Genomic DNA, 72,089 nt, shown 5'->3' on the forward strand with positions numbered 1-72,089 from the left:
TTTTTCTTGCCTAAGTGTATGAGCACATACTTGTAATACAATGTTAAATAATAATAGTGCCAATGGTCATCCATGTTTTGTTTCATATCTTAGAGGGAAAGCCATTAGCCTTCTACAATTGAATATGATGTTAACTGTGGGTTTTTCATATATACTCTATCATGTTGAGGAAGTTTCCTTTTATTCCTGATATTGAATTGTTTTATCAAGCAAGCATGCTATATTTTGTCAAATGTTTCTTCTGCATCAATAGAGATGCTCATGTGAATTTTTATTTCTATATGTTAATGTGGTATATAACATTGATTTTCTTATGTTGAACCATGCTGCTGCATATTTGGGAAGAAAATCATTTGGTTATTGTGTAATAATACATAATACATTTGATGTGTTGTTGAATAGACTTAGCAAGTATTTTACTGAGAATTTTAGCTTTTAGTTTCATTAAAGAAATTGGTCTGTAGTTTTCCTTTTAATGGTATCTTTATGTGGCTTTGATAGTAGGATGATATTGGCATCATAGAATGAGCTAGGCAACGTTTTTATTTTTGGGAGATTTTAAGCACAAGTGTTGTTAGTTCTTCCTGGAATGATTGGTAGAATTAACATGTGAAGCTATCTTGTCCTGGGATCTTATTTCAGAGTTTTTTTCTTTTTAAATCACTAATTCAATTTTGTTACTTGTGATTGTTCTGTTGAGTTCATCAATTTCTTCTGTCAATGTAGGCTGCTTAAGTGTTCCTATAAATTTTCCATTTCATCTCAGTTCCAATTTCCTGAAGGGCAAACTTATTGAAAAACTCAATTTTGGTTTATCTGTGAATATTTTTAACTCTTTCTGTCATTTTTGAATGCCAGTTTTGCTAGATACAGAAATCTTGGCTGACAGTTTTATTTTCTTTTTGCACCTTATATATATATTATACTGTTAGGCCTCAAAGCTGGGCCATTGGGGATAACTAGAAGAAAAAAAAACTTTAACAGAGTTAGGCAGAATTACATTTATTATGTCTGGATACAGGAGCCAAGGTCAGCTTAAAGCAATTAACACCCATGCTATAGTTTGGCTCTTTACTTAAGTACCTAAGTTGCTACTTAGTATTTGCTTTGATTATGCATTAGATTTTATGCATATGGATGAACACACATAGCTACATATATGATTGCATGATTAGTTTGTTCAGGAAATCACACTTGCAGATATATTGCATGATCAAAAAGGGGTTAATAATTTCTCCTGTGGGTGGGAATTTTTCTATGTTAATTAAACAAGTTGATATGAGGACAGCAAGAGGCTTCTTCTGTGCAGGTTTGTTCAAATGGTTGAATCTGATTTTCATACTTCATTGCTTCAACAGGATATTCTTGACCACTAAACGTTGAATTTGGCACCAAGAGAGGGTTTCATTTCATTTTCTTTTAATTTACATTAATTCATTCCTTTGTATCCTAGAAACAAGGAGAAAAACAAGTTACTTCCAGGTATTCAATCATCCTGCATCTATCAATGCCCTCCTTCTAGTTTTCAGTGAAAGGGATAAAGCTCAGATCTTCTGTAACTACTTACTGCTGAAACTGTGGTCACTGATCTTTTAGGAAACTATTTTAAGAGGGTAGTCTGAGGAGGAAAAGTCAGTTTGTTAGAGTTTGCAATTGCTTTTTAATAAAGCACTGCTTGCATGATATGAGTATCGATGTAACTGCCAAAATAATTAAGATAAGTAATGATGAGGAGCTGCCACTTGCTGAAGCTGGAAAGGTTCCAGAAGGAGAATTTATTTCCCTGGGTGATGAGATTATTGGCTTTGTTTTTTTTTTGTTTTTTTTTTTTAATTTCTTAAAAAGTAAAAAGTAGCTCTTGCTACTTTGGAGAGATTGGTGGCTAAGTACAAATGATGCAGCTGCAGGCCCAAGGAACGCTGTGATTCCTAAAAATGTAACCAAAGGGATTAAATGGTTTTATTTGATTATTTATGTGTTACATGTTTATTTGATTATTTACATGTGTTACATGTTTTGGAGTCTTCTTTTACAAAAGTCTGCTGAATTTGCTGTAAGTAGGTTATCCAGATGACTGTGTTCAAAGTGTAGATTAAATGAAGCATTTCACAATTCAACTGGTTCAGGTGTTACTTGATTTTGATTGTGCAAATTTATATATAGTATTAAAACATGGTTCTATTGTAGAGAGTTTGATGATTTGCAAAACAGGTATGAGAGATGACTGGTATTTTCCCTCAAGGCTAGTTAATGGTAGGTTCTGTAAGGAAAAGAAAATAATTAGTATCTGGTGGAATTGTTTGTTTGTTTTTTATGTTTTGAATGGAAAATGTAGGTTCCCAACCTGCAAAACTTCATATTTTGCTTCATGCTCAGATGTGGTCTCTGGTTTAGGATCTCCTTTACTTTTTAGTTCTGATAAGTAGTAAAGTTTTGTTCTTTAATTGTTTCTGTATAACTTAAAAGAAGAATGAAAGGTCAATAGTACTGAGTAAGGTCCCTCCAATTTAAGTTCAAGCTGATTTTCAGGGTGTCTGTTTTTTTAAATTTATAAAAGAACTTGATCCCTGACTGAGAAGGTGTAGAGAGACTGGTCAGTCCTATATTTTAGGTGCATATTTGCATACACATGCAGGGTGGTGAGGAGCTCTCCTGAATGCAAGGTCCACTTATGGAGGGCTCCCTCTAAGTTACTGGGGAATTCATTGCTTAGAAAGGGCCTTCCATAGTTAAGCATGAAAAAACTTAATTCATGACCTCTTCTAGGGGCCACCCTGACCCCAAGGAAATGTAGGTTAAGGATTTCTGTCCATTTTAATTGTGTTTCTTGAAAAATTTTATTTAAGATTTTTTAAAAATATAGTTCACCCTTTCCACCTTTCCTGATGTCTCACATCTCCAGGCTGCATGCAGTTTCCATTTAATTCTGAGACACTGGTTGACACCTTGCATCACAGCTGCAGGTTCATTTTCTGACAGTTGTTTGGGGCAGTTCAAACCTCAGGATGATTTCCTGGAAAAGAAATTTAAATACCGTGGAATGCTGTTTTGTACAATAAGGAAAAGCTTCCACTCATACTGAAAAGGTGTTTACAAATACTAAAAGATACTTAAATTTTCTTGTGGTTTTATAATAATGTTTTTGGTAGCTCCTACTTCTCATGGGTTTGAGATTCCCAACTAATGATGCTGCATAGGCCAACATCACACTCATATGATGTCATTTTCCCGATTTGTATGGTTTGAGATATAGGCAAAAAACATACCATTACTCTCCCTTTTGTGCTGAGGGCTACAGACCTTTTAATTCATATGTTTAGGGCTGGCATTAGTTTTGCTATTAGCATTTCAATTGGAGCTGGAATTGTAACCTGAAGTGCTGAATTTAAACAGGATAAGATTTGAGACAACTTATTAAGTCATTTTTAAGATTTTGTTTTGCTTTCTATCTGCTCCTTTCAAAGACTATTCATCTTCCCTTTAAGATTTGTACTAGTGCAGTTTCAAGGCAGATGGAAATTTTAAACAGTAATTTGACTCATAGCTTAAGACTGCATGAGGTGGTCAATCAATGATATTTCTTGATTACTGTTCATTTGGACCAGCACCCCAGATAGGACACTTAAACATTTTTTGGTAGTGTATAGCAGCTTGTTGGTTACAAGAGTTCCATTGAAATATTTGTGGCAGTGAAAGCATACCTTGGGGAGAGGCCAATACAATTCACTTGCCATTGTGCTACTCGAGTGTGTTTTTGTCTAATATGTCCTTTCCAGTGAGATGATTCCTGCAGCCATCATAGTGAGCATGATGGACACCCCTGGATTATGTCCCCAAGCTGCTGGTGAGTAACAGGTAGCTGGAATTGCTGTCACAGGGTCAGGTAGCCATGGTGTTTTCATGGTTGTTGCTATATATATATATATATATATATATAGATAGATAGATAGATAGATAGATATATATATATATATATATTTTTTTTTTTTTTTTTTTTTACTGTGGAGTTACTCTCTTGTTTCTTGGGTTTCAGTGGCACAGTTTTAGATCTTTGTGAGGGTAACAGTTTTAGATCTTTGTGAGGGTAACAGCCTCAACATTTACAAGAAAGGCTTTAGAGGGTTGGGCAGGGATATAATAGTTACATGCTATTTCTGGCAGGTGTCTCAGATGTCTTTCTGTAGATCTTTCCTCCACAAAGGGCAACCCATGGCAGTTCAATGTTTTTGTTTTGTTCTAGGTTTTGCAATTCAATTCTGAATAGGGATGATAGTTTTCAGATTTACCAGACACTACTGGGTTAAGCAATACTATTTGCAATAAGGCATGGTATGTTGTATACAATTGCTTTTTCAAGGGGTTGCATCATAATTTGGCCTCCTTCCACAATTGGGATTAAAACCCAAGAGATAATTGCTTAGAAAGTTGCCTTTTCCACAAACTCCACCCAAAGGTAATATTGATGTTGGCTTATCCAATTCATAAGGTAATTTAATGTCACCACCCTTTAATGCTGAAGTCTGTGGTCTTACTTTTTTTCTTAAAAAAAAGAAGCTTCCTGTGGATTCTCCATTCCCAAGTACATTTTCTCATTGTACATTTATATTTGAGCTACATGAATGGTAAAGGGTTTCCAGTACCCAACCCCCCCCCCCGAAAACCTCCAAAAGGCTATTAATTGTTTTGGGAATTCAGGACACAATACAATTAAAGCACAAAAAGCTATTTTGATAAAACAGACTATCTGCTTTGTATATCAACATAAGAACATATTTAATTTTTTTGGCTATTTGAATAGAACTCTTTTAAGAATTTTTGTTAATTTAATATTACAGAAATGGGAGAGTGGGTTACACCTCAACAAGGGCAGTTTCCTCAATCATAGTAATGATTAATAATCATTATTCATTATTAGTTATTTCCTGAGATACAGGACCATTTTCAATATTTAATGGTTATAGGGTTAAATGAAAAGCTTTTGAACTTTGTGACTAAGATAGTCATATATTTATAAGGAGCAACTATTAGGGACCTTAAAAATTCTACTAAAGCATACGAAAGCCAAACAAAGACATCACAAGAAAGGAAAATTACAGACCAATTTCTCTAATGAACCTAGACGCAAAAATACTTAACAAAATACTTGCTAATCGTATTCAACAACACATTAAATGAATTATACACCACGACCAAGTGGGATTCATCCCAGGTATGCAAGGATGGTTCAACATAAGAAAATCAATTAACGTAATACACCATATAAACAGATTGAAGGAAAAAAATCACATGATTATATCTATTGATGCAGAAAAAGCATTTGACAAAATACAGCATCCTTTCTTGATAAAAACACTCCAAAAGATTGGAATACAAGGAAATTTTTTGAACATGATAAAGAGTATATATGAAAAACCTAAAGCCAATATTGTGTACAATGGAGAAATTCTAGACTCCTTCCCTCTAAACTCAGGAACAAGACAAGGATGCCCACTGTCTCCGCTCCTATTTAACATTGTCTTAGAAGTACTTGCTCGAGCACTGAGGCAAGAACCAGAAATAAAAGGCATTCAAATTGGAAAGGAAGAAGTCAAAATGTCATTATTTGCAGATGACATGATCCTATACATAGAAAACCCTGAGAGATCTACAACAAAGATTCTAGAAGTCATAAATGAGTTTAGTAAAGTTGCAGGTTATAAGATCAATGCGCAAAAATCAGTAGCATTTCTGTACACCAATAATGAGCAAGATCAGGAGGAAATCAAGAAACAAATACCATTCACAATAGTAAATAAAAAAATCAAATACTTAGGAATAAATTTAACTGAAGAAGTAAAGAACTTATACACCGAGAACTATACAAGATTGTTCAAGGAAATCAAAGAAGACCTAAATAAATGGAAGACTATTCCTTGTTCATGGATAGGAAGACTGAACATTATTAAGATGTCTATCCTACCAAAACTGATATACACATTCAATGCAATCCCAATAAAAATCAACACAGCTTTCTTTAAGGAACTAGAAAAACTAACTATGAAATTTATTTGGAAAGGAAAGAGACCCCAAATAGCCAAAGACATACTGAAAAAGAAAAACGAAATTGGAGGAATCACACTACCTGACTTCAAAACATACTACAAAGCTACGGTGGTGAAAACAGCATGGTATTGGCATAAGGAGAGACACATAGACCAATGGAATCGAATTGAAAGCTCTGATATAAAACCGCACATATATAGCCACATAATATTTGATAAAGCCACCAAACCCTCTCAACTGGGAGAGAGTGGCCTATTCAACAAATGGTGTCTGGAGAACTGGATAGCCATATGTAGAAGAATGAAAGAGGATTACCATCTCACACCTTATACAAAGATCAACTCAAGATGGATCAAAGACCTAAATATAAGAGCCAAAACCATAAAAACCTTAGAAAGCAGTGTAGGGAAACATCTACAGGACCTTGTAATAGGAAATGGATTTATGAATATCTCACCAAAAGCACGAGCAGCAAAAGAACTAATAGATAAATGGGACTTCCTCAAAATTAAAGCCTTTTGCACCTCAAAGGAGTTTGTCAAGAAAGTAAAAAGGGAGCCCACACAGTGGGAGAACATATTTGGCAACCATATATCTGATAAGAAACTTATAACTTGCATATATAAAGAACTCCTATATCTTGAAAATAAAAAGATAAACAACCCATTTAAAAAATGGGAAAAAGACTTAAACAGACACTTCTCCAAAGAAGAAATACAAATGGCAAAAAAGCACATGAAAAAATGTTCCAAATCTCTAGCTATCAGGGAAATGCAAATCAAAACCACAATGAGATACCATCTTACTCCCATAAGATTGGCAGCTATGAAAAAAACAGAAGAATACAAGTGCTGGAGAGGATGTGAAGAAAGGGGAACACTCATCCACTGCTGGTGGGAATGCAGAAGGATCCAACCATTCTGGAGGACAGTATGGCGGTTTCTCAAAAAACTAGCCACAGATTTGCCATATGACCCAGCAATACCACTGCTGGGTATATACCAAGCAGAACTGAAAACAAGGACGCAAACCGATATATGTACACCAATGTTCATAGCAGCATTGTTCACTATCGCCAAAAGTTGGAATCAACCCAAATGCCCATCAACAGATGAGTGGATCAATAAAATGTGGTATATACACACAATGGAATACTACTCGGCTGTAAGAACAAACACACTACAAACACATGTGATAACATGGATGAATCTTGAGAACCTTATGTTGAGTGAAGCAACCCAGACATTAAAGGACAAATACTACATGACCTCAATGATTTGAAATAACCAAGCTGCCCTAGATAGCAAGAGACTGAATGATAGGCTTACAGGAAATCGGAGGGTGGAGGAAGGATATGAGCCGATGTCTGCAGGGGTGGAATTTAAGACGAGATGGTCGTAAGTATGAACACAAAGAAGAGATAAAAGGGGGGCAAGGGGTTGCCTTTGGTTGGGGCTTTGCGGGTTTGAGGGAGGCTGGGGATGGGCGGATGGGTAATATTGCCCAAAAGTGGGGGGAGGGAGGAGTAGCATACGAACACAGGAGAGGGTCAGGTGTTGGTGGAGAGTAAAATGCCGAGAAAATCATATCAAAATATAATAAAGAGGGTTACCTGTTTAGAATGCTCGGAGGGGAGGGTCTGATGCAGGACGGGCTCCTGGGGAATGTCTAAATGCTCATTTGCCAGAGTGGGTGACACCATGGGGTAGAAACCCAAGTAGTGAGAGTGGGGGTGAACCCACATCCTGGGGACTAATGCCATCAAATAGAGGGAACTGTATCCCTCGAAAGAAAGGGTGGCTCCCAGGGCATTGGGGCAGTTGAGCAAGTTAGACCCTGAACACTATTCCATCTATCTCTGGAAGTGGCTCCTCGGGAAACGGAGGTTGGCTGTCACTGTGGGCACCAAGGTGGAAGGGAAAATGGACGTTAAATGTGTGGAACCAAGGTAAATGGGGGGTAAGAGAGGAGTTTCATGAGAGTACACAAGGATGGATATAAAACATGTAATATTGCACCATAACATATAGGAGATGACAGACTGATAATGTAAACCATAATGTAAAACATAGGATAACTAAGAATGTAAAAAACTGTGTATCCTAAAGTATGCACCACAATGTAAGCACAGATGTCACCTTGTTTGAAAGCTATTGTCTCAGACTCTGTACATTACGTTAAGTAAATATGATGTGAATAGGGTGTAAGAATATCGCTGTGGAAGGGAAAAGGTTTTGTGGTGTATGTATGGGAGTGCTGTATACTATATATATGCATTGCTGTGGTCTAGGGCTCCTGTGAAGAGCTCAATAATTAGGGTTGGGGGGGGAAAGATAGGATGTAGAATTTTTTCCAAGTCAACACGTATTCTTTATCTAACCTTTAAACCCATCGCTATATGCCATTTCCTAGTAAAGGACCCTGACATTATATTGGGCTTCAAATTTCAGGGAGTTCTGGATCACAGAGTGGTTCAACAAAGGCAATGGAGGAATACTGGTATGGGATACCATTGACAGGGGATATATGGCTGACAGGGAGCTGTACAGAACATATGTCCAGGGTGCATGGCAATGTTTGGATATACTCATAGTGGCAACAATTAAAAACCACAGCAGGGCGGGTACTGGGTTCCTGGCCAGTGGTGCTCTGTCGTGGTCCCTAGGGGAGCAGCGACAGTCTCCCAGGTGCAGCGGCGGGGACCGGGAGGGAGTGAGGGTTCAACAGTGAGCCCCTGATGCTAATGACTATGCTTCTGAGCTAATAAGCCTAAAATAAGAACAAGGCCTAGAGCAGCATTGTGCCTGGGAATTTCCTCCTGTCATCCTTCATGTTACTCAAATGTGGCCAGTCTCGAAGCCAAACTCAGCATGTAAATGCAATGCCTTCCCCCCAGCGTGGGACATGACACCCGGGGATGAGCCTCCCTGGCACCGAGGGACCACTATCAACTACCAACTGATGATGCAACTGGAAAATGACCTTATACGGAAGGTTCAACGTGGATCAGTGGAATATCCCTGTCTACATAAAATAACATGACTTTAAAATGCTGTTTGACCTAATGTAAAGGGGAAATGGAAAGGAGAAATGAGTTTATATGGCTACGAGTCTCTAAAAAAGAGTCTGGAGGCTGTCAGAAGGATTGCCCTTATGCATAATTGAGCAGAGTCTGAGAGACAGATAAAGCAGATACAACCCCCAGATATCGGTTCCTTCGAGGGCTAAAGAGACCCATGGGAGTTATGGTCATGGCCGATGGGGTTAACTACCAGGTCAGATGGCCCCTCTTTGGAACTGGTGTTTATGTGTGATGAATCTGGACTCAGATGGGATCTCTCTTCATAAGACTTTCATGCTAATGTGCTGGAGGTGCAGTTAGTGTCGGGGTTTAAGATATATTTAGGGGATTTGAATCTCTGGACTGACAATGTGATAGCCAGGTCCTGAGCCTCAACAGACTCCAGCACCTACAGTTTGACTTATTGGGCTCACCACACTCAGCTAAGATGGAGTTGAAGAAGGACAACCACCACACCATGGAGCCTAGAGTGATTACAACTGAAAGTGGGAGGATTGCATCCAGCATCTATGTGGAATCTGAGCCTCCTCTTGACATAGAGGTGCAATGGACACAACCAATCCAATGTCCACATAGAAAAGGTGGCATTGGATTCAGAAAAGTGGACATGATGGCTGATGGGTATGGGGAAAGGCAGGAAGAGATGAGAGGTGGAGGCGTCTTTGGGACATGGAGCTGCCCTAGATGGTGCTTCAGGGGCAATCACCGGACATTGTAAATCCTCTCAGGGCCCACTGGATGGAATGGGGGAGAGTATGGGCCATGATGTGGACCATTGACCATGAGGTGCAGAGGTGCCCAAAGATGTACTTGCCAAATGCAATGGATGTGTCATGATGATGGGAAGGAGTGTTGCTGGGGGGGGGGAGAGGTAGGGTGGGGGTGGTGGGGTTGAATGGGACCTCATATATATATATTTTTAATGTAATATTATTACAAAGTCAATAAAACAAAACAAAACAAAACAAAAATTTTACTAAAGCAGAGCTAGTTTTATTTTATTGTTTATATTTCATCATAATTTTTCTCAAAATAGGTCCACTAATATGATTTGAAAGAAGAGATTGAACAGTGATACCATTAATTATTGTCCATCAGACTCACAAAATACTTTACGAAAAGTAATTTCATTACCAAAGTGTCCTAATATACCTATACAATGTCCAAAATATTATAGAAAATAGGGGAAAATGCACTTTTATATACATTTCCTGACATAGCTATTCCTCTACTGGATCTTACAGAAGAAAGTTCCTTATAAAGGATTTGTCATGTATTAGGATAACTGGAAAAACAAAATTTAAATTGTTCTCTTCAAATTAGAATCCTAACCATTAGCTATTCATAAGGATCCATCTTGACAATTTTTGCATTTTTTTCACTTGGATTTAGATGTTTTAGAATAAGATGCCTGGAAACAAGGGAATATGTAACAAACATTTTATGTAAGAACTTTATATATGCCATTTTCAACGGCATAAAACCCTTGAAGGTGAATTCCCTGGTTAAAAGGAAATAGAGCACAAACAAATAAAAAACTGAATTTTAAAAATATTTTTCACATAAATACAACTGACTCTTTCTAAATGCTAGTATTTATTCTCAGATTTTCAGAATATATGAAAGCATATAAACTGATAATACCTATATTCACCATTGGATTTTAGGTTCAGTGTAGTGTAGAGGGCCATATCATAATAATATATACTTGAATTTCTGTCACCACATAAATTATTTCAATGAATAATATTAAATGTTTTTTATTGCTTGTTATGAAATATATGTATATTCTACTTGTTCCATGTATTTTATGCAACAATAAATTTCTATTTTAGGAAATAAATAGGATAAATTTGAAAATGAAGAGTAATAAAATCCTCCCAATTTATATAATTCATCCTTCTATAATCATTCCCAATGACTGAGATTTGACATGTTTTTTTTTACAAATATATACACAGACATAAAAGAAAAAAGAGTATAGTTATAAAACTGCCTGCTTTATAAGAATATTAATTTCATTACAAAAAATTGCATTCTTACATATAAACTAGTGAACTACAGCACACAATATTTTATAACTTTGATTACCCTTTTAAATGTTAATTTATCCTCTGAAGATCACAAGATAATCACTGGTGTTCAAGCAGAGCATAATTATTAATTGCGCTGTTTCATTGGAGAATAAGTTGAAATAATCTATAAGGGATAATTTACTGTAGAAATTGTATAAAGTTTTGAGGTCTCAGATCAAAATATTAAAAGAGGACTTTCAGTGTAGGAAAGTATATGTGACTAGGCAATTTTCAGAATATATTTAAAAATCTGGGGGCACATGAAGGCTGACTTCTTGATGTGTGGTCTTGAACCATGCGGGGCAAGTTTTTTTTTTTTTAAGATTTTTTAAATTTATTTCTCTCCCCTTCCCCACCCCATTGTCTGCTCTCTGTGTCCATTCACTGTGTGTTCTTCTGTGATGGCTTCTATCCTTATCAGTGGCACTGGGAAACTGTTTCTTTTTGGTGCATCATCTTGTTGTGTCAGCTGTCCATGTGTGTGGCACCATTCTTCACACTGGGTGGCTCTCCTTATGGGGTGCACTCCTTGCGCATGGGGCTCCCCTATGTGGGGGACAGCACTGCATGGCTTGGCACTCCTTGCATGCAACAGCACTGTACATGGGCCAGTTCCACATGGGTCAAGGAGGCCCAGGGTTTGAACACATGTCTCATCCATTGGGCCAAGTCCACTTCCCTGTGGAGCAAGTTTTGATGAGACAAATGTTCTCTCCATTGGCTGACTACTTGCTCAGATGATTATAATATTTGCTCATATACATATGTATATTCTGAAGCAAGCAGTGATGTTATTTATTGGTTTACAATCTTAATTTCTTAGGTAAAATTTACTGGAGTACACAATTAATTTGATACAGGCATTCTCAGTTCTTGGTGAAATCTAATTGTTGGTCTTCAGCCTCAGCTAAAATATAGAGTATTCTTCCCTATACATATGATAAATTCAGATCACCACCATCGTTTGCGATATCATATTACATTTCAGTTATCCCATCATGGTAACTGTAACATCTGCAATTGTCAGAGATTATTTTCTGGATGATTATTTTTCTGGAAGAGTGGTTGTGAAACAGAATTTAAGAAACAGGATATCACACATTGCATCCACAGTTACATGAACACATAATCACATATCAAATTGGTAGTCCATGTCTATCATATGCAGAAGCCAAGAATTTTCAATTCCTAAGTGATGAACCATCAGAACTAGGTATGTATTAACAAAATTACCTGACTTCTTGTTTTAAAATTATATTCCCTATGTTATTCACTAATATTGTAGAACCCCAAAAATTCTTTATGGCTATGAGTAGAATATTTCACACCTAGATTGCACAGCTTTTCTCTTTCAAACCAGACCCTTTCTGATTTCATGAGCGTATCAGGAGTTTGTTTTTGTTTTTAATGGGTTAATGTCATTAATTATACCTTCAAATTCTAAACCATAACTTTTAGAATTTTTCACAGCTATCAAACCTATTTTAAAGTGTGAAAAGAAGAGGATTTGTGGTATAGAATATTGATCCAGAATTCTGTTTCTTTTCCTAGCTTATCAATTCTAAAATTGAGCCTCAGTATTACACATTTTTAATTAGCTCAGACTGAAGACTAACCATTGGGTGCCATAAAACCTGAGAATGCCTGTATCAAGATATATTTTTTCTAGTACATTCTAGAAAAGGAAATATTTTCTTTAATTATGTAAAGATCTCTTTTGATAATTGGAATAATTGATAGGCAAATAGGAAACTCACATTCTAAAGGATTGTCCAGAAGGCAGGCGTTAAATGACAGAAAAATAAATCCCTGGCCAGCTTGCAATAAATCCATTTTATGCTGAAAATCTGTTAACAGTTCCTAAGGGAAACTCAATTAATTTTTGGCAGAAATACCTATATAATATGGTTCTTCAGTACAGTTTTGACACCTTTTGACAAGAGTGGTTTGTGTTCCCATGGCAAGGTTTGTAACTCAAGGTTTATCATGCTGGTCCAAAGTAAAATATAAAATATTTGGCTTGTAAAGTTTGTTGAGGTGAACAAAATTCCAAATGTTTAGCATAGTTTCCATCTCTAAATTCTACTTCTTTAAAAAATATCTATAAAAGGTCTTGCACCTGTAAGAAGACCATAGATATTATCTTGTTTCAGACAGGAACTTCCTGTCCCAGATGTCAAATGTTAGGGTTTTACATATCTGACAATAATTGTTTTTGTATTGGTTGCCTTCTAAAAAGTCTCTTAATGGTTAAATTGAATTACTCAGTAGTAGAATGATTCATTTTAAGTCTCTAATACTGAAGGGAAGATATGGAACTCAAATGAAATGAAATTCAAATATAGAATTTCATGTGATTGCATTAATCATATGTTGAATGAAATTGTTGACAGATATTTGATTCATTTCAAAGATAAAATAAGAACACAAATAATAAGAAAAATGGGTTCTTATACGTGTTATCTAAGGTTTAACTAATATCTATAATTTATTCAGAATCTTAGCTCAGCAGAGAGGAATCAAAACAGTTAGGACATAAAGACAAGAGTATTTCAACTAAAGTGTAATTATATTTATCTTCAGTCATCTTACTTTGTTCTGTAGTTTCTGGATGAGTGTTTTCTACTTTACATTCATCAACTTTACCTGAAAGTTTTATGTATAAGGTGAGTTCTACATATTGAAGAATGTGGTTTTGAATCAGTCTAAATGATGTTTAGTTTTATTCTCTAACAAGGACAGGTTCCCATTTTTATAGGGGTAGCATATATGTCTATTTCAAAGGATGGATATAAAGAAAAATATTTTGTTGTTTTATGATGCTGTATTAAAAAATATCTGCTAATATCCTTTCCTATATGGTTTGTAGTCTGATTTTCTGAATTTCTTCTGTAGCTGTATTGGAAATGACCTAGATTTTATCTTTACACAACACATAATTCTTATTTATAGCCTCATTTGACAGTGAAATAGGCTAAGTACATTTCTAAATCATCAAATTTTGATGCATCTATGTAATATTCCTTACCTCAGTTTTCCTCTCCACTTACTTTCCAATAAGTAACAAAGAAAAATGAGGTTACATCTTCAAAAATAAGTGTAGAGGGACAACCATCAAGATGGGAGCAGAGTAAGGAGCTCCTAGAGTCAGCCCCTACTACAGGGCAGTTAGTAACACCAAGAGCTATCTGAAGCTACCTGAAACACCTATTTGGGGGCTCCAGGAGACCAGAAGAGCATCCTGCAATATACTTGATGGAATGGAAGGAGGAGACTGCCCATTTTCAAAGAAGATACATTAGTAGAGCACTGCACACCACAGAGGCTTGTGCCTGTCCTCCACAGGAGGCAAAAGTCACCTAGGGAACTGTTCTGCAGCTGGAATTGAAAGCTCCACTTCCCAAAAATAGAGGAGGGAGAGATGGTTGTGCACTGACTTCAGCTACTGATGAGTAAATTCATTGGGCTAAAGTATAATCCTAAGAACAATTAAAGAGTGAGGCTGTTCAAGTCTGAAGGAGGTCAGTAGCAACATCTTAACTCTGTGCCTGGCACGAGGGGAAGCAGGGTGGACTGAAAATCACAGTGCTGATAGAGACCAACTTCTTTCCATCCAGATCGGACTGCAAATCTAGCGTAAGCCCCAGCTCCACCTCCGGGGTGGGGGGGGCTGAGCCAACCTCTTCATGAAATTACTGGCCAAACTGCAGAAGCCAAGGATTATCCTAATCTAATAGCACAAGCCACCCTAGGAGATATTCTATGGCTGGAATTGGAAGCCCCATTTCCTAACCAACAGGGTAGGAGGAGATGGTTGGCCACCGATTTCAGTTATTGATTAGTAGACTCAGCAAGATAAGGTATATCCCTTAACACCCTTTGTGCTTCTAGTGGAGGATGGGATAGTGTATGAATCTGTACAAGCTGGAAGGAGGCCAGGGACCACTATTTTGACCACACCTTCAGCATGAGGAGAAGATAGGCTGACCAAAATTCGCTGGTTCTTTCACCTAGATTGGCCTACAACCCTATGCTAGGGAGGCAGACTGGTGGGTCCTGCACCAGCCTCACCAGGTAATTGTAGGTAACTTTTGCTGTCACAGACTGAATAAGAAGTCTACCAGGGCAACTGCGGCCATCTTGGACCCATAGTTGATAGATTGCTGTCCACTTCTGCTGCTCCATCCCTACCCTAGGAAGGGGAGAAAGGGGCATGAAACCTCATCAGTCTCTCTGGGCAACTACAGTCTAGGCCTACATGACTTGAATTGTTTTACACAGCTGTGACTCTGTCCCTACCCCTGGCTAAGGAGAAAGTAGGTGGAAACTTCATTGGTTACTGGGTGAATAAAAGCAGCTTGAGCCTCACAACTTATAGCACCAACTACATCCTTGGCTCCTACTGCACAATCAGCAAGTGAGAAAGGGCAAGAAGCCCTAAACTAAAGAGAAAAACTGCACCCAGAATAAATACTCTAGTAAGCCAGATGCCAAGGCACCAACATAAAAGTACAATCCACATCAAGAAACAGGAAGATACAGCCAAGTTAAATGAGCAAGACAAGTTTCCAGATGACATGAAGGAGTTGAGGGTGCACCCTTATCATCTCTCCTGCAAAAACCATCTGAGTGGAGACAGAGTCCTGCCAAAGGTATCAGTTTTAAAAACCTACAAAGCAGAAAGTATCTGGACATCAATATGGACAGACTGTAATAAAGGAGTGCTTGCTCAAGGTAAAACTGTGGGCTTCTGACCCTGTAGCCTGAGGCTGTGGGAAAGCAAAACCCTTCCCATAAGGCTGACAGCCACAGCATTCCCTGAAATCCACAGGTCATAGAGTTGTGTTCCTGAGCTCTGTGTTCCCAAAAACATGATCAATGAACCTGTGTTCCCTGAACCTTATGTTCCCAAACCCCGTATTTCCCATAACCCACATTTCCAAAACCCAAACACCCCAAGCCCACATTCTTCCAAGCTCACCTTCCCTGAACCCAGCATTCCCCAATTTATGGCATTCCCCTAGCCCTCCAGTCTTGGACAAACTCCAAGATTGGGAGGCTTTTGGAGGGAGGTGCAGAGGGGCCCAAGGAGCGCAGGTTCAATTTTCTGGTCCCCCCTTTTTTTGAACTTGGAGGAGCATACCAGCTGACTTGGGAATAGGCTAGGAAGAGAAGAGAAGTGAATCTGCTGAGAAAGCCCAATTTACCTAAAGGACTGGGATAGGGAAACTTGGTCTAGGAAAAGGTGGAATCAGAAAATTAACTAGTCTCCCATAGCACACCTAAGGGAGGGGACAGTAGGACATGCTTTGTTCATTTCCAATAGCATATTTAGGAATCCTGGCAAGGAGTGAGGGCTCAGTCTCAAAGTAAATAAGAGTTATTATTTCCTGTGGTGAGTTGGTTCACCAGGGTCACATTTGAATCTCTAAGAGGAGCCCTCACACAGCCTCCTGCTGCCCTGTGAGAGAGGGAGAAAGGCAAAAGGTCAAACTCCTAAGCAATTTATTCAATTGCAAAGAGAATTTTCCTTGCTTGAGGTCTTGTCTGGTCTTTTCCGTTTGTTTGTTTTCTTGTCTTTTCTTCCTCTTTATCTCTTCATGCTCCCATGGCTCTTTTTTTTTTCTTGCCTGCTTTTTTTTCCTATTTTTTATCCCGCCCCCCCCCTTTTTCCCCTTTTTTTCTTTTTCTATTAGTTGCTGCAGGGAGTGTTTCTTATTTCCTGTGCTCTCTCATCCTTGAGTTCCTCTTTACTGTGTGAATGAAATTTGTCTACCAATGCTATCCCCTTTCCTTTACATCTTTTTATCTTCCATCATCTATTGTTTCTCTTACATTGCACCTCTCTTTGTTTAGTCCCCAATTTTTCTGACTATTTATTTCTAACACCTCTATTCTGTTTTCTCTTTTAATCACTCTTTATGTTATTATTCTTTCTTTTCTCTTTCCCTCTCTCTTGACTACACTGGCCTTTTAATTCATACTATATTATTCTCTATATTCAGTTTACATCTTATTGAAGGTACTCCACTTTTTTTTACTGTTTTAACTCTACACTGCTTACATGAGTTTAATATCCATTCTCCTAGATCTCACATGGTTTTTCTGCTAACGTTTACTATCATACTGCTACTATACATTTTATTTTCTTACCTCTTTTTGCTTTTGCTAACCCTAATATTATCCTTAGAAGAACTTATGTAATAACAAGGAAATAGGATAAGAAGAACAGAGTATCAAAGAGAAGATTAATATGCAAACAAAAACAACACCTAAATAAACCCCAAGACTAGATGGAGAAGCTAATCAACTGAAGAAACCCATCAAGATAAAATGATGAACAGACTGCAACAAAGAAACTACAAACCATACCAATAAGCAGGAAGACATGGCCAAATCCAATGAACAAACTAAAAACCAGTAAGAGGAGCAGAACCTTGAACAACTAATCAATGCTCTCAAAACATATATCATGGTTGAATTAAATGAAGTGAAGGAAGAGATTAAGGATATTAAGAAAACCCTTGGAGAGTTATTGTAAGCATACTCAGAAGAAATTGTAAGCATACTCAGAAAGATAACAGATATGATCGTGATGAACAGCACAATCAAACAAATCAAAAATACACTGTCAGCAAATAACAGCAGATTTGAAGAGGCAAAGGAAAGAATTAGAGATGTGGAATACAGTACATCTGAACTCAAACTGGTAGTATAATTGATTGATAAAAAGATAGAAAAAATGCAGTAGGGACTTAGGCACCTGAATGACACAAATCAACAACACAAACATACACATTATAGGGATCCCAGAAGGAAAAGGGAAGGGAAAAGGGACAGAAGAGATGTGGTGGAAATAATGGCTGAAAGATTCCCAAACCTACTGAGGGAATTGGATGTACATGACCAGGAAGCACAGTGCACCCCAAACAGCATAAATTCCAACAGTTCTACCAAAAGACAGATACTTTTCAAATTATCCAATGGTCAAGACAAAGAGAAAATTCTGAAAGCAGCAAGAGAAAAGAAAACCATCACATACAGGGGAGGCTCCATAAGAATAAATGCTAATTTCTCATCTGAAACCATGGAGGCGAGAAGGCAGTGGTATGACATAGTCAAGGTACTAAAAAAAAAAAAAAAACTAACCAAGAATACTCAATCCAGCAAAGTTAGCATTCAAAAATGTTGGAGAGTTCAGAATATTCACAGATGAACATAAACTAAGAGAGTATGCCAACAAGAAATCTGCCTTTCAAGAAATACTAAAGGGACTTCTGCAGGAGGAAAGAAAAGAACATAAGAGACAGAGTTGTAGGAGAGTGTAAGAACAACTAAAAGACAAAAGGAGAAAAAAACAGCAACATATGAAAAACACAAATCCAAAGAAAAAATGGCGAATATAAGTAATGCTTTGAAAGTAATAACACGGAATGTTAATGGATTAAACTCACCTGAGAAGAGACAGAGATTGGAAAAATGGATAAGGAATATTGACCCACTTATATGCTGTCTACAAGAAAAACATCTTAGGCCCAGGAATTGAAGGAAATTGAAAGTGAATGAATGGAAAACAATCTTATAGGCAAACAACAAACAAAAAAGGGCAGGAGTAGCTATTTTAATATTGGACAAAATAGATTTTAAATGAAAAATATTGTGAAAGATAAAGATGGACACTACATATTAATGAAAGGGATAATCTTCGAAGAAGAACAAGTAATTATATATATTGTTGCTCCTAACCAGGGTGCCTCCAAATACATGAGGCAAATACTGGAAAAACTAAGTGAAGGAACAGATGCCACTACAATTATAGTAGTAATACACCACTATCACCATTGGACAGTACATCTCAAAAGAGAATCAATAAAGAAACAAAGACTTTGAACAATATATTAGAAGAGCTGGACCTAATAGACATTTACAGAAGATTACAACCGAATAAAGCAGGATATACATTATTTTCAAGTGCATATGGATCATTCTCCATGATAGACCATATGCTAGGCCATAGAGAGAATCTCAATGAATTCAGAAAGATTAAAATCATAAAAAGTAATTTTTATGACCACAGTGGAATTAAGCTGGAAATCTGCAAGGGCCAGAGACCCGGATTTGACACCAAGATTTGGAAATTAAACACACTTACACAAAGTGTGGGTCAAGGAGGAACTCTTTAAAGAAATCAGAAACTACCTTGCAACCAATGAAAATGACAACAAGTCCTATTAAAATTTACTGGATGCAGTAAAAGTTATACTGAGGGGGAAATTCATCCCCATAAATCCATACATCAAAAAAGAAGAAAGAGCTAAAATTGAAGCCTAACTGCACACTTGGAGGAATAAGTAAAGAAATCAACTAGCCCCAAAGGATGAAGAAAGAAAGAAAGAAAGAAAGAAAGAAAGAAAGAAAGAAAGAAAGAAAGAAAGAAAGAAAGAAAGAAAGAAAGAAAGAAAGAAAGAAAGAAAGAAAGAAAGAAAGAAAGAAAGAAAGAAAGAAAGATTAGAGAACAGAAAATAAGAAAGCACTAGGAAAAAATAAACAAAACAAAGAGCTGTTTGTGTGAGATCAATAAAATTGACAAACCCTTATTTAGACTACCAAAGAGAAAAAGAGAGAACATGCAAATATACAAAATAAGAAATAACACTGACCCCACAGAAACAAAACTATCATGAGAGGATTCTTTAAAAAAAAAAACTATGTGCCAACAAGAAGGACAATTTAGAGAAAATGGGCAAATTCCTATGAACACATAAGCAGCCTACATTGACAAAAGAAGAAATTGATGATCTCAACAAAGCAATCACAAATAAAGAAATAGAATCATTCATTAAAATCCTAACTAAGAAGAGCCCTGGGCCAGACAGATTCACAGGTGAATTCTACTAAACATTCCAGGAAGAACTAACACCAATCTTGCTTAAACTCTTCCAAAAAAACAAAATACAAGGAACATTGCTTAACCCATTCTATAATTCCAGCATTACCCTAATACCAAAGCTGAACAAAGATACCACAAGAAAGGAAAATTACAGACCAAAATCTCTTTTTGAACCTCAATGTGAAAATCTTTAACAAAATATTTGCTAATCATTTTCAACAACACATTAAATGAATCATATACCATGACCAAGTGGGTTTCATTCCTGGTATGCAAGGATGGCTCAACATAAGAAAACCAATTAATGGAGTACACCACATAAACAGATCAAAGGAAAAAATCACATAATCGTATCTATAGATGCAGAAAAAGCATTTGACAAAATACAGCACCCTTTCTTGATAAAAACACTGCAAAAGAGAGAAACAGAAGGAAACTTTCTGAACATGATAAAGGGTATATATGAAAAACCTGCACCTAACATCATTTAAATTGTGAAACCCTAAAATCTTTCCCTCTAAGATCAGGAACAAAACAAGGATGCCTACTATTATTTAACATTCTGTTAGAAGAAATTGCTCAAGCACTGAGGCAAGAAACAGATATAAAAAACATCTAAACTGGAAAGGAAGATATCAAAATTTCACTATTTGCAGACAACATAATCCTCTCCATAGAAAGCACTGAGAAGTCTACCACAAAACTTCTAGAACTTATAAGTGGGTTCAGAAGTTCACAGGTAATACTTTTACATGCTGAGTTTCTTTTAGAGAGGGGCCACATTTGAGCAACAAGGAGGCTCTCAGGAGGTAACTCTTAGGTACCCTGAAATACTAGGCTAAATTCCAACTTCTAAAGTAAAGGTTCATAAGTGCAGTCATTGATACCAAGGTACCATCAATGATCTATCCTCCTTCACTAGTCACTGCCCCTTTACTTGGGAGATTCTTGGTGAAATCATGACTTTTAAAAATGATAAGAACACCCGTGAGTTAAAACATCTTCTAACAGTTGTCAAAATATGTATTTATTTTATCTGAAAGAATAAAAGAAGCATATGGCTAGAAAAATATTGAAGAAATAAATGCTGAAATTTCTCCAAATTTCATAAAATATTATAAATAAACCAATGTGATAAAATACTACAGACCAAATTTAATAAATTCTAATTAGAAGAATGAAGAAAACAACACCAAATGTGACAAATCTCATTGCTGAAAAACAAAGATACAGAGAAAACCGTAACATCACCAGAGAGAGAACAAAAACAAGCAAAAAAAAAAAAAAAAGATAGAATAGAGAAACAACAAATATTAAATTACAAAGAATTATAGCTACCAAACCAGCAAAAGTTTAAAGTATATTTATTAATTCCAAATGGAGACACAAAAGCAGAAACAGGGAACAAAGAACAAATGGGACAAAACAAAGAGTAATATGATATAATTAAACTTAATTCTATTAATAAATGCAAATGATTAAATAGTCTAACAGCAAAATTAAGTCAGAGATTCATAAGATTAACATCGTGACTGTACTCCATGAAACCTTCAAGAAATGCATTTTCAACATAAAGGCACATATGAAATAAGTATGAAAAACACTATAAATATTATAACAGACCAGTTCTCATATAAAGAAGACTATAAAACAAGAACTGTAACTCAGAATAAAGAAGGTTATTCCATAGTGATTTACAAGTCATTTAATCAAGGCAACATTAATATCCTAAATGTTTATGCACCAAATGACAGATCTTCAATATATGTGAAATAACAGATATAAGTGTAAGGAGAAATAGAAATATGAACACATAGTAAAACATGTTGATCCTTCCCTCTCTCTATTGATTCCTTTTATCAAACATCATATTCTTTATCAGCTCATTCTTTTGTATTTTGTGGAGATTTTCCTTACAGCCTTGAATTTGGCCTATTGGTAAATGTTCAATATACATTCAAAAAATGCATAGTGTTGGAAACAGTTGTGGCTCAATAAGTTGGGTTCCCACCTACCATATGGGAGGCCCTGGGTTCACATCCCAGGGCATCCTTGTGAAGGCAGACTTGCCTGCATGCTGTGGAGAGCTGAAGGCCTGTACACCATGGAGAGCAGACAGCCCATGTACCGTAGAGAGATGATACAGCAAGAAGACACAGTAAAGGGAAACAAGCACGCACAGAAAAAAATACATAGCAAATGTACACAGAGAACAGACAGCAAAAAAACAAAAACAAAAACAAAATGCAAGGGGGATAAATAAATAAATAAATAAATATGTCTTTTTCAAAAATAAAATGCCATTACTATTTTTTAAAAAAGCATAGCGTGAAGTTTTTAGATATAGTTTTCTACAAGCAACAATTAGGTCAAAGAAGTATATTGCATTGGACAAATGAGGTATACATACATATTATCTGCTTGCTTGTTCTATCAGTTGTTGTGAAACATACCTTAAACTGTTAAATATGGTAGTATTATTCTGGTTTCCTTTTGTTACATTCATTTTTGTTTCATATGTTGTCATGCTATATTGCTGTGTGTATAAAGTTTTTATGCCATATTATTTGAATATTTCAAAATGATAAATTGTTTAAATTGTAACAGAAAATATGTCTATTTATATCAGGGTCTTGCTCACCTCACTGAAGAGTAAACAACCAAAGTATAACTTGATTATTGTGGAAAATAGAAAGGTTTAAATTTATATTATATAAATTTATATTTTATAAATTTATTTTGTATTTAAATTGATTTTGATGCTATTATTTTAAATTGCATGAATAGTTATACATTAGGTACACAGTGCATGTCTGCAATTACAAAAATAATGTATAAGTGCATTCTCATTTATGAGTAGTATATCTCATTAATTCTATGAAATAAAAAATGCAGACAACATATAATTTGCAAATAATTGTATTTCTTCAGATAATTATTTTATTAGCATCCTGTCATAATAATCTTAGAAGTAACAGAAATAGCTGTGCAGCTTTCATTTAGCTCAGTAGTATTCCCAGTTTACAGGTCAAGAGACTGAATCCTATATTTCAAAGACTTAAAACCTTTGGTCTATTCCTATGATTGTTGAGCCTTAAAATCCAGAAGATATATGGCCATCTCCAGCTCTGCAGTTCTTCTGTCTTAACAGGGACAATGAACAAAATGATGATGATGAATGAGCTCCAGCCCAAAGGCAAGGAGATTCTTCAACTGCAAGCAGAGTACTTCCATTCTTTGCTACATCATATCTAAGTCATTTCTCTGCACAAGGCAGAGAAGACTTCATTCCAAATTCCTCAAGATTGAGAAACGACCTTAAGTAAGGGGGTAGTATAACTTTCCCCTTTAGTGAAACTAAATCAGATTTATAGTTATTGTAATCCTCATCTTGTGTTAACTGAATATCTTGTAACATTGAAATAAATGATAAATATTCAAAATAAAAATATCAAGTAAATCTGTAGTTCTTAAACTCTTTGGAACTCTTTGGAGCTCATTGGAATCTTTCAGAAGCTGAAGAAACTAAAATTGAAGCTATTGCTGTCCGTTTGGTGTATATTCATGTGGAAATATGTGCACGACGTGTTTCAATTTGTTTGGTTTGTTTTTTAAAAAGACTAATTTATATACTTTATTTTTTTTATTTATCACCTCTCCCCCAGTTTGTTCTCTTATCTGTCTGCCCACTGTTTCCTCACCTTCTCCAGGAGGCACTGAGAACTGAACCCAGGACCTCCCATATGAGAGGTGAGTGCCCAACAGCCTGAGCCACATCTGCTTCCCATGGGTTGTGACATCTGCTGGCTTGTGACATCTGCTCATTGCAGTGGGTAATGTTTTGCTCATTTTGATGGGAAGCAGCATCTAGCTTGTTGCATTGAGAGGCTGTATTTGCTCAACTTATTTTAGGAAGCACTGGAACCCAAACCTGGGACATCCCATGTGGTATGTGGCCACCCTACTGGTTGAATCACACCCAATTCCTGATATACTGTCTAAAGCTCTATGCATAAGGAAGCAGATGTGACTCAAGTGATGAGGTGTACACCTGCCATGTGAGAGGATGCAGGTTTGATCCTTGGGGACCCCTGGTGAAAAAGAAACAAAGAAAGCATGCCTGAGCAGTAAGCCAGTGCCCAAATGGTGAGACCAGTGCCCACACAGCAAACCAAGTGCCCATATGGTAAGCCAGTGCCCATACAAGTGAGTTATAAAGCAAGATGATGATGCAACAAAAGAGACAAAGGGGAGAGTCAAGGTTTAGCATAGCAGAGACTAGGAGCTGAGGTGGCACAATTGACCGGGAACCTCTCTACACATCAGAGGTCCCCATGATTGAATCCCAGTGAATCCTGGAGGATAAAGATGAGAAGAAGACAAAAAGAGAAATAGACAAAGAAGATCATGCAGTGAATGGACACAGACAGCAAAAACAGAGCAGGAATGGGGAGATGGGGGAAGGGAAGAAAAAAACTATACGTATAATATATATTTTTAAGTTGTGATGCTTAGAAATAGTGATAAATAGTGATTTAAAAAAAAGGAGAAGGAATAGTTTAACCAGCAAGAATGGATATTTTGGAAATATTTTAAGAAACATGACAATCAGTTTTTCCTCCTCTAGTTAGTGCTCTTCCTCAATAAAGAGTTAGGTAGAGATTAAAAGTTCTCATACTTAAGAAATGTAGTTGATGTTCCACTTAAATTCATGTTTCTGTCATTTTCATTATATATTGAAATAATGCATCAGAAGATTTTTGAATGAAACAGAAATAAATTAATCTGATTATTTTCTTCTTGATGTACAGAGTTTAAAAACTTACAATAAATTATCATAATTCTAATTTTTCACCGTACAACTGAATTAGATATTGCAAATAAAATTTTCACTTTGAGAAAGTATTTAAAATTTCTTCTTCCATATTATGAAAAATAGGAAAATATACCACTGATCCCTCTAAACAATACGCATAGTACAGATCACTCCTTTTTATTAAGATAAAAGATTAAGGTTTAATATTATTTCATGACCAATTTTCAGAAGAAAATATTTACATTTTTCATAATGATTTAAATAAAATGTTGAATAAAATCTCTGTCTTTTAATTGCACAAATATATCAGAAAATCAATATATAATTAATCTAACTCTAGATTTAAAGGAGAAAATTTGGAAAGATGTTTAGCAAAAGACAAGATCCTTTAGCAGTGTTGCTTCAGTAATTAGGGTATGTGCAATTTTGGAAAGAAATCCAAAAACAAAATAATTTTACTCTTCCTATGCTGACACATTCCACAAAGTCTGTGCCTTAGAAATCAAGACAGGTTCAAAATCAAGTCAGGGCTCAAAATTTGGAACTAGGCAAGAAAGTTAGTATTAAAACATTTTCAACTCATGTCATCTATATAAGATTGTCTTGAAAGAATTATCCTATCACTTTCCTGAATAAAGCATTCTGTGCATAAATTTCTTCACAGCCTCTGTTATCTGCTTGTTTCTCAGACTATATATAATAGGATTCAATAAAGGAGGGACTATAGAATAGAACACGGAGGTGATCATGTCCTGAATTGTGCGTGAGTTGGAGGTTGGCTTCATATACACAGCAGCACCAGAGAGGAGAAAGACAGACACTACAAGAATATGAGGGACACAGGTAGAAAAGGCTTTTCTCCTCTCTGTCCTCATTGGAAAGTTGAGCACAGTAGAAAATATGTAAGCATAAGACCTGATAATAAAGGCAAAGCAGCCACCAACAATCACGAATGTAGAGATAAATATTGAAATTTCATTGGTCAAGGTGTTAGAGCAGGAGAGCTTCAGCAGAGAGGGAATATCACAGAAGAACTGATTGACCACATAAGACTGACAGAAGTGCAGCTGGAAAGTGTTACCAGTGTGGAATCCTGAATAGACCAGACCACTGAGTACAGAGGCCAGAGTCATCCAGACACAGATGCGAGGGGTCATGACCATAGGGTAGTGGAGGGGCTGGCAGATGGCCACATAGCGGTCATGAGCCATGGAGGTGAGGAACATCACTTCCACAAATCCACAGAAAAAGACCATGAAGACCTGAGATGCACAACCAGCCATTGAAATGGTCCTGTTGTCAGTGAGAAAGGTGGCACAGGCTTTGGGGACAGTAGCAGAAATGTAACACATGTCTAAGATTGACAGATTCCTGAGGAAGAAATACATGGGGGTATGAAGATTCATGTCAAGGGTGGTTATTGTGACAATGAGAAAGTTCCCCATCAGTGTTGCCAAATACATCAGCAGGAATAGCATGGCATGCAGGAATCTATACTCCCACACATCAGAAAATCTTGTAAGCACGAATTCATTGTTCATAGTAGAGTTGGATATCTTTTGGTAATTTGCTTTGGACATGGATAAATGAAGCAGATAGTACCTAAAAAACATGGAGAATCAACATGAAGAAAGAAATTAGCCCATTGATATTTATCAATGCATACTCAGCCATCTCTACTGTTTGTAGGTCCCATTAGTTATTAGGCAATTGCATAGCGTTGCCTTAAGTTCCTTTAGTTTTCCTTCTCTTATATATTATTTACAGTGCATGGGTAGCAATAAAAATAACTCTTTAGTGTCTGTGCCTAACTTTGGTTAGGTTTTTCTAACTAGGTGTGAATTGTATATATATGTAAGTCAAAGTTTGTGTGGAGTAATAATTGAGTTAAATATTGACAAATTTATACATACAGCCTCAATAGCAGTGTTCTATAAATGTTAACACTTATCCTTAGTTGATGAGAAATTGGATCTGAATAAATATAGAGAGCTAATATTTTATGTGTGGTTGTAATCCTTTATCTGCTAACAGGAAAATAATTTTTATCCTTTATCCCACACTATGACATTTTATACTGACTTCATTTGGAAATTCTCATTTGAGAACACTTTGCTCTAATGACCATCTTCTTTCTGGTAACATATTAGCAATATTTTTTTAAATTCATATACTAATTGATATTAATTGAACTTGTTTAAATCATAGATGATCATTTTATTAAAATATTTTATTTCAAATTCATATTGAACTTGAACTAGTTTAGATATATGGTGTGGCATAATTTCTATCCTTAGGAATAAGGTCTCTGTGAAATATCTTCAATAATACCTGCCACATTAATTTGATGTTATTAATTCATTTTTAAAAATCTGTATTTGATAATGAAAATTTCTGTTCAAAGAAACATGACAATATAAAATGTTTGAATAGATTTGAACCGAGATTGTAACACTGAATCCTTTTCTTTTCCTGCAGGCTAGCAAGAAGTCAGATAGTATACTGCCCAGTAAGGTTTTCCTGGGATAATTAGAATATTGTATAAGAGTTCTCTCCCTTCATAGTGTAACAGAAAATTGTTCCTTGTCCTTTCAGCAAAGACTTGAAGAATGTTTTTTCAACCTGAAGAAATTGAAGAAATATTTTGTTCATTAACACATTTATTCATTTATTTATTCATCTACAGAGCCATATAATGTTTAATAGTTTTTATAATTAATGCAATGTTTTAAAATACCTTGGTATGAATTATAAGTAGATTCTGGTTTGGAGGTTGTGTGGATGAATCATGAACAATTACTTCATGCTCATTCATACTGTGCTATTAAAAATATCTAAAATTATCCTTGATGTATGAAGGATTGAATATATATTTTATTTTTATGACAGTGATTCACTTATTCACATTATACCACATGAATGCATAACCAATAATTTGGCAAAGAAAATATAAAGATAAATTTTTTTGTAATTATGAACTATATAGGAAAAATGTGCATAAATAATTCCAATTTTGAAATAAAAATCATAATAAAATTTGTATTAAAAAACAAACAACAAAATCATTGCACAAGTGCATCTCCTGGATACAGATTGTGCTGACTTCATATCAAAGTACACATTTCAATAGTGTGATTGTCACTTAAACAGAAACATCCACTAACTGGTGATACAACAATATTTTGTCCTGTGATCTGCCGTGTATGCAGTCATACACTCTAAACAATGTGAAACCACTGCTTTAGATTATAATGTAAAAACTCTCTTTTCAAAGATCTAATTTCAATTCAGCTATTATATAGCAGTAAAATGAATGCCAACTGTTCTTCTGTAAGTCATCAGGTTTTTTATTGCAAGTTGTTAGTGCAGTTTTCCAGTTCTAACATTCAGTTGCAAAAAACAAAAATCCCTCATAAGAGGTATTTACTATTTCTTTTTAATTGGCATCAGACACTCCTTCCAGTTATGGATTTAGTTCTTATTCTTTAACTTAGTGAAAATGTTATTAAAAGGCATTATGTGGGGGAACCTAACAACTGTGGAGTTGACCACTTAAGAGAGCGTGCTTTTTACAGATTCATTACTAAGAAGTCATTGTCTCTCAGCTGATTGTGCTGACTGGGCAAAGTTTGGCTTGTGTGCTTCACATCCACATAAAGGAAGGAATGGAGCTGCTTGACATATACTGTGCATTCCTGAATGCCATGGAACCCCAAGTTCTTTGAAACAACGAAGTCCCAATTGCAACAGTAGATAAGCTAGTAAATAAAATAAATGAACTGTTACTAGAAAACCATGGGCAATATTGTCTAGCCTTACAAGTGATTGATGTTGAGAAAGTAATAAATATTTCTGCTTCATGACACTTTATCTCCAGGGATAATGATTATAGCCTAAAGTGATGGTTATAATATGAATTACTTCACTTTCCATATTAAGATATGGTATCTTATGGAGGGAATATGACCTATTCTCTTTTTATTTCTTTTTTTTTCTTTATTTTCTTTTAAATGTTACATGAAAAAAAATATGAGGTCCCCATATACTACCACCCCTTTACCCCACTCCTCCTACAACAACAACCTATTTTTTTTTTGGTAAAATAAACTTTATATATAAATTAAATTTTAAAAAGTCCTGTTAGCTAAATTCCATTCCTTTTGTTAACACTTAAAAAATAAAATGAATATTATTTAATTAATTTATGCTAGTACAGATAACTTACTGGTTATTTCTAAATCAGGCACAAATAGGTTTGTATGTTACACTTTACTAGTTTGAAATGTTTACATTGGAAGATTATGTTATTAGGATAAGATTCTGTATTTCCTATGCAAAATGTTATAGTTGAAATTAAACTGTAATGTGTGTATTTACATTCTTTATCAGTAAAGGTTTAAAACTGTCTTAAACTCCTCCAAAAAGTGTTGGGAAAATGATCAAGATGATAGGTCACTTTAAATACTCTTAGTGTTTCCCTCTGATGAATGGAGTGATTCAATACTGAAGGGAAACTGTCAGGAATTGTTCATTGAACAATACATTCCTTGTGAAATGTTCAAAGCTTCAATATAAATGAATTGAATGTGAGTATTATTGATATATGAGCCCCTTCCTTTATCTACTTCAAGAAATGCTTAATAATTAAGAATCTACCTTTGCATCTAGTTTCGGTGAATGCAATAGCAACCACTAAATTTGAATCTCAGCAATTTGATATATTCAGATGAGCTGAATCACATCTTTCTCTCATAGAATACACAGGGAACAAAATAGCTTCCTTGTTTTATCTCCCCTACTTTTACTTGAAAACTTTATCAATTCTGGATGATACAAACAGAGTTTTGCAAAACAAACAAGAGCCTAGGTATAAGCTGCATTGTGGGAAAACCACCTTCATGATCGTGGTATCGTGCCATGGATGACGATTTTGGTTAATAGCACAAATACAAGAATATCCAGTGAACTAGAATGGATGTATGTCAAAATTGTGGGGTGGTGGGAAGCATGGGAAAAATACAATTAATGTAACATATAAACTATAGTTAACAATATTGTAATATTCTTGCATCAATGCCAAAGAAATACTGTGCTAATAATAGGGATGTATGAAAAAAAAATTACGCTATAAACCATGGTAAATGGTACTAGTCTGAGAATATTATCTTATAACCTGTAACAAACATTCCACAATGGTGCAGTGTGTTGGTGAAGTGGTGTTGCTTGGGAAATCTACAGATTTTTTGTTTTGTAACAACTTCTGTAATAAAAATATATTTTAAAAAGATATGTTGGGAGCTACAGAAGAAATTAAAACTCACAGACCTTAGAGGAAAAAAAAAATAAATGAACAGCAGCATTGCAGGAGACAAGTGGGAATGATTCCTGAAGAAAGGTGAAAAGAAGACAAAATTAATAACATCAAATACTCACAATATTGATTAATTATGCTGGATAGGCATGCCAGGAATTCTGGTAAAGGTACAAAGTTGTTGCAGATACAGGCAAGAATGAGTGGTCGTATTTAGTTGCAAGGGCAGAGACCTTGAAAGAAAACATTTTGTTTTACCACAAGGTTCTCTGTGTTCTGTTTTAGTTAAAATTGTGGGGACAAAATAGAACTCCACTGGGGGGTCAGCCTTTCATGTAGATAATGGCCAGTGCCCAAGGGAAATGTCAAGGAGATTATTGGCTCTAGTGCTGAGAAAGTAGGATGAAAATGAAAACCATGTATGAACATCACTTTTGCATTTTAAATATTACTAATGTATTTGAACGTGTGTATTTCTTGTGAGTTCTTGAAAACAAGAAGTTAAGAGGCCCCCAAGCAGCCTATACCAAATCCCTAGAAACCAGGTTGTACCACTAATCCTCAAGGTCTCTGTTTGAGGAATGGAATAATTTTCACTAGTGAGACCAAAGTCACAGAATTTGTTTCATAGAAAAAACAGCCCATATGAAATTGTTTATTATGGCATCATAAAGGGATTAAGTGCTATTTATCAAACTGGTTCTAAAGCCCAGCATCCTACAAAAAACATTTGGGATAGTATCTGGCACTTATTGCTTATTAGAAATATTAATATAATGATACAACTTATCATTCTGTTCCTGTCAGGAGAGCAGAAGACTTTCCTTGGTTCTTAGAAATACTACTAATATTTCTATCATTGATATCCAGTTATATTAACTATTTTCAAAAAGCACAATCTATTTTTTAAATGTGAAATCATCATTTAATCATGCAAAATTTTTATATTAGATTTTAGTATAGATGCATATTGATAATGTACACAGAGAAAAATATTTATTTTTCTGCAAGATATTCCAGATGATTTTGGTCAAACAAGGTGAAACATCTCATTTCTGCATGCTTTCTGTTCAGTGAGTCTGGGATATGGTTGTCCATTTTTGAAGTTACAATTAGTGTAAAGATTCACTCAGACAGGGTTTCTGAATCATAGGATAATGAGTCCTATATTTTAAATTGTTTTAGAAGTTCTTTAGTAACATCCATAGAACCAGTGTCTTTTTCAGCAAGATGAATACAACAGCTAAATTGATGCAAATATATTATGCATTTTCTTTTTTTGTTGTTTTTTAATACATTTTAATAGATACTTAGAGTATATAAAATATTATATAAAAAATATAAGAGAATCACATATGTCTCTCTACGGACACCTACCAACATTCCCCACGTTAACAACTTCTTTCAGAAGGGTGGTACACTCATTTCAATTGATGAACACGTTTTTGATCATTGCCTCTAATCATGGATTATAGTTTATATTGTAGTTTGTAATCTCTCCCATTTAATTCTGTAGGTTATGACCCATATCTTTTACTGTAATGTCACACAGGACAATTCCAAAGCTTGAAATTGCCTCCATATTACAGTTCTTTGTCCCTCTCCCTGACTTCAGCACCTCCAGTGGCCACTGTCTCTACATACATGAGATAATTTCTCCATTCCAAGAATCACAATAAATCTATACTAGAATACCAATAACTCCAATCTAGTCCATATATTATAGCCCAGTACTAAGGATTCTGGGATGGTGATGCTCACTCCTTCTATAATGAGAGGGGGATTCAGACCTACATGCCTGATGTATGGGTCTCTCTTGCTTGCTGATGTAGACTATCTCATTTCCCTCATGTGGTGGTTGTCCATTCTCACATCCTTGTTAGTTGTCCTTGGTGAGTCTGTCATATTCCTTCACTGCATTACACAAGCTTTATGAATATTTTCCACTGAAATATTTATTTATTTATTTATTTATTTATTTATTTATTTTTGGAACACTGCAAAGTCTAGTTTGAAATATGCACAAAATACCCTTGAATTGGTGAATAACAGGTAATTAGCAAATCTAGTATAAGTTAACTAAACAGATCAATGATGCTACTCTCCAGACTTTATCCGTCTTATTTCTTGTTGAAAGAAATCTACTACACAGGGATACAGTTTGGATGGGCTTTGCAGGCTTGAGGACATCTAGGGTGGGGAGAATGGGTCAGATGGCCCATGGAATTGGGGGTAGGGTTGGGAAGCAGGTGAACATGCAAGATTGCGAAGTACATGGTTGAAACTATAATGTTGAGAAACTCTTTAGAAAACATAGTAAGGAAGGATTATTCATTTCAGGTGTTTGACAGGAGGCATCTGGCACAGGGTGAATCTGGGGAGTCTTCTAGGAAGTGTGTGAGTGCTCACTTTGTTATAGTGTTTTATATTATTGGGTGGATATCCATACAATGAGTGGGAAGTTGTTATACCTTCAACCAGGGAGATCTGATGTTTACAAAAAGATGAGAGGGTGTCCCTCAAGAGCATGGGTGGCTTCCAATGGAGGACAGAGTAGTGTGTCAAGCCCTCAGCATCGTTTCAAGTATTTATGAATTTATCCTTCAATCAGTGAAGCTTTGTTGTCACTGTGGGCCCCAAGAGAAGGGAGAGAGGCAAATAGAATAGATGGAAGAGAGGTAACTGGGAGCAATGGAAGTATTCTGTGTGATTGTACAATGATGGATATATGCCAGTTTAAATTTCACCAAAAATTTATAAAAGTGCATAGTCTAAATGTAGAACATAATGTAAACCATAATGTAACTAAAAATTATAGAAGTGTACAGTTTAAAATGTAAAACATAATGTAAACCATAATGGATAATGGAACCATGGTTAGTAGCTATATTTCAATATCTGCACATCAGTTTTATCAAATATAAAATCCATATGTAACAAGATCATTGCTGTGGAAGTGGGGGAAGGATTTGATGTTGGTAATATGTGAGTCCCCAATATTCTATATGTTACTTTACTGTGACTGAAAACTTTTTTGAACACATAATAAAAAAAAGTATGTAGACACTGAGGAAAAAATGGAAAAGACTGCTTTGCGACCTAAATATAAGAGCCAAGACCATAAAAACCTTAGAAAGCAGTGTAGGGAAACATCTACAGGACCTTGTAATAGGTAATGGATTTATGAATATCTCACCAAAAGCACGAGCAGCAAAAGAACTAATAGATAAATGGGACTTCCTCAAAATTAAAGCCTTCTGCACCTCAAAGGAGTTTGTCAAGAAAGTAAAAAGGGAGCCCACACAGTGGGAGAAAATATTTGGCAATCATATATCTGATAAGAAACTTATAACTTGCATATATAAAGAACTCCTACATCTTGAAAATAAAAAGATAAACAATCCATTTAAAAAATGGGGAAAAGACTTAAACAGACACTTCTCCGAAGAAGAAATACAAATGGCAAGAAAGCACATGAAAAAATGTTCCAAATCTCTAGCTATCAGGGAAATGCAAATCAAAACCACAATGAGATACCATCTTACACCCATAAGATTGGCAGCTATGAAAAAAACAGAAGAATACAAGTGCTGGAGAGGATGTGAAGGAAGGGGAACACTCACCCACTGCTGGTGGGAATGCAGAAGGATCCAACCATTCTGGAGAACAGTATGGCGGTTTCTCAAAAAACTAGCCACAGATTTGCCATATGACCCAGCAATACCACTGCTGGGAATATACCCAGCAGAACTGAAAACAAGAACACAAACCAATATATGTACACCAATGTTCATAGCAGCATTGTTCACTATTGCCAAAAGTTGGAATCAACCCAAATGCCCATCAACAGACGAGTGGATCAATAAAATGTGGTATATACACACAATGGAATACTACTCGGCTGTAAGAACAAACACACTACAAACACATGTGATAACATGGATGAATCTTGAGAACCTTATGTTGAGTGAAGCAACCCAGACATTGAAGGACAAATACTACATGACCTCAATGATATGAAATAAACAAGCTGCCCTAGATAGCAAGAGACTGAACGATAGGCTTGCAGGAAATCGGAGGGTGGAGGAAGGATATGAGCCGATGTCTGCAGGGGTGGAATTTAAGACGAGATGGTGGTAAGTATGAACACAAAGAAGAGATAAAAGGGGGGCAAGGGGTTGCCTTTGGTTGGGGCTTTGCGGGTTTGAGGGTGGCTGGGGAGGGACGGGTGGGTAACGTTGCCCAAAAGTGGGGGGAGGGAGGGGTAGCATACGAACCAGGAGAGGGTCAGGTGTTGGTGGAGAGTAAAATGCCGAGAAAATCATATCAAAATATAATAAAGAGGGTTACCTGTTTAGAATGCTCGGAGGGGAGGGTCTGATGCAGGACGGGCTCCTGGGGAATGTCTAAATGCTCATTCTGCCAGAGTGGGTGACACCATGGGGTAGAAACCCAAGTAGTGAGAGTGGGGGTGGACCCACATCCTGGGGAGGACTAATGCCATCCAATAGAGGGAACTGTATCCCTCGAGAGAAAGGGTGGCTCCCAGGGCATTGGGGCAGTTGAGCAAGTTAGGCCCTGAACACTATTCCATCTATCTCTGGAAGTGGCTCCTCAGGAAACGGAGGTTGGCTATCACTGAGGGCACCAAGGTGGAAGGGAAAATGGACGTTAAATGTGTGGAACCAAAGTAAATGGGGGGTAAGAGAGGAGTTTCTTGAGAGTACACAAGGATGGATATAAAACATGTAATATTACACCATAACATATAGGAGATGACAGACTGATAATGTAAACCATAATGTAAAACATAGGATAACTAAAAATGTAAAGAACTGTGTATCCTAAAGTATGCACCATAATGTAAACACAGATGTCACCTTGTTAGAAAGCTAATGTCTCAGACTCTGTACATCACTTTAAGTAAATATGATATGAATAGGGCGTAAGAGTATCACTGTGGAAGGGAAAAGGTTTTCTGGTGGATGTGTGGGAGTGCTGTATATTATATATATACATTGCTGTGGTCTAGGACTCCTGTGAAGAAAAGCTGAATAATTAGGGGGGGGGGGGGGGGAAAAAAAAAAAGAAAAAAATAGGATGTGGAATTTTTTCAAGTCAACATTCTTTATCTAAGTTCTTTATCTAACTTTATCCAAGTTCTTTATCTATCCTTTAAACTCATCGCTATATGCCATTCCCTAGTAAGGGACCATGACATTATATTGGGCTTCAAATTTCGGGGAGTTCTGGATCACAGAGTGTTTCAACAATGGCAATGGAGGGATACTGGTATGGGATACCAATGACAGGTGATATATGACTGACAGGGAGCGGTACAGAACATATGTCCAGGGTGCATGGTAATGTTTGGATATACCCATAGTGGCAACAATTAAAAACCACAGTACGGGGGGTACTGGGTTCCTGGCCAGTGGTGCTCTGTCGTGGTCCCTAGGGGAGCAGCGACAGTCTCCCAGGTACAGTGGTGGGGACCGGGAGGGAGTGAGGGTTCAACAGTGAGCCCCTGATACTAATGACTATGCTTGTGAGCTGATAAACCCAAAATAATAACAAGGCCTAGAGCAACTTTGTGCCTGGGAATTTCCTTCTGTCAGCCTTCATGTTACTCAAATGTGGCCAGTCTCGAAGCCAAACTCAGCATGTAAATGCAATGCCTTCCCCCCAGCGTGGGACATGACACCCGGGGATGAGCCTCCCTGGCAACGAGGGACCACTATCAACTACCAACTGATGATGCAACTGGAAAATGACCTTATATGGAAGGTTCAATGCGGATCAGCAGAATATCCATGTCTACATAAAATACCATGACTTTAAAATGCTGTTTGACCTAAAGTAAGGGGGAAATGGAAAGGAGAAATGAGTTTATATGGCTACGAGTTTCTAAAAAAGAGTCTGGAGGCTGGCAGAAGGTTTGCCCTCATGCACAACTGAGCAGAGTCAGAGAGACAGATAAAGCAGATACAACCCCCAGATATTGGTTCCTTTGAGGGCTAAAGAGACCCATGGGAGTTATGGTCATGGCCGATGGGGTTAACTACCAGGGCAGATGGCCCCTCTTTGGAAATGGTGTTTATGTGTGATGAATCTGGACTCAGATGGGATCTCCCTTCATAAGACTTTCATGCTAATGTGCTGGAGGTGCAGTTAATGTTGGGGTTTAAGATATATTTAGGGGATTTGAATCTCTGGACTGACAATGTGATAGCCAGATCCTGAGCCTCAACAGACTCTAGCACCTACAATCTGATTTATTGGACTTACCACACTCAGCTAAGATGGAGGTGAAGAAGGACAACCACCACACCATGGAGCCTAGAGTGATTACAACTGAAAATGGGAGGATTGCATCCAGCATCCAGGTGGAATCTGAGCCTCCTCTTGACATAAAGGTGCAATGGACACAACCAATCCAGTGTCCACATAGAAGAGGTGGCATTGGATTGGGAAAAGTGGACATAATGGACAAAGGGTATGGGGAAAGGCAGGAAGAGATGAGAGGTGGAGGCATCTTCGGGACATGGAGCTGCCCTGGATGGTGCTTCAGAGGTAATCACCGGACATTGTAAATCCTCACAGGGCCTACATGATGGAATAGAGGAGAGTATGGGCCATGATGTGAACCAATGTATATGAGGTGCAGAGGTGCCCAAAGATGTACTTACCAAATCCAATGGATGTGTCATGATGATGGGAACGAGTGTTGTTGGGGGGGGGGAAAGGGGGGGTGGGGGGGTGGGGTTGAATGGGACCTCACATATATATTTTTAATGTAATATTATTACAAAGTCAATAAAAAATAAAAAAATTAAAAAAAAAAAAAAAGACTGCTTTGCTACTGTACACAGGGCAACACCTATTATAGTGATGAAAGTCAAAACATCAAAAATTATGATTTTTTCATTTTTTTAATATCCCAATTTATTATTTATTTTAGTTTTTCTAAATCATTATGTATTTTATTTCAAAAATTTTTTGGTTTTATATATAGATTTTTTTAATTGTCTTTTTTTATAAAACATACATAGATCCCAAAAATGTTACATTAAAAATATAAGCAGTTCTCATATAACCCACACCCCACCCATCCCCACTCCTCCCACCTCCACAACCTCTTTCATCATTGTGGTACATAATTACTATTTCATTTTCCTATTAATTGAATTTGGAAATATATTATGCTTCTTTTTTGAAGAAGTTTCAGATCACAGAGGGTTCAACTATGGCAGGGGAGGCGTATTGGTTTGGGGTGTCATGGATGGGTGATGCATGAGAGGATATTTGCTTGGGTATGCATATAAGGTATATAGATATTTGGATGACATTGAGTATTGACATAGAAGGCAGAGTTTCTCACAATAGCTGAGGAAGTGCTGAGTTCCCATCCTGGGCAGTTGTGTCACATTCCCCAATGGGACAGCAACAATCCCTCAAGGGCAAGGGGAAATGTCAGTGAACAAGGATGGTCCAATGATGGACCTTTGACACTGATGACTATGTACTTGACATTTCTACTAGGCCTAGAGCTACAGGGTGCCTAACAGGTACCTCCTGAAAACCTCTCTGTTGCTCAAATGTGGCCACACTCTAAGCCAAACTCAACATGGGACATTGACTCCTGGGGACAAACCTCCCTGGTGCCAAGGTAATATAACCAAGGACCAATTGGTGATGCAACTAGAAAAATATCTTGAATACAAGGGGGAAATCATAAAGATAAATGAGTTTATATGACTAAAAGATGTTAAAATGAGTTATAAGCTCAGCAGTGGCATTGCACTTATGCACCTCTCAGCAGGATTTCTGAAACAACCAAAGTAGATACAACTCCAGATACTGGTGTTCCTGAGGGCTATGGAGACAACAAGGTCCTATGGTCATGACAGATGGCTATGGAGTTCAGTGTCTTGCCAGTGAGCCCTGCTTTGGAATTTGTGCTTTTTTAGTGTGATGGATTTGGACTCAGATGTGACTTCTCTACACATGTCATTTCTGTCATTTTACTGAATCTGTGATTGGTGCTGGGGTTTGTATAAGCTCAGGAGACTTGGATCTATGGTCAGTCCATGTGCCAACTGGGCCCTGAGCTTCAGAAGTGTTACAACACCTACTCTCCAGTTCATTATACTCACCCAGGTTAACCAATAAGGAAGTGAAGCTGGTCAATCACCACATCAAGGAACTGAGAGTGTCTACAACTGCAAGCAGGAGAATCCCATCCATCAGCCATGTGGGATCTAAGTCCTCTCTCAATTTATCATGGAGTTGGCATTGCCATCCCAGGGTACTCAGGATGAAAGAATAAATTATGGATTACAGTGGACTCTACTATAGAATTACTGTGATTCCAGCAATGGAAGAAATTATCTCATTGATAAGGAGACAGTGGCCACAGGATTTGTTGAAGACAGGGATAGGGAAAAAGAGGTGTGATATTGGGCCATTTTCGGGACTTGGAGTTGTCCTCAATGCTATTGCAGGGAAAGATGCAGGATATTGTATATCCTGCCATAACCCACTGAATGGACAGGGAGAGATTGTAAACTACAACATAAACTATAATCCATACTGTGCCACAGTGCTCCAAAATGTACTCACCAAATACAATGAATGTACCATGCTGAAGAAAGGAAATGCCGATTTTGGAGGATTAGGGGCTGTGGGGAGTAGAGTTTATGGTAAACTCATATTTTTAAATGTAATATTTTGTGTCATCTATGTATCTTTAAAAAAGTATAATAAAAATGAAAAAAGCCAACCAATAATATTTCAGTTTAAATAACTGGATTGCAAGCTATAATATTGCATATGAAAATTACCATGAACTGTCACCCCTATTGTTAATTATAACTTCATAATAATAGTTTCATGGCATTAAAAATCCTTACAAGTTTCCACAAATTATTCTTTAATAAATAATAAAGCAAAAAATTACATACACACAGAAATGTCTACTTGTATCACTGACTGGAGTGACATTCTTTATATGTGCTTATTATGACAAGTTTCTGAATTGTGCTGTTCAAGTGCTTTATACCTTTCCTGATATTTGTTCATGATTTAGAGTCTCATTATATTGTATTTTTATCTCCAAATAAGATTTTGTAATTTTTAAATGTTCCTTTGTATTACCCTGTTTTATGCTTTATCTGTTTGGAATATTTATTAGTAGGTGCCTATAAATATGAAATCACTATGACTTCCTAATAGATTAACTTCCTTTTCATGAGACAAAATCCTTAACATTAACATACTTCATGCCTCATCTCTACATGTTTCACTAGAGTTTAGGCTTACAGCCAAACCAGCTATCTTTGACTTACGTTACATTATGCATTTTTCATTTTATTTAAAATATTATTTTCAATGCATTCATCCTTCTCTGTTATCTATTTTTTTTCTACTCTTGGATTGATGAAATTAATATTAACTTTTACTTTTTTAATCAACAAATTTAATCAACAAAAGCTTTTTAGTCATCCAAAGTTATCATTTATTTTTAAATGTCTTATCCTAAAAGTATTTTTGGCAAATGTGTTATTTAATTTATTTACTCACTAATTGTGATAGGAAATAAGGACATCAATTAATATAAATATGTGTAATTGATATATATACATATAGTATAGATGTGTACTCAAACATCCAGCTTTAACAATCTTTAGGTGTATAATTCAGTGGCATTAATTTAATTCACAATGAAGTCCTACCATCCCTAGCCTCCATGTTGAATTTCTTCCAGCATGCCAAAAATGAGATTCTGTACCAATGAAGCAATATCTTCCTATTCCACCCCAACCCCCAGTGCTGATAACCTGTGGTCTATTTTTTGTCTCTATATATTTGCTGAATACTTGACTCCATGGGGAACAGCCAGACTATTTTCCAGGCGACTGAACATCTCTACCAACAAAGTGTTATGGTTGAAGTTTCTCGACCTCTTCCAACATTGGTTTTTTTCTGCGATTTTAAAAATAACAACTGTCATTGTCATTTAATTGAATAGGTGCCTCACTTTTTTTTTGAGGAGCATTCCCCTTAATGCCTAATGAGTTGAGAATCTTCTTATGTGCTTTTTTAGGAAAATCTTTATCAGAGAAATATCTATTCAAGTCTCAACCTGTTTTTTAAATGGTTACTCATATTTCTGTAGCATATGTGCAAGCGCTTTTTAGGTATTATGGATACTATACCATTATCAGATATATTTTCTCCCATTCTGTACAGTATATCTTCACTTTCCTGATTTTGTCCTTTGATATACAAAAAAGTTGTTTTTTTTAATTCTGATTATGTCCATTTTAACTATTATTTCTTTTTGGTGTTCATGCTTTGGTATTATTTCTAGGAAATCACTGTCAAGTTTGCTGAATTTGATAGCTTCTGCATTGAATCTGTATATCTTTTGGGGTGGTACTGTCATCGTAACAATATTAGGTCTTCCTGTTGATGAACACTGGGTTTCATTCCATTTATTGAAGATTCTTAAAAATTTCTTTTAACAGTGTTTTGTATGTTTTTAATGTACATGTCTGTCACATTCTTGTATAAAATTATTCCTAGAAAATTTTTCTTTTAGATGCTAATATAATAGAATATTTTTCTTCGTTTCAATGTTGGATACTTAATTTGGCATATGTAGAAAGACAAGTGAGTTTTGTCATATGCCAAGTTTTTTTATTTATTTTTTGTTGTTTGACTTGTTTTTTACTTATATAATAATAATAGATAGGTTTTAGAATATTTCTTTCATACTCAATATTCCTCACCTCAGGAAAATCTTTAAGTGTTTTATCTGATGCACCACAGTTAGGAGATTTCCCATGCTGACTGGGGAAAACATGAAGTATATCCCATATGTCATAAATTCCAACTATTTTTCTACATGTTCTTTTTTTGAACCAGGCCTTGAGTAGACCTTTGTATACGCGCTGTCCTCAGCTGAAGACTGAGGGGAGACCAGCGTTCAGCTCTGTATCACTCTTTCTTTTTCTTTTGTTCTCTCTCTATATAATGATATATGTCATTTTCTCTTACCCTGAACAGCTCTCTCCTTTACATGCAGCTCTCTTCTTCACACATTCTGAACTATAAATTCTAGTCAAAATGCCTCCGTGGGCTCCCCATTTCATCTCCTGAACTCAAGGATACTACCAGGCTCATTCAGGGATCCCCCACCTGTGGGGAGGTCACCAGACTGACCTAGCCTGCCCTGGGGAGGACTGGTCTTGACAAAAGTGTGGAAACTGCAGTTAAGCCCAGTGGTCACATATTACACTCATGCTCATAGCTTATCCCAAATGGAGGTTCTAATGCTTGGCCACAAAATCACGTTGTCCAGTGGTCAAATGGCAGTTCAAAGCCATTAAATTTCTGAGAACTTGACAGACCTGTGAGGGGTAATAGAGAAGTAGGAAGAGTCAGTTGAATGCTACATACACAGGTAAACAAGTCAATTCATTAAAATATTGCTTTGAAGTTTTTGAGAAAGACCATCTTTCAGAATTACTATTTTCTTTCCAATTTGTTATTTTTAAAAAGATACTTTGATAACAGATGCTACAGAGAATATATAGGGAATTCCCATATGCCCTGCTCCCCACATCTCCCGCATTTGCCCACATTACCAACATCTTTCATCAGTGTGCTACATTCTTTGCAATTGATAAATACATTTTGGGGCATTGCCACTAAGCGTGAATTATAGTTTACATTGTAGGTGGCACTCTCTCACATTCGACTCTGTATGTAATGGCTGGCTATATAATGGCCTGTATCTCATTGTAATTTCATTCAGATGATATCCAAGTCCCAAAAATATTCACTTATTACACCTGTTTTTCCCTCTCTCTAATTCCAGAACGTCCACGGGACACTGCCTCTGCAACAATGGTATTTCTTCTATTGCTAGAAACACAATAAGTCTATAGTAGAATGCTAGTATGTTTCTTTTAGTCCATAGTTCATTTCCCAATTCTGAGGACTCTGGGATGGTGTTGTCCACTCCTCCATTAATTTAGGAGGTCTTCGAACCCATACATTCAATAGATGGGACTCTCTTGCTTGCAGTTCTGGGCACTCTCGGTTCTTTGGTATGTTGTTTGTCCATCACCTCCTCCCTATTAGTTCTCCTGGGTGAGTTCACTGAACTGGAGAGTAGGTGTTGCAATTTCGCCTAGACTCATGTCTTAGCTGGCACATGGACAGCCCAAAGATGTAAGTCTCCTGGATGTACACTTACCAACTCTAGTACTACTTACAGGTTCAAATAGAAGGGCAGAAGAGTCATTTCATAGGGAAACCCTTGCTGAGTTTAACTCAGTCACATTGGGGAGCACAAATACCAAATTAGGGCCCTGGATGGAGCTAAATTTGAGTTGTCTGCCCTGACTAGTGTCTGCGTGTCTTGATATCCCTAAGCAGCCTCGCTATTTGCAGTCGTATCTACTTTGGCTGCCTATGAGTTCTTGTCGAAATGTTCACAAGCACTACCTCTGGGATGGCCTCCCAACATACTTTAAAGTCTCTTAGCCATGCACACTCTTTTATCTTTAGTCAAGGTGGGTTTTTTGTTTGTTTATGTGTTTGTGTGTGTGTGTTTTAATTTTCCAGATGCATTGTTTGTTGGTACTTGGTAGCAATCCCTCAGTGCTGGGGAAGCTCATCCCCAGGAGTCATGTCCGATGCTGGGGGAAGTTATTGCTTTTCTGTGCTGTATTCTGCTCAAAAAAGAGGCCACATTTGAGCAACAAGGAGGTTCTCCATAAGTAAGTCTTAGGTCAGAGAGGATGGAGAGCAGTCCCTTTGTGGTTGTTTTAGCCAGCTGAGCCCCTCTTGGTTGTTGGAAGGGACCCTGAAGCTACAGAGATAGGGTAAGGGGCACTCTTTAACCATCAGCCTAGATAAAGAGTGAATTTACATCAGAAAAGAGGCAGAGGTAACAGGGAAGGAAGAATAGCTGATAGATTTCTAAAAAGTCTTGCACATCTAAGAAGGCACAGTAGTTCAGTGGGAGAGCTCCTGCCTAGGATATACAAAGTCCCTGGTTTGATCCCTGGCTCCTCTCTGAGAAGTGATACAAGATTATCAAGCATCCAGTAAACTTTATGACAGGGAACATAATGACATCCTTTTTGTATTATCCTTTATGGAATCTCTTATAGAAAAAAATAAGAGTTTCCATTTTTACTTTCCTTATTTTACTCACTAAAACCTGGCTTAAAACCTGCAAAGAACAGGCTGCAGGGTGATTGATTGTTGAATAGCAACAGTGTGAGAAATCAGTAAGAGTCCAAGAGAAAAGGCTGTTTTTCCATGTTTATCTTGTTTTTTTTTTATTCTTTTGCTGCTTTCTTCCTGTTTTCTTTCTCTTTTTTAAAACAAGAAAAATGAGTGCTGTTGTTTTGATTTCTTGTTGTTGTGTCTCCCCTTCCTTTCTCTTTCTGTTCATTAGTTTTTTCTCTTTCATTTCCCAATTTTCTCTACCTACTCTCTATCTTTTCCCGCTTTCATCCTCTTATTTTCTATTTTCTGTTGTTCTTTCATACCACCTCTTTGGACTTGGTCTTTAATTTTTCTTGTACTCATTTCTCTATCTCTCCTACTTTCTCCTTATTTTCTCTCTTTTAAAAATTTTTTTGTTTGTTTACTTCTCTCTTCTACTTTTCTGTTCCCCTCTTCTAGTCATTGTGGACTTTTTTTTAATTGACTTTGTAATAATATTACATTAAAAAATATATATATATGAGATCCCATTCAACCCAACCACCCCCACCCCACCTCTCCCCCCCCCCCCCAGCAACACTCATTCCCATCATCATGACACATCCATTGCATTTGGTAAGTACATCTTTGGGCACCTCTGCACCTCATGGTCAATGGTCCACATCATGGCCCATACTCTCCCCCATTCCATCCAGTGGGCCCTGTGAGGATTTACAATGTCCAGTGATTGCCCCTGAAGCACCATCCAGGGCAGCTCCATGTCCCAAAGACGCCTCCACCTCTCATCTCTTCCTGCCTTTCCCCATACCCATCAGCCACCATGTCTACTTTTCCCAATCCAATGCCACCTTTTCTATGTGGACATTGGATTGGTTGTGTCCATTGCACCTCTATGTCAAGAGGAGGCTCAGATTCCACATGGATGCTGGATGCAATCCCCCCACTTTCAGTTGTAATCACTCTAGGCTCCATGGTGTGGTGGTTGTCCTTCTTCAACTCCATCTTAGCTGAGTGTGGTGAGTCCAATGAATCAGATTGTAGGTGCTGGAGGCTGTTGAGGCTCAGGACCTGGCTATCACATTGTCAGTCCAGAGATTCAAATCCCCTAAATATATCTTAAACCCCAACACTAACTGCACCTCCAGCACATTAGCATGAAAGTCTTATGAAGAGAGATCCCATCTGAGTCCAGATTCATCACACATAAACACCGTTTCCAAAGAGGGGCCATCTGACCTGGTAGTTAACCCCATCGGCCATGACCATAACTCCCGTGGGTCTCTTTAGCCCTCAAAGGAACCAATACTTGGGGGTTGTATCTGCTTTATCTGTCTCTCTGACTCTGCTCAGTTGTGCATAAGGGTAATCCTTCTGACAGCCTCCAGACTCTTTTTTAGAGACTCGTAGCCATATAAACTCATTTCTCCTTTCCATTTCCCCCTTACATTAGGTCAAACAGCATTTTAAAGTCATGTTATTTTATGTAGACAGGGATATTCTGCTGATCCACGTTGAACCTTCCGTATAAGGTCATTTTCCAGTTGCATCATCAGTTGGTAGTTGATAGTGGTCCCTCGGTGCCAGGGAGGCTCATCCCCGGGTGTCATGTCCCACGCTTGGGGGAAGGCATTGCATTTACATGCTGAATTTGGCTTCAAGACTGGCCACATTTGAGTAACATGAAGGCTGACAGGAGGAAATTCCCAGGCACAATGCTGCTCTAGGCCTTGTTCTTATTTTAGGCTTATCAGCTCACAAGCATAGTCATTAGCGTCAGGGGCTCACTGTTGAACCCTCACTCCCTCCCGGTCCCCGCCACTGCTCCTGGGAGACTGTCGCTGCTCCCCTAGGGACCATGACAGAGCACCACTGGCCAGGAACCCAGTACCCCCCCTGCTGTGATTTTTAATTGTTGCCTCTATGAGTATATCCAAACATTACCATGCACCCTGGACATATGTTCTGTACAGCTCCCTGTCAGCCATATATCACCTTTCAATGGTATCCTATACCAGTATCCCTCCATTGTCATTGTTGAACCACTCTGTGATCCAGAACTCCCTGAAATTTGAAGCCCAATATAATGTCAGGGTCCCTTACTACATTGTGGACTTTTAATTCATTCTATATTTTTCTCCATTCTATTTCATGTTTCATTGTTTCTGTTCCACTTTTCTAACTTTATTCTTCAGTACTTCTTACTAGGAAATATATATATATATACACATGTGTATATATATATGTTCGGAAACATATATGTGTGTGTGTGTTAGGAAAAGACAGAGAGGTACTCTCAGGAGAGGGGAAGTAAGAGCTCCTTTCCTTTCTCTGGCTGGAGAAAAGTAGTTTCAGTCTCCTGTGGTGCCTGGGCATGTGCTAGCTCAGCTGCTGACTCTACTTGGGATGGTGATGTTGGAGCCAGGGCTTGCATTGCACCCAGCTCCCTATCTGAACTTGCCATTTTTGCTTCATCCAGCTCAGAGGCTGACTCCAAATTCATAGTGTCTGCTACACATGGCATCACATCTACGGTTGGTGCTAGAAGTGGACATGATTTCAGCCCAACATCCTGAGTTGGTCCAAAAGCCAGCATTTGGGGAGGGGAGAGTGTTCTCCAGCACTACTAGTGTCTCTTCCTCTCATGCTGAGACAGGAGTAGGAGATAGTGCCAATGGAGCTGGCTCGAGACATGACACTGGAGCTAGAAGAAGAATGGCCTTTAGCATCATGGCAGCCTTGCTAGATGTCTTTTCAATAACAGGAACTATTCCCAAGCCTATGAGATGCAATGGCCCCAAATCACCAGTCCCAAATCAAGAACTGTTTTCAGACAGATGTCCATCACATGACTCTTCTGAAGTTATCAAGCTCCTGGCTCCACAGCAGCCTTGAAAACTCTTGCCTTGGTACTCCCCCCAGATCCTCTGCTCACCCTCATAGGCAACATCCTCCAATTCTTCTCACCTTCTGGTTCAGCCTCTCTTAAATCCAGAGTCCCAAGCTGAGCACAGAAAACATGTGCCTGGCATTGTATTTCCAAGCCCCGGATGCTCACCTCTTGAAGCCCAGCAAGGTCTTGAGTGTGGAATAATTCAGGGTATGAAACAAGTGTAACTGAGGTGAGGCAATCAGATTTCCAGAAAGTAGGATATGGCATTGGGGGGAGAAGAGTACGGAGCAGATAGAGGCCTCGCCTTTCCATTAACCATCTTCTCAAATGATATACTTGTGTGTGTTGGTGGAGGGCTCCTTTGCCAGCCATTCCTCATCCCTGTGTCCCCAGCCCACACACAACCCCTCTGCGACAGTCCTCGTGATGGCTGGTGGGTGCATGAACAAGGGAATGGTTGGAAAGGGTCAAAATTAAGGAGATTGTGATCAATTTTCCCCAACTCCAGGACTCCCTGATGTATATCTGTCTTTCTCCTGGACTGAACATTGCATAAATCTGTGCTCCAGGAGTGCAGGGAGGAGCTGTCTTCTTTTCTCACTTTTAACAGTATATGCCCCATATATACAAGGTACTGGGAAATTTCTGAACCAGACTTCCCAGAGCCTCCATTGGCTCTCAAACTGATATTTGTGCATTATTATTGTGCCTGTCTGGATCTCATCCCCCTGAGACTGTGCTCCTGCAGACATGGGTAGAGCCTGGACCTGCCTTGCCTGCAATAGAACATCCTTGCCTGAGTATCCAGGCAGGGTGGGGAATAGGTTGCTCACCATATCTCCTGTTCTGGGACTATGTATCTTGGGTTAGAATCAGGAATAGGGGCAAGTCAAACACAATGGGATGATGGTGGGATGGTTGGAATCCTCACATATGGGGTACTCAGTGACCTGGCTACAAGTCCCAGCCCCTATGCTTGCCCCACATTTCCCATCCCACTGAGGAGAAAGAATCATCTCATTCTTTTTGTCAGAGTTCACTCACATTTTCAGTTTGTGCAGAGATCTTCCATCAGCTTCTGCTACATGGAAAACTTGTCCATACCTAGAGGAAGCACACTGGGTGTCCCATCTGATGTGTTGAGTTCCCTCCCAGTTTGTGATTTCCATAGTCACTGTCTGACTTCCCAACTAGAATGGAAGGCCAAGAGGCAAGGAGTTTTCTCCTTTATTCCTCCAATGGATGTTGTTAATGTGGGAAAATGTGGGAGAGGCAGGAGGTGGTGCATATGGAAATTCCTTATTTTTTATGTAACATTTATGTAATCTAAAGTTTCTTTAAAATAAAATTTAGAAAATTTTCAAAAGAAGAATAATTTGAAATTAAAAAAAAAACCTTCCCAGCACATATAAGCACCCAGACTATATTGGTTGATTGACTCACACCAGCACCTTCCCAGATGTGAGAGTGGGGTTGGGGCACGTCTCCATCCCCCAGACATATCTTTAGGGGGATGGAAGCCTCAGACAGAGCCCCAGACAGAGCTCCACCAGATGACTCTTCTGAGGTTCCTCGTGTCCCTGGTCCAACACGAGCCCTGGAGGCTCCTGCATGGGTGTTCTCTCAATGTCCTCCCCTTTTGCTCACAGACACCCATCCGGAGTCTTATTTACCTGTGCTTAAGTGCTCTTGAAATTGATCAAGCTGAGCACAGTAAAGGTGGACCCAGCCCTGCAACTGTGAGCCCAGAATTTTAATCTCCATGTAGTCCAGCAGAGTCTTGCTTCCTGGAGAGCCCAGGGGATGAAAGGCACTATCCCTGAGGTGAACCAGCCCGGTTCCCAGAAAGTAGGATACAGCAGTGATGGAAGGATGGTTGGCAACTAACCAGCGGCCTGGCCACTCCTCTAAACATCCCCTACAACAATATCCTTTTAGTGTGTGGAAGACTCCTGTGCCTGCCACTGATCCTCCCCAGTTTCCCACCCCACAACCCACATCCTAACTATTACTCCTGGCATTGAATGACTAGTACCTGAGCAGGCGACTAGTGAAGTGGTCCAACATAAATGGAATTATGATCAAACATCTGAACAAGTCTCTTCTATTTCAGGAACCCTGACACATATCTACATATTTTATTTGTCTACCCATGGCACAACACAGGAATTTTGGCTGCAAGATGGCAGGGAAAAGCTCTGACTGTTCTTCACATTGCACTGTGCTTGCAAGTGTAGATGCTCCCTAAATACTTGGTGAATGGGGGACCTCCTATCTCAGCCATTACAGGACCTTCTTTGTACCTCAACCTGAGGCTTGTACAACAAGGGTTGTTTTGTTTTCTGTGTGTTCTTTGAGGGTCTCATTCACCTGACACTGTCCTCCAGGCTGAATGACTACAGCCTGGCACCCCTTGCCTGTAGCTGAGCATACCTGAGTGAGCAACCAGGCAAACTGGGAAAACTGTTGTTGTCCAAATCTGTATGGGACCATGTATCCTGCACTGGAGTCCATAATGGGGGACGTCAAACTACAGTGGGGTGATGATGTGATGGTAGGATTCATCAGATGTGGGGTACCCAGTAATTTGACCTGCATGTCCCAGCTTATACCTCCACACCACATTTCCCATTCCATTAAGAAGATAAAATCACTCCATGACTGACTCAGAGTTCAATCACATTTTCAGCTTGTCCAGAGATCTTTCACTCACTTCAGTGATTAGGAAAACATGGCCATACCTAGAGGCAGGTAATACAGCATCCCATCTCACATGCTGTGTACCCTTCCAGCTGGTGAGGTCTACAGCTACTGTCTGACTCCCCATCTGCAATGGAAGGCAAGGAGGCAGAGAGTTTTCTGTTTTATTCCTCAAAAAATGATAAATTAAGAATGAACCTGTACAAATAAGCACACAGTCTATATCTGTTGATTGAGTACTACCATCACCTTCTCTGATATTGGAATGGCCCTTGGGCACTTCTCCCAGATCCCATGGATCTCTACTGTGAATAGACCTTAGATGGGGACCTCAAGGATGGAATCTCCAAACTTCTTTCCAAAAGGGAAAAATTTAATGTGGCCTGGTGATGGAATAAGTGATGCATCCCTGGAGGATTGGAAATGCATAATTCTGAATACGGTTAGTGCCTCCAGCACGCCATCTTGCAGAGCCAAGCCAGGGTCAGTCGTTCCCATGACTTATATTCTTGGTCCTCATTATAACACTACACATATGTTTTACTACTCCTTGCTCCTCTTAGGAGCTACTTGATGCTCAGTGAAACAAAATGATCCCCCAATTCTCATGAGAAGAGCTTGCAGTGTCAGGGTCATGGATGGGGCAGGTGCTTTCATGCTGACCAGCTGGACCAGGGCATGTTGAGTGTGGATGAAGGGTCCATTCCTCCCTAGGAATGGGGAGGTGACAGAGCACTCCCTGCCTAGATTTGCAGGCATAAGGCACTGTCTGGGCTTTTCCTGTTTGCAGGACCTGGGGTCTGTCTGCACCTGGTTGGTCTCCTCCATGTCCTTAGCAGGCTCATTTTCACATGAATGTGGGGGTTGGAAAAAATGAGGAACATGCAGTCAGATACTTCATGGACATGTGTTGCTCCCTGCTGCTCTGTTGAAATGGCAAGAGGATAGTCCTCGAAGATTATTAGAATTGACTCTTTCTATATATTTTAATACTATCAATACTTCCTTCCCCAAGAATTGAAAAACCTACTTAGGCAGTAAAAAAAATAAATGGACGCTTAAATAATGCTGAGTCCAATAATAACATATGAGGGCAATACACAAAAATAATACAAGAATACCCACAGGGCAGTGTATGATTTGTATGTGAATAAAATGACAAGCTTGAATAGATTTTTTAAAATTTTATAAAATGTTTTTATATACATTTTATCTATCACTTATAACAGGCTAAGTGTTTGATCAGGAAGGTATGAATATCCTCATCTTATAGATGGATATATAGAGGAAACCAAGCATTTAATTGGATTATGTGACTGACCATAGAATATAAGTGACAGATTTAAGACCTCAATTTAATACATTTTGAGTGCAAAAAACTTGATTTATTTGATGCCTCATGCTGTTTAGCAAAAGGTAAAGTCATTGAAGACTGGAGTAATCTAAAAAGGCTTCTTGGAGAAGGTGATAGATCTGAGCCAAAGAGGGAGAACTTCCCAATTGGAAGGGAAAAAAGCACATCCTGTGTCCAACCCACAAGGGGAAACAAGCCAGGCCTGAACAATAGCAGATGAGATAGTTGGACTAGAGAGGAAGCATTGGTCCAGAGTAGTTGAAGATCAAGTTAGGGAAGAATGAGACCAGAGTGGAGAAGGTACCAAATGGAATGCCAGAGAATCTCTGCACTTTATCAATGGCAATGAGCAGAAGATTTTAAGAGGAAAGTGAAACCATGAATATATTTTAGAAAGTTGAATATATCAACAACTATATATATTAGCTGAATTAAATAGAAGGAGATATTGAATAGGAAACTGGAATTGTATTTTTTGAGGGCTAGAAAGATAAGGGGAATATAAGGAGGGATTAAAATTTAGGGATAATTTTTTGATAAGTTTTGTTGTACTTCTTTTCCTATTACTTAGGGAGGAAAATGAGGGACACTTTTTTTTCCATTAATTTAATTCTAAGTTTAAATGTTGCATTGGTTTCCTAGGGCTGTCACAATAAATCACCACAAACATGATGACTGAGAACAACAGAAATTTATTCATAGTTCCAGAGGCCAGAAATCCTAAATTAGGTGTCAGTGCACTCTTTCCAAAGGCTCAGGGAAGTAGCCTCCAAATTCTTTTGGTTCCTGGTGCTCCTTGGCTTGTGGCAGCCTAACTCCTATCTTTGCCTCTGTCTTCACATTGCCTTCTCTTTGGTATTTTTGTGTTTCTCTTCATCTTACAAAAACACTTGTCACTGGACTTAAGACCTACCCAATTAATCCAGGATGACCTCACTCCAGGTTTTTCCATTAATTAAACCTGCAAAAAAACAAAAACAAAAACAAAAAAAACCCTTTTCCCAGATAAAGTTACATTCATAGTTACTGGTGTTAGGACTTAGACATATCTATTTGGGGATCATCATTCAATGCACTACATATTTTTAGCCCCTTCAATTAATAGAGAGGAATATTGAGTCCCAGGGTGATTAGACAAAATAGAATCACACTTTCCGACTCAATTTAATATATTTTTACAATTTAACTGGTTTGCTCAACAAACATAACAAAATGAATAATAGATAAATTCACTTACATGTGCTGAGACCCTAAAACAAAACAACAAAAGGAAGTGTCATATTTTACTTTTAAAAATAATCCAATGAAAACTTATATCTAGATAAAGCAGGATTGAGAAGATTAAGGACTGATAAGAGGGGTTGGGTAAGAATTGTGTTAACAAAGAATTAATAAGGTTTCAAAGATGACTCCAGGTTATGAAATACAGTGAATGGGCAGGAAAATAATTGTACAGAGTGAAAAAGGAATGAGATCTATTTGGGATATGTAGAATTTGCAGAAATGGCGGCCATATAAGTGGAAATGTCCACCAGAATTGTAGTTGCTGGTCTGGAGACTGGGAGGAGCAGTAGGGGGGAAAAAAAAAAAAGAAATGGCAAGAGGAAGCGACCCTGTTAAAGTCAAAGGGAATGAACCCTGGATGTGCTCAGCCTCTGCTCAGGAACATAATGCCCACCTGCTGCTTGTCCTAGAGGTGTCATGGTGGTAAGCTATGTGAGCAGGTTTGGTGCAGAGGAACAGGTTTTATAGTGGAATCCACCCATCTTTTTAGGTAAAAGCAACCCAAGAAATGTGAGGATGAGTAAGAATGGAGACGATGCATTGGGACAATCTAGCTGACAGCAGGTGGGACACCAGAGCCATGGAACACCTGAAGGCAGGTAGAGCAAACAATCTAAAGCTAATCTATAACAAAGACTGTTATGATTAAACATGAAGGTGAATAAAATCTCTTTTCTGATATTGCATCAAACACTGCATATGGTCAGGGGTGTACTGGTGAAGGTTAGGTGTGGGATTGGAACCTGGATCCCTCTGAGAGTGGGACTGAGCGCCAACAGAGGGGAGTCCCTGAGAGGGATCCTGGGGTGCCACCCTGGTAGGATCTGGATACTGGCGTGTCCCCTGGCTCTCTTGGAATCTGAGTCTGGGAATCTCTCTATTCCCATTTCACTTCCAGGCTGCTCTGCTCTGGTCTTGTGGGTGAAGCTCTGCAAAGACAGGGCCATCAGCCAGGCTGGGAAGCAGCAGCACTCAGCCTGGCATGAAGTTCTCCTCCCAGATAGGAACTGACCCTGTTTGCTGTTCCCCTCCCAGAACGAGACACCCCAAGTCCTCACTACCAGCCATGACCTGGATGTTAACATGCCAAACCTTCCATATATCCATTCCCAACTCCCTTCTCCTGCCCAGGGTCTGTCCACACTCATGCCCCTCTCCTGCACACACCCACGCTGTGAGTGGGAGGACTTGAGGCTGCAAAGGCAGGACCACAGGGTTGGCCTAGTTTGCCTTTCCTGCTGGGGGCATCTGGGTTACATTTGGTTATGAGTCATCTATATGGAGACTCACCTTAGAACTAAGGATACCAACAGACTGAAAGTGAAAGGCTGGAAAAAGAAATTCCACTCATGCAGTAACCAAAAATAATTTAAGTAGCTATATTAAGTTCAGATTAAACAGACATTGAAAGCTGAACTGTTATGAGACAATAAAAGATATTATGTTAATAAAAGGGGCAAATCACCAGGAAGAGATAACTGTCATAAATACATATGCACCTAACCAGGGTGCCCCAATTTACGTGAGGTAAACACTGGAAAAAATGAAGGAAAAAAGAGCTATCTCAACAATAATAGTTGAAGACTCCATTATAGCAGTCTCAGCAATGGAGAGAACATCTTATCCGGACAGAGGATAAATAAATAAAGAGAGAGCTTGAATAATATAATAAATGGACTCAACCTAATAGACATATAGAGAACATTATACCCCAAAAGAGCAGGAAAGGCATTCTTCTTAAATGCTCGTGGGTCTTTCTCCAGGATAGACCATATACTGGGTCAAAAAACAAATCTCAATAAATTCAATAAGATGGAAATTATTCAAAGCACTTTCTCTGATTTTCAAAGCACTTTCTCTGATTATTGAAATAAAGCTGGAAATCAACAAATGGTAAAAAAGGGAAAATTCACAAATATATGGAGATTAAACAACATACTCTTAAATAAACAGTGGGCCAAAGAAGCCGTGAGAGAAATCAATATCTATCTTGAGATGAATGAAAATGATAACACCATATATTAGAACCTATGGGATCCACTGAAGGCAGTGCTGAAAGGACGAAAAAGAGCTAAATTCAATGGCCTAACTACACAGCTGGAGGAAGTAGAGAAAGAATAGCAAATGATTCCCAAGGCAAGCAGAAGGAATGAAACAACAAAGAATAGAGTAGAAATAATGAAACTGAGAATGAAATAACACTAGAGAGAATTGACGAAACCAAAAGCTGGTTCTTAAGGGAGATTAACAAAATCAACAAACCATTATTTGACTGATAAATAAAAAAGAGAGAAGATCCAAATAAATAAAATAAAAAAATGAAAATGGGACATTAATACTGATCCCACAGAAATAAAACAGATCATAAGTGGATACCAGGAACAACTGCATGCCAACAAACTAGACAATGTAGATGAAATTTCCCTAATGGTTTTGCATGCAAAAATCCTCAATAAAAATATTTGCTAATCAAATCCAAAACACGTTAAAAGATGTATTCCTCATGATCAAGTGGGTTTATACCAGGCACACAAGGGTGGGTGAACACAAGAAAATCAATCAGTATAATCCGCCACATTAATATCAAAGAAGAAAATCACACAATCCTATTGATTGATGCAGAAAAGGCATTTGACAAAATACAGCATTCTTTCTTGATAAAAAATACTACAAAAGATAGTCATTGAAAGAAAGTTTCTCACCATTGTAAAGGCCATGTATGAAAAACCCACAGCTAATATCGTACTCAATGGAGAAACTCTGAAAGCTTACCCACTGAGATCAGGAACAAGACAAAGATGTCCACTGCCACCACTGTTGTTCAATATAGGACTAGAGGTTCTAGTAAGAGCAATTAGGAAAGAAAAAGAAATAAAAGGCATCCAAATTGGGAAGGAAGAAGTAAAACTTCTGTTATTCAGTGATGACATGATCCTATACCTAGAATTTCTTGAAAAATCAACAATAAAGATGCAAGAGCTAATAATCTATTTCAATAAAGTGGTAGAATATGAAATTACTAGGCAAAATCAGTAGTGTTTCTATATGCTAGTAATGCACAATCTGAGGAAGAAGTCAAGGAAAAAAATCCATTTACAATAGCGACTAAAGGAATCAGTTAGGAGTAAACTTAACCAAGGACACAAATTACCTGTACTTAGAAAACTACAGGGAAGCAGACTTGGTCCAATGGATAGGGCATCTGCCTACCACATGGGAGGTCTACGGTTCAAATCCTGGACCTCCTTGACCCATGTGGAACTGGCCCATGTGCAGTGCTGATGCACACATGGAGTGCCCTGCCACGCAGGGATGTCCCTCATGTAGGGGAGCCCCATGCATAAGGAGTGTGTCCCATAAGGAGAGCCACCCAGCATGAAAGAAAGTGCTGCCTGCCCAAGAATGGCACCACACACATAGAGAGCTGACACAACAAGAAGATGCAACAGAAAGAACACAGATTCCTGGTGCTGCTGATAAGGATAGAAGCTGTCACAGAAGAACACACAGCAAATGGACACAGAGAGCAGACAACGTGGTGGGAGGGGGGAGAGAAATAAAAAAAATAAATAAATCTTAAAAAAGAAAAAAGAAAACCACAATGCATTGTTAAAAGAAATTTTAAAAAACCTAAAATGGAAGAATATTCCATGTTCATGGATTGAAACACTAAATACAATTTAGGTGTCAATTCTAACCAAACTTATTTACAGATTCAATGAAATCCTGATAAAATTGCACCAGCATTTTTTAAAGAATGGAAAACACAATTATCAAATTTATTTGGAACTATAAGGTATACCAAATAGCCAGAAACCTCTTAAAAAGAAGTGTGAAGTTGGAGGACTCTCACTTCTGGACTTTGGATCATATTACCTTAGTTGCAGTGGTAATAGTTGCAGTGGTAAAAACAGCGTGGTCCTAGCATAAAGATAGACACATAGACCAATGGAAGCAAATTGATTGTTCAGAAACAGACCCTCATATCTCTGGTCAAGCAATTTTGACAAGACTCTCAAACCCACATAGCTGGGGCAAAACAGTCTATTCAATAAAGGTGCCGGGAGAACTAGCTACCCATAGCAAAAGACAGACAAAGGACCCTATCTCATACATTTACAACAAATAACTCAAAATGGATTAAGACCTAACTATAGAATTTACAACCATAAATCTCCTAAGAAAACATAGGAAAACCTCTTCAAGACCTGGTGGTAGGTGGTGGATTCTTAAACCTTAAAAAAAAAATGCAAGCAATGAAAGAAAACATGGATAAACACGACCTCCTCAAAATTAAACTCTTTTGTGATTCAAAAGACTTTTCCAAAAAGGTGAAAAAGGCAGCCCACTCAATGGAAGAAAATATTTGGAAACCACATATCTGATAAAGGTTTGATGTACATTCTATATAAAGAGATCCTACAACTCAACAATGAAAGAGCAAGCAATCCAATTATAAAATGAGCAAAGGACTTAGACATTTTTCCAAAGAAGAAATAAAAATGACCAAAAGCACATGAAAAAGGTGTTCAGTATCACTAGCTATTAGGGAAATGCAAATCAAAATCACAGTGAGATATCACCTCACACTTCTTAGAATGGCCACATCCACACTGCCCACACCCTCAAAACTGTGCTCAGAGGCCACCTCCTCAGAGGTCTTGGGCAAAGTACAGGCTTTGGGTTTGGACCCATTCCTGGGCCACATCAGAACCGAGACAGGCAAGCTCATGTGGTGGTTTCTCAGAGCCTCGGTTTCCTCCAAATCAAAGTGAGTGACTCGACCGCTTGAGGGTATGTAGGGCAAAGGTGGGCAGACGAGGGCCAGAGAGCCTGGACTCAGGAAGCCACCTGGACAGGGGGCTTCTCTCTATGACAAGCCCCCGAGTGTCAGCACAAGACCAGGATGGTGCAGAGCAGTGATTCTGAGTCCCACCTCTGGGCTGGGTTCAGTTCTCTCAAGCTCGGGGACCCTGAGTGCTGAGCTTGGGCTCATCTACAAAATGGGAGACAGCACTGGGCCAGGAGGGGCGCCCTGACAGCAGGAACTGCCCCTGTGCTCAGGGCAATCCGGGCTCTGCCCCCTCCCAGAGCTACTTCCACCCCAGTTGTACCAGCTGAAACGGGAAGGGTGGTGGGAGAGAAGGGGAAGGGACCTGACCTCCCCTCCCTACTGCCTCTCTGGCCACAACCAGCCTGCAGGTCAGCAGAGCCTCCACAACCGGTGGCAGAAAAGGAAGAGCTGCGGCAACTCCAGAGTCTGCACCAGCACCAGGTCTACTACCCTGCCGCCCTTCCCTGATGGATCTGGGTGTCCCACGGCCCTCAACGCCAATGCAGGACAAAGAGCAGGTGCCTAGTGTGCTGGGGTCAGACGGCAGCGAAGGGGCAGAGACATCGGCGCACTGCGCATGCCTGGTGAGGCAGGGTGCATTGTAAGCACTGTGGTCTCTTTCCCGCGGGACCCCGGCATCCTGTGTGGCAACCTCTGTATCTGCACATTAGGGGAGTCCCTTGTTAGGATGCGGCCCCCACTTCGGCATCCCCAACCCATACCCAGGTGGAGGACCCGCCCTCCGGTCTTCTTTGAACACGCCCTCACCCCAGCATCCGGCCAAGACCTCTGTGTGCAAGTAGGAAACTGAGGCGCAGAGAGAGGCGGACAAAAGGAGCGGGCAGAATCCAGAGAATCACGAAGCTTCTGGCCTCCTAGAAGCCAGACTCAACCCATCCGTGGTGTTTGCCTGGGAGATGAGAGCCCCTAAACCCTGGGGGACCCCAAAATGCTCCTGCGCATGTGAAGCTCTTTTCTCAGCATCCTAATGAGTTCACAAACATAGGCTCAGAGATACAGAATAAGTACTGGGCATGGGCAGTGGAAGGGGCGGCAGAGTAGGAGCTGGATGCAGGGAGGTGAAAGGCGACAGAGGAGAAGGGTTGAAGACAGCTCTGCCGGGGGCCAATGGCATCAGCTGTCTGGGTATGGGAGGGGGATGCCGCATTGGGGGTTGGGGGCGCTGTCAAGGGGCTCTCGTTACTCCAGGAGGTGGAGGACTCTCCGCGGGACGCCCAGATTGTGCCAACAGCTGGGGCCCGCACAAGGCCCTCAAGGAACAGAGGACAATCTGTGGACGAGACCCCGCCTCCCAAGCATGCGCAGTGCGCCAACGGCTCCACCTGCTCCCTTGCCACGCGACCCCCGCACACTAGGCGGGTGCTCTTTATCCTCTACTCCCTTGAGGACGTTGGGTCACCCCAAATCCATCATGGAGGGGCGGCAGGGCAGTGGACCTGGTGCGGGTGCAGACCCTGTTTTACCTGCCGCCCTTCCTCTCCTCTGCAGTGTCCTCTCCTCGCTTGTGTCCAGCGAAGCCAGCAGGAGATCAGGTTAGGCCCCTCCCACTCCTCCCACCCTACCCCAGGTCAGCTGGTGTAACAGCAGTGGGGGCTGCCCTGGGAGGAGGCAGGCCGCCATGGACTGCCCAGAGTGCAGGGGCAGTAGTTATTGTCAGGGCGCCCCTCCTGGCCCAGGGCTGTTCCCCATAAGTCGATGAGCCGCAAGCGCAACAACAAGGTCCCCCAGCTCTGGGGACTTGAACCCAGCCTGAAGGTGGCACTCAGAATCACTGCTCCGAGCCATCCTGGTTGTGTGCTGACACTCGGGGGCTTGTCCTGGGCTGGAGCCCCCTGAGCCAGGCTGCCTCCTGCATCCTTCCCTTCTGGTCCTCATCTTTCCCAGCTTTACCCTGCACACCCCAGTGGGGTCCGGATGCTCCCCACCTTTCTATTGAGAAAACTGAGGCTCTGAGAAGTCACATGTTTACTTGCCTGTCACAGGTTGGGACATAGCCCTTTGGTGGGTCCAAACCCCAAAGCCTGGGGTTTGCACAAAATGCACTAGGAGTTGGCCTCTGAGCAGAGCCTTGAGGGTGTGAAGAGCGTGGAACAGGATCCTCGGGAGGGGCACTGAGCAACGGGGGTTCAGTGGTGGTCAAAGGCTTGATGGGTCTCAGGGTGAAGGAGGTTCTAGTGAGGGGATGCACGGTGTGGGGAGCACCTAGGGATCATCCGAAAAGGTCACTCAGGGCTCTAATGCCTGGTGAAGAAGTTGGGGACGCGGAAAGGTGAGGGTGGGCAGAGACCCTGATCCAAGAGGCTGTCCTGCTGGAGCCACTGCATCCCAGAGCTGGGGGAGCTAAGTGATCACCTAGTTCTCACTCCCCATCTGAACATCAGCGATGGATGAGTGGCTGCCTCAGTGTCCTTCTGGGTACCGGAGAGCCATGGCAGCCATCTGCCTCCTGCCAGGAGTGGGCATGCTTCCTGGAGGTCACTGGTAAGAGTTGTCATTCAGGAGAGGTGGATACATAGAGAGGACACATCCAGTGGTCAAGGCGACACCCCTGCCATTCCCCTGGATGCTCTTGTACCTGTCACTGTTGTCCACTACCCAAATGCAGTCCAGGCCACAGCAGGATCCTCATGAAGTGAATGTATTTAAGGTGTCAGTATGGACATACCAAAAGAAGAGCAGGGAAAGTATATGTCAGGTTATGGTCAGCTCTTAAGGCAAGTGTGGGCCCTGACTGGCAGCGATTTCTGCAGGCAAACATTCACACATTCCATCCGAGAAGGTCCTGCTTCTGGCTTATGGCAGAGGGGCTTCTGATAATGTCAGTAGGAACCATTCCAAAAGTGTGGTCCTTCTTTAGTGAGGGACCACCAGTCCAGCAGGATGAAGACATTGATGGTCTCTGTAATTTGTGGAAGTCAGATCTTTAGGGTTATTTGAATTAATATCCACCAAATGACTCCCCAAAAAAGTCATGGAATTGTGGAGCTAGAAAAAACTTGTTTTACAGCTGAGGTGACACCAGTCATATTGGATTTAGGGCCCACCCCACTCCTGTAGGACCTCATCTTAACTAATTGCATCTGTAATGACACTATTTCCAAATACTTCCACATTCTGGGACACCAGTATTAGGACTTCAACATATCTTCTGTGGGGACACAGTTCAACCTCTAACAGCTGATGATATCCAATAGGAGGTGACTTTAATCATTGCTATGTGCTGCCCTTAGAAGGAGGGCCCTGAGTTAATGCTGATTTCTCATGTAGCTGAGTTATTTTTTAGCCTTGGTCTAAAATTGGCATTATGTTGACACTGTCTATGGTGTATCATGCCATGTGTAATCACACCCTATCATATTCATAATAAAGCCTAAGGCATGAACTGCTCACAGTCACCTCTGCCATGCCCCCTCCCTCCTGCTGCTGCTACACACTGGCCTCCCTATACTTCAAAAATACCAGACACTCTTACTGTTGATTGTTGTGACTCCTACTGCCTGGAACGTTCTCCCTTCAAACCAGTGCTTGGTCCGCACATTCCTCCCTTTAGAACAAATTCTACCTTTCGAAGGAGAATTTTCTATACTGGTCTCTGCAAAACTGCAAGATTTAAACTTCCCTCCTGTTGGATATCATCAGCTGTCATGGGTTGAAATCTGTCCCCACAAAGATATGTTGAAGTCCTAATGCTGGTTTAGCAGAATTTGGAAGTATTTGGAAATAGAGTCATTGCAGATGAAAGTAAATGAATTAAGATGAGTATATACTGGTGTGAGTTCAGTCCTGAGTGGAAATAAAAGAACAGGCACTTACAGTGTGGGTTAGCAAGGCAAGTGTTGGGGCAGAGCCATTGGGAACTGACTATGCCTGGCAAAGGGGGCCCATTCCATGTACTGTCCTCTGTCCCTTGTGGGCCCCATGTGGGTACCAGCTGTCAGCATGACCCGTGTGTCCCATGCAGTGCCTTCCACATTTGCCTGTTAGATTAGCCCCATGCCAGTGTACCCCTGAGCATGGCATCCCCCACCCATACCCAGGCAGGGGAGCCTGACTGTCCTTGAGTACCCCTGAACCAGTCCAGGCACAAATGCCTGTGTTCAGTTAGAAAAATTAGGCATAATCCAGAAGTCTTGGAATCAACTGGCCACCTAGGCCAGGCTCAACCACTCCTGTGGGGTTTGCTTTGGAAGTGAGAGTCCCTAGTCCTGCTCCTGCCCACGTGAAGTGATTTTCTTCTGAAAATCCTAAATTTCATTCACAAGTACAAATACATACATGCACACACAGGAAGTAACGAGTGGGGATGATGAGGGGGAGGCAGGGCAGGAGCTGGCACCAGAGAGGTAAGAAGGGGACAGAGGTAGGAGGTTAGAGACAGCTCTGCTGTGGGGCAGTGCCATCATTCTCCTGACAACATGCCCACTGCCCACAGCACAGGGAGGCAGAGATGCCAGGTTGATGGGTAAGGAGATGCCTGATATTGCCAGGGATCTGCTGGGCCTGGTCAGCTCCAGAACAACCAGAAAAGGACAGAGCTGGTGTCCTGCCTACCCCACTCTGGGCACCTGGAACTAGGATGAGCCCCTGTGTGCATGGAGGCTGTGATGGTTAGGCTAATGTATCAACTCAGCCAGGAAATTGTGCCCAGTTCTTTGGTCAAATGAGCACTGGGTTAATTGTAATACAAGGACATTTATGGACTTTAGTCACCAGTGACTTTACTGCATAGATAGCTGATTACATCAACATCAATCAGGGATTGCTGTCAGCAGTGAGTGAAGCTTTTACCACTCGGTTGAATGCCTTAAAAGGAGAAGTGATTTCAGCATTCAGAGAGAATTTCCCAGCTTGTCTTTGGACAGCCAATGTCCCCAGGAAACTCATCAAGGACCTTCGTTGGACTTTCATCAGAGCCCCTGGTTTGCAACCTGCCTGTGGAACCTCAACTTGTGCATCAATTGAAAGACTCTTATAAAAATCTCTTACTATCAACAGATAGCTCCTGTTGATTCTGTTTCCCTAGAGAAACCTGACTGTTACAGGGGCTTTGGAGAGAAGGCCTCAGTTTCCTCCTCTATAAATTGGAATACTTAGAGTAGGTGACCCCAAGTGTTCCTCACCTAGAAGAAGTATGCTTGGCTGTGGTTCTCCATCAATGAACTGTAGTGCCCTGAGACCCTGGAAAATACATTCCACATGCTGGGGTCCTTCTAAGCAGATACAGGCTTGAAGGTTTGGGATTGTGTGGACCTGGGGTGGCACAAAGCAGGGAATGGAACCAGACCACAAGTCTGGAGTCTAGGGAAAGACAAACTTTGTGGGAGTGATCGATAGGATATGATATAGAATGAGAAACTTTGGAGGATTTTATACCCAAGTGGTGGCAAATTCTGATATTCACTGAATTTCAAAACCCTCCTGCTGTGGACTTAGAAATGAGGACAAAGTAATAACTGACTTTCCATGATCATAAACCCTGAACTCTGCCCTGATTTGAGTTGTGACCCATGCTGCTTCCCACCCTTCTTGTACATCTCCCTTGTCTCCCTTCTTGAAGTGGCTACACATGACACCAGCCCTCGAGGTTCTTGGTATCAGCTCCCATTCACTTGATGCCATCCCTGGGAAAGAGGAGCTAGATTGGTCTTATTGTGGAGGAGGGGAGACTTAGGAGACCCTGAGGGTCACACTGACTTATCCAGGGTCACAGAACTGGCAAGAGGAGTGGGTCTGAACCCAGCTCATTCCCCTGAGATGGTTTCTGATGCCCCCAGGCCTTAGTAGTGCAGTCTGCATGCTGTGCTGGTAAAATTGAGCACAGTTGGGAAAGGTCAGGGGAGAGGATGGTGAGCAGTCAGCAGCCCACAGGGGTCCTTGGGGAGTTGTTATCCAGGAAAGGGGCACAGGGAAGGGGACACAGGAAGTGACCTCACTTCCTTGCAGATGGAGCCCAACAGAACTTGGAACCTGGTAACCAGGCACCCACATTCTAGAGACAGCCACTAACTGGTCACTCGGGCACAGAAACTTGAGAGAGCAAGATGTTCACTTGCTGCCTCCGAGTTTCCCGAGGCTCTCGTGCCAAAAGTTCCTGTGGCAAGAACCTTATGCGATGCTGCTGGCATTGGCTCACCCCACGGCCTCGACGGCTGTGGCCGTTTACTGGAGGAACCATGAGGTAACCCATGGGGCTGGGCAGGAGATGTAGGCCAGGCCTACCCTGTGGCCTGCTTGGGCAGCCTCAGATCGTCCACTCTGGCCTGGGTGTGTGCAGGGGATAATCATGAGTGAGGACATCCCTGAGCAGGAGCAGAGGGTTGGGGGAGGATGCCAGGTGGCTTGTCATGTTCACTTCCAAGCCATGGCAACCAATGCATGATGGGGAGACATAGGCTGGCATCCCTCTGCCCAAATATTGATTCTGACCCATGGAGCTGTCCCTCCCCATTGACTGTAAGGTTGGGCCCTGATGCTTGCAGGCCTGGTTGACAGATCTGTCTTAGCAGGGTTCCAGCCACAAGACCAAAACAGAGCAAGACGTGGAGGTCATCAACCCCTCATCCCAGACCTGGGAGTTTCAGCATCATGCCACCAACAGAGACCAGAGCAGGCTGGAGGTGAGATGGGAGCAGACAGTCCCCACACCCAAGTCTCAAGACAGTCATGGGAGCTCCAGGACACAGAACCTGCTTGAGTTGCACATCAGGTTCCCTCCTGGGAACTCCTTCTGTTGGTGCTCAGTCCCAGCAGAGGGATCCAGGCCCCTTAACCACGACACCCACCACACAACCCCAACCTTGACCAGGTGCAGTGTTTGATAGAATATCAGAAAAGAGACTTTGTCATGATTCACCTTCACGTTCATTCATGATGGTCTTTGTTTTTGTTATGTGTTTGTTTGTTTACTCTACCTGCCATCGGGTGCTCCCCAATGCCAGGAGTCCCACCTGAAGTTAGCTAGATTGTCCCTCCACACCATCTCTATCCTAACTCATCATCAGGTTTCCTGGGTTGTTTTTACATAGAATTGGTGAGGGTATGATACTGTGATACATGTTTCTCAGCATCCTGCCATCTCACAGAGCTCACCACTAGTACCCTCCAGGTCAGGTGACAGGGCTGCATCATTTCATAGGATAGGACAGGGACGTGAGGGGTTCAGCCTCTTACTCCCTTGGGCCTTGATGGGAATCCTTCCTCTTGCCATTTCAACAGGATTGAAGGGAACATCCTGTGTCCCTGAATATCCTAATGTTTCCAGCTCACCCAGAATAGACTACTGGAAATGAGATACTCTGGGCGAAGGTTATGCATACATAAAGTTTGAATGGCTGGGGCCAGAATACTTGAAGGAGTTAAAGACCAAAAAACAGGCTGCTTCCCTGCCATCTGACAACCTTGTGTGTGAAAGGGTTTGAAACCCTTGTCTGGGAAATAAAGTCGTATGTGCAATTTCTCCAGTGAAAGAGGGATCTACCATAAACATTTTCAAGGCCATTTAGAATTTCTCTTCACTGCATCATCAGCTCATATCCTTGGTCAAGCCAGGCTTTTTTTCCCATTTGGAAATTTCCAAGCGTTTACCCATATGCAGAATGAGGGATCACCACAGAATGAGCTGGTAGTTGCTGAGGGCAGGGAGAGGGAAGAAGAGATGTGAAATGGGGGCATTTTTGGGACTTGGAGTAGTCATATGTGATATTGCAGGAACAGATGCTGGACATTATATATCCTGCCATAACCCATTGAATGGACTGGGGAAGAGTGTAAATTACAATGTAAACTTATCCATGTGGTGCAGTAGTGCTCAAAAATGTATCCATCAAATGCAATGACTGTGCCACAATAATGAAAGCAGTTGTTGACATGGGAAGAGTGGGTTAAGGAGGGTGGGGGTTATATGAGAACCCCTTATTTTTTTTAATGTAACATTTAAAAAAAATAAAGAGATCATAGGAAACAAAACTCTCTAAAAGCAAAAGGAAGAAGAGAAAGCTTCCTGCTTTGTAATCAAATGCATGCACCCAGGGTGGGACTCCCTGAGATCTTGAGATTTCCTGGTCTGACCTCTATCCCCAACCGTCCTGGTAGACAGAGAAACTCTGACTGTGTGTTCCTATTTTGTCCCTGATACCTACATACCAGTGAGAAAATGAGCCTCCAGAGAACATAGAGAAGACTAGCCCAGAACTGATATTGCCTAGGAACAGAAGGCAGAAGGAGCATGGCCAACTTTTGGGGAAATTTGGACGTTTCCCCTGCAGGCAACAGGTCTTGCCTGTCACCAGGTGAGCACCCTGCCCCCACCAGGCCCTACTCCACCAGACTTTAGCATGTTTCTTGGGATGTCACTTCAACACCCTGAATCTCAAGTGGCTCATTCGGAGACTAGGGCTTGAGAGGACACAGCTAACAGGGTTATTGTGTGGAATAAACGAGATATGCTGTGAGAAGTGCTGACACAGTGCTAACCAGTGTAATGTGCTGCTGGAGGACTGGAGATTTTGAGACATAGTCTCACTTTTCCTCCCCCATGAGGAAACATAGGACTCGGCCCTCACATACTCTTTGTCCATGAACTGTCATATGTTCTTTCTGTCAAGATGTTGGAGATGTCATCCAATGTCAAGATCTGAAGTCTAGTCAGAAAAGTTTTTGCAGTGGGCTGGGAGGAGAGCTCCATGCCCACTCTGACTTCTAGGAAGGTGCTGGTGGGACTCAAACAAATACATACAGATGTCTTTGGGTGCAGGCATATTTCTGTATTTAGCCTAGTTGCAGGAGTAAAGAAGAAAAATTTCTGGCTATCGGGCTTCCATTCCAGTCATAAAATCAGACAGTGACTCTAGATGTCATGAGCAGGAAGGGTCCAGAGGGAAATAACATCCTAATGCCACCCCGTAGGTGTGAAAGAAACTTCCTTGTCTTGGATGGGGATAGAAGATGCCTGACACAACTAAAAATGTGAGTGGACACTAGGTTACAAACAAAACGTTCCTAAATCTTCATTGGAATGAAAACTGTGGGGTGTGGGTAGTGGCTGGGGGAGGCACTTCAAGTCACTAGGCCCCCATATCTAATGTTTCCCACCTTCCCAACCTCACCCCGTCATTGTTCAACTTGCCCCCATTTCCGAATTAACCCAGGATACCTGGTCCCAGAACAGGAGACATGGGTAGCAACCTGTTCCCCATTGGGCTGCATCATCAGTCAAGGATACACACCTACAGGCAGGAGGTGGCTAGGCTGTACCCATGCCTCCAGGAGGATAGTGTAGGATGATGAGAGCCTCACATGCACACAAGGAATAATGCACCCATACTTGCATGAGCCTCAGGTTGAGGTGCAATGAGGGCCCTGGGAAGTCTCCGGTAGAAGGTCTACAAGCCACCAGGTATTTAGGGAGCTCCTACTCATGAATGCTCAGCACACTGAGCAGAGGAGGTACAAGCCATCTCTACCCAGCTGAAATCGAGATTCCTGTGGTTCATGTAGGGAGAGAGACAGATATGTGTCAAGAATACCTGTAGTAGGAGAAAGTTGTGAAGATGATGGGGCAGGAACACCCAGTGGTTTAATCTTTTCTCAAGTCTCCTCTCTGGTAACATTCATCCACTGAAAGGACAATGAGGGAGGGAATGGGTTGTGGGGTGGGGACAAGAGGACAGGCAGGGACAGTCACCGGAGCTATCCACCACACACATGTCCACCCACACATTTCAAAAGGAATACTTTTGAAAGGGACAGTGTTAAAAAAAAAAAAAAAAAAAAAAGGTCAGACTTCTGATCTGATGCCCACCATTATCTCTGCAGTAAAATGTCCTTCTTCGGGGGAGCCTGGCTGGAAGACTGCACAGCAGATATCTTTCACATCCCGGTCTCTACCATCCTCAGTGCTGTGGTTTGCACAGTAGAAACGAGCATTGTGGGATCAGGTTTGCAGTGCCAGGCCCAAATTTCACATGTGCAGCTTGAGACTGTATATTTAAGAGTGGCTGAATCAGAGGGTGAGGAGGACTGGGGGTTGCAGACTGTGAAGCTGAGGGGAGGATGGGAGTACTTGGATACACCTCCAGGCAGGAACCCCTAGGGCTGGTGTTAGTCCAGTGGCAAGAGGAACCTCACATGAGTCATCTGGTTTTGGGTAGGTCTTTAAGTGTTTGCACCTGAAAGGCATGGAGATTATTTCTGCCTTCATAAGGGCACTGGAGATGCCAACATTTGGTGAACACTCATCCTTTTCCAGCTCCAGCATTAAGACCTGCACCAGGTACATTGGCAGCTCTAGCTCCAGGACCAGCGAAATGGCCAGAGAGAGAAACGCATAAAGAGCTGGAATCCCCTCAGCAAGAACTGAAAATGTGAGTGGACCCTTGGGCAGGCACGAGTGTGTCTCCAAACTAGAATGGGAAATGTCAGTGTGGGTAGTGTGTGGGAGGGGCAGGTCAGATCACTGTGTCCCCCACATCTGATCTTTCCAACCATCTCAACATCTCCCCACTATTGTTCCACTTCCCATGATCCTGACTCTACCCCAGGATACCGTGTCCTGGACCTGGAGATGTGGTGTGCAGCCTGTCCCCCAATCTGCCTGGATGTTCACTGAAGTATGCTCAGCTGCAGGCATGGGTTGTCCAGGCCGCACCCTTCCTCCAGGAGCAGTGTTATAGGGATGAGGACTTTACAGCACACAGAGAAGATGGAACCCTTTGGCTCGAGATTCAGATTGTGGTACACTTCTAGCCCTTAGAATATGTGGCAGGAGGCCTCTCAACCACATGGTTTTTAGGGAGCATTTACTGTTGATGTGAGCAGAGCAGACACAACCCCTCCCTGTCCATCCGGATCCCAGATCTTGGGTCTACACTCAGGGAGACAGATGTGTCTGAGGTTTCTGAAGTAGGAGAAATTGTTGAGAAGATTGATCATGACCCCTTAATGTGAACTTTCTCCTAAAAGTCAACCATGCCAGGACTAACATGGAGGGTTGTGGCTTGGGCTGGGGACATGGGGATGAGCAGAGGCAGGTAGAGGAACATCCCACATGCAGACACAATGGCAAAAGTGGAGGAGGTGGAGGAAGGAAGGACCAGTCCTCTGATCTGCCCACCTTCCCCCCACCAGGGCCATTACCATCACCCTGGGAACCTGGCTGGACCACTTCATCAGAGAATTCCCCATCCCATGGGCTATCCCAGCTGCAGGGCCCTGCTGAGGTCCATGGAAATTAAGACCCAGCATGTTGAATTACCATGCTGGGCACATCTCTGTGGTAAGCATGAGACCCTGAATTAAACAGGGGCTGGGCCAGAGGGTGAGGTGGGCTGGGGGTCATTGTTTGTGAGGGTGATTGGAGGACCTGGGGGGAGCACCTGGGCAGGAGGCTTCTGAGGGGATAGAAGAACATCAGAGGAGTCATCTAGTGGTCCTTTATAAGGGAGAGTTACCTTTGGGGGTTGGGGCCTTTGCCTCTGAAAGGCTTGGGGATAGTTTTTGCCATTAGACACCTGGCATAGCTATCATGATTCTGAACACTGCTTCTCTTCCAGCTCCAATGTCAGGTCAAGCAGCAGCAGCCTGGTCAGCTCTACCTCCTGCTCATTCAGATTCTGAGCTTTATGAAGCAAAAACAGCAGGGCCACATGTGAAGCTGGGCACAATGCCAGCCCTGGCTCCAATGTCACCCTACACAAAGAGGTCACCTGAGGAGGCCATGCCTGTCCAGGCATCACAGGAGGCTGAAGCTCCACTTCTCCAGTCTGGCCCAGAGGAAGAACAGGAGACTTCTCTTCCTTCTCTTGAGAGTAACTTCAGGGGTTTTTTCTTAACCTTTTTGATTGTTTTTTATTTTTTTTTATGGTCATATTTATTTCCTAGTGTTAAGTTATATATATTAAATTTTTGTTATCATTACTCCTTTGTAGTGTGTTTATCAGTGTCTTAGGCAGATTTACTGCTGTGCCAACATCCATCACTGTCTTTGAGAAAGTTTCTTTATGCCAAACACGAACCCCTCCCTACTTGGCAGCCACACTCCTTTCTTACATCCTTTGGACCATGGGAGCCACTGATATGCTGCTGCTGTGTTATTGTTTCCTGGGCTCTGATATAAGCAGGTGGACAATCTTAGTTCCTGGCCCAGAGTCAGGCTTGGCCAGGGAAACGTTATCCACTTTTGACATATGGGTGCAGCGCCGCTCAGGCATCTTAAGGGACTTGCCCAAATTGCCCCCACTGAAACACCAGGCAACAAGGACAGAACCCAGACCAGAACTCACAGCAGAGCAGGTGTCTGAAGGTTGAGTCAAACATTTTGTGGTGGGGACCCTCCGTTCTTCTGTCCCTACCAGTGTCTCAGCCCCACGTACCTTTTCAAGTTCTGGCCACTTCTATCCAGGAGGTGCTTTTGGCTTGTTTTACAGGATATGGTTAGAACTGAATGCATGGAGAAGGGCAGCCCTGTGGCCTTCTGGAAATTGTCCACACGATCCACCCCACAGGGCACTTGTCATCCATGAAAATGGAGAGACAGGTAAGGAGAGGTCTTGTAAATTCTGAGAATGACAGAGGAGAATGCCTTATATTTCAAGGCATTCACTGGGCATGATCATCACAGAAAAAGATCCTGGAGGGAGACTGTAAGAGGAGTATGGAAGGATATGGGGAATTGCTCAGGACTCAAATGGAAACTGGGATTTCTATGCCAGGGCAAGGTAAAATGATGGTCTTATTATAGTTTCTACAATTTTAATGGCATATATACTCACCTCCTCTTGACATTTTAAGGCATCTTCCTCCTCATATTCAGTTTCATCAAAATATATTTTTCTCTCAAATGATTTTTATTCTTCATTTAATTGGATAAGGTATGTGTCCTGCAAACTTTAGCTTTGGCCTAGACTGAAAGGAAGCTCAGAGATACATTTTCTCTGTTCTTGCTAAAAAGTTTCTCCCTACATTTCTCAGTATATTTATTTTATCTTCATTTCCTTTAAGAATTCCCAACCTATTTTTTATTTTCTTGACCATTAGTTTCTAGAGGTGTTTAAAGTTTTAGGGGCTTGAACTCTATTGTAAAGGATGAAGATGGAGCACTTGGGAGTCATTAAACAGATGACATCATACCATGTTCTCTCCGTCCATGCTGTAAGACAGCTGTTATATAGACCTAAGAATTTACTATGTACGGGCAGGTTTGAGTGGAACAGGGAATCCTAAAAGGAGTATGTAAATAGCTTGAGACTGAGATGTTATAATGGAACCTCTCAGTTTTCATCGGGTCTGATCAAATCAGATGAGACAGGAACATGGAGGAACCTGTGCAAGTTTTCCCACAGTCCCTAAGTTATTGAGTTGCCTGATAATGAGAACATTACAGGATGGTGAAGAGTCCCAGATGGGTCTCCCCTGGGAACCACCCTGCACCCACTTTTACTTTTAATGTTGGCTCTGGTGCCTAGACTATGGTGGATGGTATTTTGGGAGAGAAGCATTCCAGGGGAAGGTGGAAGAAAAGCATCTGGAATCTGGAATGTAGGGGAATGCACTGGTCTCAGAAATGGATTCACCTTGGATGCACAAGACAATCGCTGGATATGAGAAGAAAAAAATCACTACTTTGTGTAAAAATTGGTTTATATTCAACTCTTTTCTTGGTCAGACATCATCATTAGAAAGAAAGGAGCCTGAGGGTTTGGAAGGGACCTTGCAGAGCTGAGCAGCTACATGTCCATGTACAGCAATGAGGATGGTCCACATCTAGGTGAGGTTCAAAAGCCCCACACATAGTTGAGGGTAGGCTTCCCTGCAGAAGGTGGAACACAGGATGTGGTGGGAAGCAAAACATTTGCTTCCATCTGCCCTATAATATCTAAGCCTCTTGTCAACCTCCAGCTGTTAATACAGACATCTTCCCAGTGGGTAGGGAAGGTGGTAGCTGGGGGAGGTCCAGGAACTCAGACATGCCTCAGGGTAGGTTAAACATGAGAAAGTAGTTGCTTTCTGATGTAAGCCCCTGGATGGGATGGCCTGCTGCAGCTTTCCCAACCTTGGCCTCACATCGAGAAAGGAAGAAAACTGAGGGCACCAGGTTGGGCAATAGTGGTCTTTATGGACTATACAATCATAGACATCAGTATGCAATTCAGCTATTTTATGGGGGCCTTGAAGCTTGTGGGTCAATGGGCCACTAAGTCTCATACAGAGAAAGTGCCCAATCCCTAGAATGACCCAGGGAATGAGCGCATGTACCTGGGCAAGAAAAAGATCAAACTACTTTATTGGATTAGTGATGACTCTAGTTATAGAGGTCTCCAACAGACCAGAGCATTCAATGAATATTTAACTAACAATGATAATATTTCTGAGAGATATTCTTCTCAAAATTTTGAAGAAATGTGTTAATAAATTAACTTCTATCTCCATATGTAGCATCCCAACTCTTCTTACTGCCTTTCTATTATCCTCACAGATTTGTCAAATGGGAAGGAATTTAAAGACTTTGACGCCCATCTGCCCATTGGCCACAAATGGTTTTGTACCCCAGCATTAGAGCCATACTGTGGGCTGAGCTCTGAGCATCAGTGCAGGATGTGACCCCAGGGCCGCCTGAGCTGTTTCCACAGTATTGGCAAGACCAGCCCTCTGCAGGGCATAGCCAGTTCAGGCTGGTGACCTCTTCAGAGTTTTGGGGTCCCTGATGGAGACTGGCTGAGTCTCTGAGTTCAGGAGATGATGCAAGAGCCCAAGGGGACATTATGGCCAGAATTTACAGTAGAGAGTGCATGAGGGAGGGAGCTGCAGGCAGAATGGAGAGCTGGCCAGGGAGGGAGAAAGTGAGATACAGGGAGAGAGACAGAGAGAGAACAAGAAGGAGTGAGAGGAGAAAGAGGGCTCTCCAGAGCTGTACATGGGTCATCACTCAGGCTTCAGCTGAGCACAGTGCACATACGAAGATCTACCCAAGATCTGGGAGGAAAGCAGCAGAAAGGAACATGCCAAATAGTCCTTGGAACTCATCTAAGATGGGAAATACTTCATGTTCTCACCAGTCAGTTTGGGAAAGCTCATACTTGTGGTACATAAGGCAGATCACACAGAGGCTTTTCTCAGTTCAGGATTAATGTTTAAAACCTATGAATAAATGTTGTACGACTAAAGAACAAGTAGAACAAAACAAAGTTTTTAAAATTTGCAGGTTACATGACTAACATACAAGAATCAGTTGTCTTTCTATATATACCAAAAATTAACTCTCCAGAATAGAAACTAAGAAAGTAATTTGATTATAGTTCATCTAAATGCAAAAGAATATATAGGAATAAAGTTAATGAAAGTAACACACATGTACACTGAAAAAAATACAAAACACTGTTAAAAGAAATTTACAAAGTCTTAAAGGAATGGAAGAAAATCCTGTGTTCATCAGTAAGAAGACCTACAATAGTTAAGGTGTCAATACCAACTCAAAAGAACTATGGTTTCAATACAGAACCTATCAAATTTGTCAACATTAGTTCAGGAATCAAGAAACCTATTCTTAA

General features: G+C 40.3%; 1 protein-coding gene and 1 long non-coding RNA gene across 2 annotated transcripts; one reads left to right on the forward strand and one right to left on the reverse strand.

The window, feature by feature from the left end:
• Positions 1-25,525: 25,525 nt before the first annotated feature.
• Positions 25,526-26,446, reverse strand: LOC131273713 (olfactory receptor 14C36-like). The gene has a single exon (XM_058277891.2). It carries the CDS (start codon positions 26,444-26,446, stop codon positions 25,526-25,528), a length of 921 nt encoding a protein of 306 aa, XP_058133874.2.
• Positions 26,447-62,623: 36,177 nt separating this feature from the next.
• LOC131273622 (uncharacterized) lies at positions 62,624-65,499 on the forward strand. Its single transcript, XR_009180870.1, has 4 exons — positions 62,624-62,725; positions 63,054-63,164; positions 64,693-64,835; positions 65,452-65,499. It is a non-coding gene; the product is annotated as an uncharacterized lncRNA (long non-coding RNA).
• The last annotated feature ends 6,590 nt before the right edge of the window (positions 65,500-72,089 follow it).

The sequence above is a fragment of the Dasypus novemcinctus genome, chromosome 16 (genome assembly GCF_030445035.2).
Source record: "Dasypus novemcinctus isolate mDasNov1 chromosome 16, mDasNov1.1.hap2, whole genome shotgun sequence".
NCBI classification, from domain to species: Eukaryota; Metazoa; Chordata; class Mammalia; order Cingulata; family Dasypodidae; genus Dasypus; species Dasypus novemcinctus.

Bases quoted from the DNA above. Each gene is read 5' to 3' on its own strand.
- LOC131273713 (XM_058277891.2), bottom strand. From the start codon at position 26,446: ATGAACAATGAATTCGTGCTTACAAGATTTTCTGATGTGTGGGAGTAT.